Source organism: Magnolia sinica, chromosome 1, assembly GCF_029962835.1.
Source record: "Magnolia sinica isolate HGM2019 chromosome 1, MsV1, whole genome shotgun sequence".
NCBI lineage: Eukaryota > Viridiplantae > Streptophyta > Magnoliopsida > Magnoliales > Magnoliaceae > Magnolia > Magnolia sinica.
Genome location: NC_080573.1, coordinates 9,551,435 through 9,623,523, shown reverse-complemented (window position 1 = coordinate 9,623,523; position 72,089 = coordinate 9,551,435). Strand labels below are relative to the sequence as shown.

Below are 72,089 nucleotides of genomic sequence, written 5' to 3'. Positions count from 1 at the left end.
AAGGTCACAACAGACGTGGATGAAAGGAAAACAAAAATATCAGCTCGATCCAAAACCCATGTGGCCCCTAAAAAGTTTTCAATCGTGGGCGTTCAATTTCCACTGTTAGTTCCTTGGGATGTGGTCCACTTGAGCTTTGAATATATTTTAATTTTGGGCTAATGCTGTAATATGACCTTAAAAAATGGATGCACGGCATGGATAAGATGCATGCATTATGGTGAACCCACTTAGTATGTGTTGGTACTATTTCTTGCCACGTGAGATACGTGCACGGCTGTGTGGATGTGCCAGAACCGAAGTGAGTCTAATTTAATTAAACTATAATCACCATTGGCCCCTAACATTGAGATAGAGTGATGCTCGGTCAATTGCCCGACTGATGAACGATATATTCATCCAAATACAGACTCATTAATCAGGTGACTTGCGGAGGGTAGGGCTTTTCCTCTTATGAGCTCTTTTTACCTTGACAATTAAAGACTTTTGAAAAGGGTAGCAATCAGAAAAAGATCATGAGATGTTATAAAGGAGAGATACAATTTGAATCATTTTCATGAAAGGGATCACCAATCTGGTTGAGAGTGACAATATGCTTCTGGGAAATATTGTACTGATGAGCGAAGCTTTGATAATTTCAAAGACTAAAACTAGGTCAGCCCTGCGTATGAGCATATGCGAACAAATTACTGGGTTAAAATCTTCATTTAGATCTAGTATGCATTGTGCAAGCATAAATGGAAGGGAACTCTTACTACTGACTACAGCTACAAGGACTGATTACACTTCTCTTGAGCACTAAGGGCTCACGGTTGATGAGCACTGGGTAGTTTAATCGCAAACTTAGATAAGCAGCATTGTGTTGGACTAATTCCGGATTCAATCTGAAGGTTTTGTATGTGTTCGAATGCTTGTTAACATTGGGATCCTTTGCTTCGAACTAATCTCCTCTTTATATGGCTTTCTCAAGTAGATGGAGAATAACCAATCGTCCGATATGACATCTTCTTGTGTAACCAACTAGGAATGAGCGATTACACCTTTTTTATTGCGGTGCTCCTTTGTCGAATGCTTTCCATCACTGATGTGGTGATAACGATCATCCATCCTCACACAGAGATAATTGTAGCGCTAATGCTTCTTAAAGAAGTTGCTTGTTCGGCACATGCCCAAAAGATATCAGGTGTGCCACGTGTCATGATCTGTAGCGTTGATCTAATTTGCAATATTTGGGTACAAACAATATGGTATATTGTATTGAGTTTACTAAGTATGGGTATGCAATTCACTCTCTTTTTAAACCTACTTTACATGCACCCCATGTCTAACACATGCTTGTCATCCAATCAAATCTCGTCACATCACTACCAGTCTCTTCCGGGTAGTGCCCTTAGTTGCATTTGGGATACTTGATCCAATCCATTGATCGAAACTGTTCATTAGGTCCAATTCATATTTTATGGGTACCGTGCAAGCATCAAACCGATTTGACAAATATAAAAAATTGATCAATAGCCTTTAATATGGACAATCAAGATCTTCACTACAAAAATAGGTCCACTAAATAATTTTATCCATCTATTTGTCCAAACCCATCACGGAATTATCATGATCCTAACCGTCCCATCTATGGCTTGATCGAATTAATTGATTGGAATGTCCAATTGAACTGATGCAATAAGGAGCACTATCACTTAGGATTAGAACCCCTTATTCTGTACACATGGTTACATCTAAAGATCAATATAATTTTTGAACGATTGGTGTAAGACGTGACATAGGTACATTCCTAGCATGCATGGCTGGACCAAAATAACAAAATTCATAGGTCAGATTTGAGCCCAATCCTATTTAGGGCATGACGTAATTGGGCCTTAAACGCATCCAAATCGAAAAAATTCATTCCTGATAAGGAGAAATTTCCATTTGAAGTGTGAACCATAAATCAACCATAACTTTTGATCCATGTATTGTTACAAGATGCATAACTTATGAATTTTGACTAGAACGGACCATCCAAGGCTAAAAAGATTTACTATTTTTAGTAATTCTAATTTTTATAGTATTTTCTTATTTTTAGAGTTTTAGATTTTTATTTTAAAAAATTTTTTTACTTGTAATCATGCTATGACTCCTCTAATAAGGTTTGTATGGACTTTTTATTTTTGAAAATTAAGCTTTAAAAGAGTTTTGGTAGAATTGGAATTTTTGTTAGAGTTAGAATTATACTGATTTTGGTAATTCCAAATTTAAGTTTATTTTTTCTTTATTAATGGTGTATTTGAGAAAAAAAACACATTAGACATTATTCAATAAAATATTTAAGTTTTATTTATTTTTTTCTTGTAAATTCAAGAAATTACCTTATGAATTTAAGGTTTCCATCACTTGTGGAAGGCAGTGATATTTCTCATCAAATTTTCATGCTCTTTCCTGTATCAGTTGGTATCAGAGCGAGGCTTTTCCTCGATTCAATGGTATTTAACTAAGGTTCGAGCAATAATCTGATCATGAGGAAGCAATTGTATATGTCAAAAGAATAGATAGATCTACAGCGGCACAACATCTTTAGGATGATGTGCACTATGAATCAAAGGATCTATGATATGATCATTAGATAGCAAGAGTAGTGAGAATCTTATGTCGAAGATTATAGTGGAAAAGTTATAACTAAATATATATTAAAAAAAATAATAATAAATAAAATCCATCTCCATATATAATTAGATGGATTACGAAGTTCAACAAAACAAAGGTAACTGAACAATGTTATATTTCATTCTCCATTAATTGATTAATATTATAAGAATGAAGTAATGTGCGACGTAGTTGATTTAGACATTTGTCACATGTCATATTCCCTTCTCTATTGATGAATATTATAAGGATGAATTAATGTGTAATGTAGTCGATATGGACGTTTGTCACATGTTACTTGGTCGACTATAGGAGTATGATATCGATGCCATGCATAAAAACTTGGGTAATATTTAATTTTATTTTGTTAAGGATGGTAGAAAGATTATCAATGCCCTTTTATGAACAAAGAATCAACTCAAGGCTTCTAAAGTGGAGAAGTAATCTCTCGTAACAATATCAGATTTTGTCAAAGAAAAAAATCTAAGAAAAAGAGGAAATCAATGCATTAGTTGTAGAAGGAAAGGAAGTAGAACGCATGAACATCCCAGATAAGTTGAAACCTGTATTGTAGGAATTCAAGGGGATTATGTCTGATAAACTACTCGACGAGTTATCCCCCATACAGGATATTGCCCTTGCTTAGGCGAAGTTCACCTTCAACAATATATAGAATTGATCCATTGACAAGTCCTAATTCGAGATTGTGTATAAACGTGTTCTCAAACATACACTCGACCTGGTCCTATTGCCGAAGTTATCGGGTATGCATGTGCCGGTAGAAAATATGGCAGACCGAATCGTAACAGTGCATACCAATGTTCGGAAGAAATTACAAAAGTCTAACACCCAGTACAAGGAAGAGGCTGATAAATATCAGTGTCAGAAGATTTTAAAGTGGGTGATAAAGTGCTAGTTCACCTACGCAAGGAGCAATTTTTTACTGGGACAGAAGATGAGAATCAGAATATAGGCCAAGTCTCAATACTTAAGAAAATCAATGATAATGCATATGTCGTTAATTTTTTAAGGTATGGAGATTTCATAGACTTTCAATGTAGTAGACTTTAATGAATATCATGAGCCGAGTTCATTAGATAACTCAAGGATGAGTTTTTTTCAAGTGGAGTGGTCTGATGTTAGATGTGGTACAGGTACATTCCTAGCATGACTAGACCAAATTAAAGAAGACTAAATGGAAGTGGAACTAATCTGTCGGATCCGAGCTCAATCCAATGTAGGGCATGACATGATAATCTGCAACTTAATTAATTTGAACACATACCATTGGGGAGGTTATTTGTTTTGCGCAGCCGCCTGTGGTACTCTTATTGTAGGCTACCAAAAAACATAATATGAAAACATGACACAAGGATGGATGATCAGGACAGTCCATAATGTTAGTCAAATCTTACTGATTAATCTATCCATCCCACCTGTGCTTCTATTAAATGGACAGTACTGGAAAATAATATCCAAATTAGTCGTGGTTGAGTAGGAAATGGTCCACGGATTGGATAAGTAGGACCATCCAATCCAATGGATGATATTTGATAGCCCATAAAGACCGGCTCCCACCAGGTTAATCTTACTCATCGGTTTTAATCGGTGGGTGAGAAGGCAACCAATTCCACAGATTTTGTCTTAACCGGTCTATTTCAGCGTTGGTCACCAACGGTCAATCGAACTAAGTCAAGTACAACTCTGGCTCACCCGCACTTTCATCATCGCACATGTTTGACTGAAAACAGACCTTCATTAACACAACCAGGTCCCACCTCCAGATCAGGAACCGCTGTGCCATTGCCAATTTAAATGCAATGCATCAAATAATGAAATTGGTGCATTTTGTCTGGACGCTACCGTTCATGTTTGGATGTGGGTCTTTAACGTGTTGGGTTCATCAGGTCCCTTTTTTTTTCCCTTAGGAACACGTAATAGAGCTTATTGGGTTTGGGGCTTGACTCAATTTCAGTCCATTTGGGTCTTGTTTTAGGACCCAGACCCCGGTTCGACCCATATCAGGTATCCACTGAGTCTTTGGACATTGATTTTGTGCTGGGCCGGGGTTGTGTCTGGGTTAAATGCATTTACATTTTAGGGCCATCTGATTAAGAGATTAGATCGCACACACATGTGACACTTTGACACATGAAACTATAAAACTCCCACAGATGTTATTTAATAATCTAACTTATGATAGCATTGATATGGTTAGTCATGACTATAATAATAACTGGACTCCATTGGAGGATGTAGATTGCTAAGTTATAACTTTTGTAATTTCTCATTAGCAGGCTCTTGATTTTCTCAATGTTTGTCTGTTTTCGAATCTTCTTTCAACGAGGATGGCTCGATATCTCCCCTGTTAATGAAAACTACATAAACGAGGGTCCAATCTTTAACATCACTATCAGATAGAGATTGTTGGTCGTCCATCATCGGTTGGCCATTGTTGTGCACAAGAACGAACCGATCTTCCGGGATAGATGAGTCTTTCGCCAAAATCTCTTTCTTTAGGTCTTCAACTGTGGCATTCTCATGGATCTCCACATGCAAGAGGTTCCCTGTGAATATCTCCACAACCACCATCATCTTTCATTTTCTACTCTATACTGAGAGAGAAAAGTGTGTGTGTGAGAGAGAGAGAGAGGTGGTTTGGATGATACTGCATTTAATTATAAGGATTTCTTCAGCCTTTTCTCATTTGGTTTAACTCATGCAATCAACATTTCAATTGTAATTTCCAATTCTAAATATATTTTTTTTGGTTATCTTGTCGGAAATGCTCCAGTGCTCCCACAACACTATAAATTATAGTGTCCCTAGTTGAATATTGGACGCTTGATCCAATCCATTAATCCCAACTGTTCATTATGGGTTAGCATGCAACACCTGACTGATCTGACAAATATAACTATTTGATTAGTAACCGTTAATATGGACGTTCAAGATCATTCACAACTAACCAATTTTATCCATCTATTGCTAGGACCCATCATGAAATTCTTATTATCCTAACCATCGATCCCATGCATGGTTCGGATTGTTTGATTGGAATGTCCAAGTGATCAGATGAAACTAGGAGGACTATTCCTTATAGTGGTCTGAGACCCATTAATTTGGATAGTATTCTTTTTTATTGCCCATCAATTAGTTTCATCAGAGCCATTGATCCGATGGAACCCTTCATGGATGGACAAAGCCCAAAAGCTGTCCTCAATTGGTAACTCTAGCATTTTCATTCTTTGCATGCATGGTTAAGAAGAAATAGACCAACAATATTCTACTTTCGATGGAGAAATGACTAAAGAATTAATGGATAGGATCTTTGAATTTGGTAAAATTTGGGGACACGGTCCATCGATGATGTGGGCCATCATCTCAATGGCTCTGATAATCCAAACACAGGATCTGTACATGTACAAACTCGGTGTGCATAATAGAAAAGCTCCCTAGAACTCTGTCTACCTTTTATTAGATGTTCCATAACCGTTGAATTAGGTTTATAATCATACCTTCCATCAACTTCCCAGTATTTTGAATGGTTGTATTTGATGGCCCACTTCTGAATGGGCTACGGCCCAAAAGTTTAACAGTCAACCATCCTAGAGGAATTAAAAGGACCTACTCATCAGCAGATGTATAGGTAGCTATAAACCCTGAGACCTACATCTAACGTGAATGAAATCCAACCGGTCCATCAGGTAAACCACTACTTAGGCCTCAATGCTAAAAATAAGGCTGATTTAATATTCACTCATTTTAAAATTATATAAAAACCCCTAAACTCTCAATAGTATATCCCATTTGATCAGTTTTTGAATACTGGGATTTCTAGTAATCCTTTCATTCTGATGAGTCAGATCAGATAAATGGATTAAATGGCATACAAATACCACAATGGCGGATATGATGTTCCATACCAACTATTTCCTATGGTGTGCCTTACCTGAGTTTTTTTTTTTTTTCTTCTTTTCTTTTCATTTTTTAATCGTAGTAATATTTTGGTTATAGGGTGAACATGAGGCAGCATAACTGATGGACGTGGTAGATCTTACTAAAGTTCTACCCACATGGTGCTCCATCACCCATAGTTACCTAAGAGCCGGGTCGTTTGGATGCTTGTAAAGTTATTAAGTTATAATCTAATTATATGTGTAAAGTGTTTACAGCCTGTCTTGTTTGGCTTTAAGTTATAATTCGATTACAATTACAGGGAATTAGTTGTCCGTGTTTGGATAACTTGAAATTTGTTTACAACTTATAATTAGGTATTCATGCACGAAAATGTTTGGAGTGATAAATCCTTTAAAAATAATCAAATGACATAAAAAGCCTGTGTGTAAGATAGATCATTGGAATGAGGCCAACTTAATAAAGCTTGTGGCCAATTCTTATGATAAACAAATTATATAGTGAGACATGGAAGTGGGCCCACTAATTCAAACTCCCTTGTTTGATGAGAAATAAGCAGTGATACATTCAGTTCTACATAACAACAGTACAAATGGACCACCTTTTAGACATCCAGGCAATTCATGTGGACTACCCTATCATGGATACTTCATTCCCCAAGTACAGGCAATTGAGCAATCTTTGGATTGATACCTACATATCAACGGTTAGCCAAGAGTTGATCAACCAATCATAAGACTAACAATTTTTAAAACTGAACCCATGCATTGTGGGGCCAGCAGATAAATGGTTAAGATCAGGGGTTAACCCAAAAAAAAAAACCAAACCCAGCATAAATCACACACTTGCACCGGTGTAAAAAGACTAAAAAAAAAAAAAAAAACAAAAGCAATATCAGTTTTACTATAAACGGCTCACATTGATTCATTTACAACAGGAATTAGCTTAAAACAATTCAATCTTCCAATGAAATTGGGGATTTGCGCAATGAAATTGGGGATTTCATAACACAAATACGATCTGATAGTCACAAAATAATAGATGAAGATGATGAAAGAAACCATTTATTTTCCTTTTTCACCTTGGTGGTGTCAAAATTAGAGCTGATAGAGCTCTTAATTTGACTGACAGATCTCTGCATGAAAACAAGTTCGGTTCTCTAGATCCTTTGAATGAGAGCTAAATTAGGTCAAAGACGCAATGCCAAAGCCACTCAAAAAGAAAAGGCAAACCCCTAGATTTTTCTCTAATGATAGAAAGAGAGAGGGAAAGAGAGATAGAGATTTGTCTCCTTTTTTGCGTTTGTCCCGGTAGTCATTGAAAGATGATCTACAACTCTCCCTGCGTTGAACTTTTTCAAAAATTATAATCGTTGCCTAAAATCCATTTACCTAAAATCTGAAACATGACTTTTTCTCATGTTTAAAATTATAGCTAAAAGCTATAATTGGATTACAACCTGCAATCTATTTACTAGCAAATATACCCATCCAAACACCCTTTGTAATCCGATTACCTGTAAACAAATTCCTACTTGAGGACTTAATTTACAAGCATCCAAACGACATCTAAGGTTATCGTTGGCCTACATAAGGTACGTGGTTCATATCTTATTGTTATGATGACGGTCAATACAACTTTTGGGCTTGGGACCATCTAAAAAGTATTCCGCCAATTGGACAGTCTTGATCCATGAAAGAATTTAGTAAGTGGTCCACGGGGATGACCTACAATCCAAGTGTAGTGTGCACTTATAACTGTGACTGTTGCCATCTTTTAAATTACAATATTTTATCTTTTGTAGGTTGCTTATCCATCTCAGGCACGTTGAATTTATGACTTCATATGTTGGGAATTTGAAATGTTAACATGTGTTTTGAAGAATTCCATCTGCTATATATTCTCTTACGTTTTTCTTAGTCGTAATTGATTTTCATTGTGAAAAGTGTTAGGCACTCTATTTGTTTTCTATCATGTGTAGTGTATAGAATCGATAAAGCAACACGATCTGAATCGATCAACTTCAATCCTAAGCATCAAAATAAATAAATACGTCCAATATGAACATACATGATCATATTCAAAGAAGATTGGTCGCTTACTTAACCACTTGCAAAATTTTATAATGATTAAGCGATCATCAAAAGATGGGTTCTTCTTCTGAAGATGGGTTGCTTTGTGTCTTCCACAAGAAATGACTTTCAAAATACCAGTGTAATGATCAAACAAAAGGAAAAAACTCACAATCGATTACTAGGCGCAATTGTAAGAATGCATCTTTTGAAAAAACTACATGATTTTGAATAAAGAAGAAATCCAGCGCATAAGCATATATTTCGATTACAGCAAAAGATTATACCTAAGAATTACCGCTACTCTTAACATATATTGAGATAAAAGATAAATTGACATATTTGTTTGGCTGTTGTTGGATTCGGTTGTGTTTTTTGTTGGATTCCTCTATTATTTATACAGATATGTTAAAGCTTGTTCTTTTATATCCTTTTTTCATTATCGTAACAGTTACAGTAATCTAAAAGCATTTCTCTATATTCTTCTTTTGATGCGTTTCTTCTTTCTGGTTGTTGCTCTTCTCTCAAGTAAGCTTTGTTTCGTTTCTTAGTTATTCATTCTACTTCTATATGCCTCTTGGCCACTTATTCTGTTTATGAACCCTTCTCAGCCACTTGGCTTACTTTTGGACACCTCTCGACCGCATCTTGAATGCCTCTCGACCACTTGGTTTGCTTTTGAATACTTCTCAACTACTCCCTATATTATCATCCTATCAACCGTAATTTCGAAAAAAACACTCCAAGTATCCTTGAAGATCTTTAGCATGTTGTATATTTCCCTTCCTATATAAAAAACGTGTCATTTTCAATTGGGTTTCCCAAGAACAATCAGAAATAAGATATAACAAAAAGAAAAAAAAAATATTTTAGGGTCATTACGGTCATTTTATAGAGAGAGGTAATACTTCCATAGATTTTTATTTTAATTATCTGGGGCCTACTAAAAGTAAAATCAGCCAATTAAGGTCAACGTTGTTTCTATTTACACTCGTTTTTAGCACAGTTACATAGAATAATAAGAGTCTACCACATGTCAGCACTACTTGCTAATTAAATAATGGACGAAATTGTACTCACGTACCGAGAATATTATTTATATCTGCCTGGCACACTCAGATCAAATAATTCAGAAGAAGCAATGTGGTAGCAGGTATGTCATACGTGGTATAGATGACTTCAAAAGGAGAGGTTGGAGACATTCACATAAGAGAGCATTAAATACTAGAGTTCTCTGTCAAAAGTACTCTCTACAAAAGTAAGAGTCTCATTAAAGTGTAACACCCCGTACTTTTCAGTACTCGAGTGTTACTATATAACCAAACTTAGTATAAATACAAGCCTGACTTAAGTAAACATTCACGTTCATCCTAGTTTAAATCTGATTGTTGAAAGCAGTCCGTACCAATGTATCAGGCTATCCATCCGTTAATCTTCAAGACGAACTATCGTTTCATTAGCGCAACCCATTGTTAGGACTTTGATCACATTGATAGATGGGTCAAACCATCCAGTAGTCATATAGTATTTAATAAGTATATTTATTTTATTTATTATATTTTATACAAACATAGATCAGAAAAATTATAGATATATTTTGATAAATTATTTATCATATAGAAGTGTATGAAAATATATTATAATAAAAGTGATAAGTATATATTTAATGTATATAAAATATTATGAAAATAATATTATATTAACTAAACATAATGAATAATAATTTTACAATATATAATTGAATTATAAATATTAATTTAGTATTGAATATTTTTATAAACATCTATACCAAAAATTATTAGATATTTGAATAAAATTTTATATTATTTAACAATGTGATTTTAATTAGGATATTATACAATTTTCAATTCATATATATGTATAATATGAGACTGTATATTATGAAATTATATATTAATAAATAGGTGATCAATAGCATGCATATAGTACTATGTTGATATTAAAATTATATTTTTATATGTGTACGAGAGTTTAATCATTGTAATTATAAGTAATGTATAGTAGTTAAAAAAATTATATTAATACTAGTATTGGTTAGTAATATAGGATGAAAACCTTACAAATGTCCCCTTGGACCTTTTCAACTGTTCACGCTCAATTTTAGGTTGATCCGACCATTGGATCGATGTAACCGACACTTAAAGATCTTAATTCTGTTGGTATGGCCCACCTGAACCTTGGATCTGCTCCATCCTTGGTCAGGGTTTTAATTTTGCCTTCCAAGTGGAATGAACGGTGGGGATCTTACTTCAGAATCATGATGGACCACATCTCGAGTCGAGAGTGCACAGGAGAGGCGTGCACTCGCTGTGCACTGGACGGAGCTGCTCGGTCAAACAGCGGTTGACCGAGCTTTCCACAAAAAGAGAAACGCTCTCTCTCCTTGCTCGTTTCGGCAGCGAACGGACTGGCGTCCCGTTCCTTGATCGGTGGCCCACCTAATCTGTTCATATGGACAATCCAAACCGTCCATTCGGTTGAGGGCCCACGTGTGACTAAAAAAAGGAAATTTCACACTGTTCAATAAGTGTACGTGCGCACAATCCATTCTGAAAACCAATCCTACAAACACACCCTTTCCAAAAGAGGAAACTGCTCTCCCAGCCAACTCAGAAATCCGCGTGAGCTGCTCTTGCGCCATCTGAACCCTCTATCCTAGAGATATCCTAGCCGTCCCAGCTAGGTTCTTATAAAAGAAAAAGAATGGGAGAGAACCGGCCGTTTTCCCACCTTCATGAGAACCCACCACTCAAGTTCTCTCCACGCTCCGATGAAGCTTACTGGAAAGCTCTCTAGGGACCTCTCAGACAGCCTCATGGAGTCGGATTCGAAGAAGAGGTGATGATGGTGAAAATACCATTAATGGCAGCCCTTCCTCCTCGTTTGGAGCTGCACCAGTTCGGGTTCGAGATCGGGCCGGTCCGGTGCCAGACACCTCGGGACGTAATTAGAAGGGAAGAAACAGAGAAGGAGCGAGTGCCCTGTTGCACTCCCGTCCGAGTCCGAATCGAGTCGGACTGAGTTGCGGAGCACGGCCGCGGCCGGGTCTGTCAGGCCGAGTTGTGGAGTCGGGCTGCACCTAAGGTGAGTCCAATAACCACTGGACCTTTAAGAATTTTGGGCTGTAATCCAGGCCAAGACCATCCCCAGTTCCAGCAAGAATGGAGGGCCGAAATCACCTTCCAATCAAGGCCGAAAACAGTCACTTGGTCGGGCCGCGAAACCAAACTGAAAGCGGCCCTTTGCAAAACCGGGAGCTGGACGGAAAGTGCGCTATATTCGGGGCTGAAACAGACCCTTAAATAGACCTCAAATACCAACTGGAAGTAGCTCTCAAATGGGCCTTGATTCAAGCTGAAAGCAGGCCATGATCTTAGCTGAAACCATGACTTAAATCATGCCGCAACCAGGCTTGGAATCATGCAAAAATCAGGCCTGGAATGGGCCTAGAATCATGCTTGGAATAGGCCATGAATGGACTGAAATGTGGGCCAGGGATGGGACGAAATCAGACCTTCATCAGGCCAGGATATGAGGCTGAAATCAGATTTTCATCGGGCCTTGAATGGGACTGAAAGTGCCCCTCAGCAGGGCCTTGATTTGAGCTAAAAATGGGCCCCATCTTGGGCCGTGATTTGGACCAGGCCTAGCCACCAATCTGGGCCAGGGCGGGACAGAAATCAGCCTTTACTTGGGCCATGATTTGGGCCGAAGTCAGCCCAAAAGATGGGCCAAGATCAGCCCAAAGCCCATGCCAAAATCCATGCTAAACCAGGCCCAGATTCAGGCCACTATGGGCAGCAATAGCTGGGCCAGGAACAGCCTAGCCCATGCCCAGTTTCTGGGCCTTGTCTATGGATGGATTCCAGGCTTGAATTGGGCCACTTGTTGGACGAAGACCTGATAGGCCTGTTCACACTAATGCTGGCTCAAATAACCTCATTCATGGGGCTCTTCAAACCCACACTAGACTCATTTTAGTGTGGTATTATCATTGTCACATTTCTTTCATGAAGATTAATAACATTAGATGTCGCTAACTAGGGTTAAGTTAATTTGGCTAGTATTAGTTATTATAGGTATTAAATATTAACAATTATCATACTATTCATACTTTGTTAGTTGTAGAATAATGTTGTTAGTATTAATAGACAATTATTATTTATCTCTACTTCATTCTATTATTATCACGGGCTAATTGTAGAATTTCGTAATTCATGATCATAGTATCGACTATCATAACTAAATTGATTATCAATAGCTATTATTATTATCATTAGAAAATATTACCATTTTCATTACGGGATTAGTACAATTCTCGTTAATATTGTTGTTATTATTAGTCCTTATCATATGATTGTTAGTACAATAAAGAAAAAATAGATAATAATAATAAATAAATAATAAAATTTAGTATTATTACTCGTATTATTTAATAGATTATTAGTTATTATAGGAATATTAAATAGCGTTGGTATGTTTAATTATGAACTTGTGAATCATCATACTGGTATTGATCGATTAATACTCCCATTATGAATATTATTTGATCCATTGCACGATAATAATATTAATAATAACTTCGGGTTCAAATCCTAGAATCTAAGCATCAAACTAAGCTTTAAGATAAAATCCTAACCCTACATCAAAACCTAGACCTAGGTAATTCAACCGCTATGTTAGAACTTAAACCATAAAAAGTGTATTAAGTTTAATCTAACCGTAGAATTTTACAATGTATAGTAGGACTTGATTCTAAGGGGCTCACGTGCTTTTTAGCAACTTTAGTGGCAATCCGATCTATAAGGTGATGATTCTTCCCCTTGAGCCTTCCATCTTTCCATTAGCTTAAGATATAGTTTGTGCTTTAATTTATAATTGATATCTCTTTCTTATAATCATATGTGTTAGCTGGTGGAAATTGAATTGCTATATTGCTTGCTTAATGTTCATTTTGTATATTCGTTCATAAATTATTTATGGATTGCTTATGGAACTTAAAGTGGTACATCAGTGAGAAACCTCCACCTATAAATGTACACCCATACTTAGGATGTAACCCGACTGGTTGTGATTGTAATGGACCTTTGACTTAGTGGTTATTGAATAGTAGTTTAAATTGACCATTGATGTGGGCCTATCATCCAGGGTTGTTGTGTCCAATGGTTTTTAAGGATGGTCTTTATCATATGGTTTTGATATCGGCCCTATGTGGCATATTTTGATACTCACCCTACTTGATTTTGTTTTGATATTTTTCCTATATAGGTTCGATGTTTTATACTATGCAACCATGCGATGGTAAGCCCCGTATACTGTAATATGATTGGCCACTAGTCGATGGGTTTCCATTAAATATCCTAAGATAGTAGTCTCATGGGCCGAGGATGGTGGTCATGGGACACTATACCCGAGCCGTCGGCCTACGCTGGGCCGTGAGCTCCCCGTAGTGACCTTGAGCTTATTTAAATTCGTTAGTTGTAATTGGACTAATAACGGGTTGGCTAATCATCCATGCATAGCACAGACTAGCATTTATTTCTGTCGTACGTGACATACGGATTCACCTGACTGGATGTTTTACTTGGGGCACATACCATCATCTATTGTTATCGTACGTATTTGTCTGTCTGGATGTTTTACGTGGGGCACAGACCGTCTGGATGTTTTACCCAGGTCAATGATTGCATGAGTGACGACTCCAATGTTCGTCTGGATGTTTTACTCAGGACAATGATTGCATTCACGCATCCATGTATCTAATAAGACCTGCATCATGTATTGTTTTGTATACTTTGTCTTATAACTATGCTTACATAATGCGGCGGTGTGTAATCTTGAGGGGAATTCACACTGAGTTGGTCACTCATCCATCAAATATATAACCATACAGGTCGCACAGGTGGCTGAATTGATTTTTAGGTTCAGACTGATGAGGAGCCGGGCATAAGTGCCAGGGATGCACGACCGTATTGCTAAGAGGAGTTGCGCGGTCTTGCGGCTTATGTTTACATTCTTCTTTTATTTTTCATGTATTAGATTATGTGAATTCTTGTATTTGTTATATCGAGGCATTGGTTTGTATAAGTCATTATGGGCAACTTCTTGTACATCCTAAATGTAAATAAAATTTTCCATTATTTATGATTTGTCCATTCTGCGCTCATCTGCTTACTCTGATAGTTGGAAAAAAAACTCAAATTTGACCAATCTTTAAGGTTAATACTCAGGTTTTTGGGAAACGGGTCGTGTACTCGGGTCTTGAAAAGTCGAGGCTTTACAGTAAGTCTCTCTCACTCTCAGTATTAAATGCCAAAATATTATTAAAGTTTATCTCTATCTAGCATTAAATGCTGAAACGAACACTCTACGAACATTAAAGGGAAGTCGCATGAGGACTCCAGCAACTTTCTAGTACAAGAGTCCAATGACGTGAGGACTCTAGCCATCGCAAGAGAGAGCATATCTGTTGTACACGTGATCGTATACGAAAAGCTACACTGAGATGAGACTTCCACAGTCGATCATCCAAATTCTTCAAAATGCTAAAGACTATTGTTAGGACCTAAACTTGACAATCTAGGGCCATGGGCGATACACAGAACGACACATAAGGCAAAGCGTACGACGACATGGAGGGCGACGTGCAACAAACGAGTAGAAATAATAAATAAAAGGGCCAATCAGATTGACGCGTTGTGTGGCGTGCAGGATGGTTGATCGCTCTGAGGAAGAATAAGAAGCCGGAGAAAGCCCAACAAGGAAAGCACAAAGCGACGCGCTCGCCAAGTGGCCGCCACAACAACCAGGCGAAAGGCTCCCACGACGCTCGATGAGCGACCAATGCGCGAGCTAGTCCACCACTGCGTAAGGGGGGCAGAAGCCCCCTACGGCACCACGCCGCACGATGCATAGAGGACATATCCGACATGTGAGTTGATGTGTCACTCTCTAAAATGTCATACATGGCACGCCATGTGGCAGGCTCCCATTCACCTTGACTACTAACGCCTTGCCTATAAATAACCCACTTTTCTCTACAGAAGTTCACTTCCGACTATTGGATAAGAGAGAGAGAACCAAAGGACATTGCCGAAATCCCAAAGTCTAACCACTGGCAGGTGAGAAACTGTAACATCCTAAATTTTTGCTATTTTGGATTATCAAAAATCATTTTTAAATTTTTTTTATAACTAGCCACATCGTCACTTACTGACCCTTGACACTCGAGGTGAGCCTATACATAGGTGATACCAGTAAAGAACCGCATAAATTCGATTAACCAACCGTATGAAGCCAACTAATTCGCCTGATCACTTAAACCTCAAGTCTAGCCCTGTGAATCATTCATCTAGGGCCTAAATCTAACCGACCCATCACTGACTAATCAAGACAACCGTAACTAAATTCAAGAACTACCCAAAGTCGAGCCGGTTATGGCCCGGATCTTAACTAATGGATCAAGTCAACCTATTTACTCATTTAGCCTAAAAACCAACGGTTTAGAGTGATCATGACCGAATCACCATTTTTGCTAATTTCGAATAGGTCGCACTGTGAACTTAGTTAATTCAAACCCTAACAACTGCGTCCAAGAAATCTTCCTACCCAATTCATTCGAAAAATGCCCTGATTATCCGAACAAGCTCCAGATAGCTCGTTAAATGCCTACTAGTTTCGAAAGTATAGAATAATGTCCGTCTCACTGGGATTGACGTCCATCGCGGATGGTGAACCAAGATAATGCCCAAAATTGCTTAACTTAGGACATAAGCCAAGTGCTTGAAACACACAAATTCCCTAGGTTGAAATCTGAAAACTTAAGTGAAATAAACCTTCCACTCTTTCATAAAGTTGTGGCTTTCTAACCGTTAGATCGCAACCAAACTCGGGCAATGAGTCAGGGATATTTCCCTGCTCATATTCGTATAACTAGGGCCCTAATCGAACATCAGTGACCGTTGATCATAAATAAGGCCCCTACGGTAAATTGAGTCATCCGTTTACCAATAAATTCAGACCAATCGCTCATCCAACAATGGGGCACTTGCCTCATGGCATAGATGAGCCAAGGGGCCACTGAAATGGCCCTAGGAACCAAAAATAACTCACTAGGGGCATGCATATTAGAACCATTTAGATGAAAATTTCAAACCATATAAGTCCAAGAAATTCACTCCCTCACTCCCATACGAATTTTTCTGCAAGGGAGAGAGAGAGTGGGGAGAATGGAGAGAGAGGGAACTTCAAAGGAGCTAGATTTTAAGAAATTCTCCCTCCTACCTCAACTCACATTGGAGCCCACGACTCCACCACCGTAGAAGCAGCCCACCAGCTATAGAAAGGTAATCAGTCCAGTCCATTCCAAATTTTAAGTGTCTTAAACCACTTGCATGAACTCTAATATGCAAATTCTATTGGCACAGGGCTCAGTTACGCCAACCCGCAGAACCCACACCTTAGGAGCGGCTTCATAAACCATCAAATAATTCTTAGGTGCGGACCATTATCCTTAAGTGACCAATTATCGAACCTAAGCTGAAATTAATGATTGTGTGTGTGAAGTTGTTGTGCATGTTGATTAGTAACAAATTCGTTGGTAGTTACTTCTCTTTAAATTTGCCTAACCATGTTTAGATTAGCTAATATTTGCTTCCATGCCAGATTAGGCCAAGATATTGAATTGCTACCCTTATTTACTTCAATTTCTATTATATGAAATTGATTTTTGATGTATCCCCAAATTTGTAACGATTTAAGGGTAATGTGCTTGTGTGTCATTAATATGCTTCGATTGGGTTGAATGCCTATGTTTATTTATATGCATGCCTGAATTTTCTGTGATTAAGAGTAGTTTATGATCTCCTATATAATATTAAATGATTAAATACTTTTCTGGGTTGGTCAGTGAAACTACAAGACCCGTACAGGCAGCCCCACTGGTTGGAATACCCAACGACCAATCTAAACAATTTAAGTCGATCGAACATGAATAGCCGACAATACTTGAATTACATGGGATGCTTGCACCCAATGTCGAGTGGTCCACAGTTCGCTTGAATTGAACAAATTGGCCCACTAACTGCCAACCATGTCTGTTAACCATATATGATCGCGCCTATTTATACCTAAGACACCCTACGCCCATGTAGCGCCCACTGGTAATAGTTATGATGTGATCCACAAGTCTTGAGAGTCGGGCATGGTGGAATGGGACACTATGCTCGAACTATCGGTCTATGCTGGGGTGACGAGCCTCCCTTTAGTGACCGCGAGCAATCAAGGATACAAACCCACCTCATGAGCTGGACAGGGTGGAATGGGATACTATGCTCAAGCTGTCGGCCTACGTTGGGGTGATGAACCTCCCCGTAATGACCGTGAGTAAGCCTACTTTACAAGCCGCCTTTCATATGCGTTTTCTGAGAGTGATGAACCCAAACGGATCAAGGATCGCAGGAGTAAGGCCACCACGACCGCCCGGGCCTCACGATCGGGTTAAGGCATTGACTTCATTAGGGTGTCTCAGTTTCTCCAAAACTGTTGGATGAATGAATGTAACTAAACACTTGGCTAACATATTCTCCATCGCATTGCATTAGTTAAGTTGGTGACTCGGCAATCGAGGTCACATTGAGCGAGTGTTGGGCATATGCGATCGTTAGATGGTGTCGCTCGAGAGAGTATTGGATGGCGAGGGCATGCATCATCATAACAACATACATATGCATTAACAAGAGTATTTAGAAACTTTATGTTTGATGTTTTTCATTAATTGCACCTATGGAATTGATAACTTGTGTAACTTATTACTAATGGAACTCGCTTAGTTGATCACTCACTCCTACTTTGGGACGGTGTTTTAAAACACTAACCAGAACCTATCTTAGATGCAGGTATTACGGAGCCCGACGTGCTGAATGGGGCAAGTGTAGATGAGGAGGAAGAGCTCTCCTATTTTCAGATCGTCGGCGGATCTCCATAGGCCGCCTTAGGATTAGTGACGGGGTCTCAGGGTAGGGGATTTTTGTATATTTTCTTAGACTATATATATATATATATATATATATATATATATATATATATATATCTTTCTGGGACATGGTCCCATATGTTTATGCGTATTATCTCATTTTGCTAGACATAATTCATATTAGTTGCACTTTAAGTTTAATAATTTAGTCATGGTTTATGTTGCATATTCTACTTAAATTTCTCTATCGCTTATAAATCAATCAAGCTATGCATACTTTGAAACCCCGTAAGGCGTAAGTGGCACTTGGGAATTCAAGAGTCGAGTATCACTCAGCCCCTAAAATCTGGGGCGTCACAGAAACACTCTGTCGAAACCTCTCTAGCACAGTGTGATTATGCTAGCAAGGAATTCGATGTGTCAAACCCACTCCCTGCCAAACAGAATATCTATAATGGGAGTTAAAACATGAAAAGGCAAAGTACCATATAAGGTGTGCGACAACTAGCTAGTAAGATCCCACGATGGCCCTTGTACCCCCCATGATGGCCATAACCCGTGGCGCGACGATCATGGCCTCCCACATTAGCAAGCTCTGCGCTTGTGGCAGCCTACCGACTCCTATGGTGGCCTAAGTGTCAAGCGCGAAGATCTTATCCCTTGTGCGACGACCTGTTAGTCACCTACGGCGGCCATGACTCCCCTGTCACAGCATTCCAGCTTTTCACGGTGGTTGCAGCGCCTCCCACAGTGGCCGAGTTATATGGCATAGTGGCCTTAGCCCCACCAAGGAGTTTGCCGGAGCTCCAACCTTGTCTTATCAATCTTCATGATGGATTGCAGCAATATGGAGTATCCTAGTGTTTGCAAAACGACTATCCAATAATCTTCCTTATCACTAGGATTATGTCAATACTAAGGACACTCAACATCAAGAATTGGTTAGTGGCCTAGTTACTAAGAAACCAGTCTTTATGGGCCAAACTCTTTGAGTTCAGAGTCATACCTGGTCTTCTAGATGCAAAGCCAAGAGTTGTACCGCTCGATTAGAGGTTTAATGATTATCTGGCCCAGAACTTGAATAAAATAAGAATAAGTCAATGCCACTTGACCAAGCAGGAATGTTGCGGTCTGGCCTGTTAGCTTGACGGTTTGGGCGGTGAGCTTGATGGTCTGTACCATTAGTTTAGCGGGTCTGGATAGTGATCTTGGTGCAATTCTGGTAAAATTCTTTAGAAATGCAGTCATAAACCATTCGCCTTTTTAATCAAGGGTATTTATTATACATGATATAATTAAGAGCCTGTGTCATAGCCTAGGATGTAAAGACTTCAGGATCTTTGAAATAAAATGGCATCTTCTATTTTGCTTTCTCGTATACTTGTTTGTGTTTATTTGTGAATGCCTGTGAAGTCTCCTGAATAAAAATATATATATATACATGAAAAAAATATTTGCGCTACAACTACGTAAAGCCACCATCTTCCGAAAGCCTATAAAAGCAGCAATCGACCAAAAGCTTCAAGCCTCATGCTATTATAACTAAACTTAACTCTACGTTGTCCGTCCAACATAGACATTTATCTTTTTATTTTACTTTAGTTTTAGCCCTTCATTTCTGCTAATAGCATAGATCTCTAGTTTTTCTTAGGTACTTTGTCCTCCACCTTTCATCCACGGCATGTACTAGAGATCGCAAGGAAGATTGTTCAATTTCGAACATATGATACGGGGCTTTCCTATATATGCTAGTTGATTCTGTCAGCCATCTTGCTACAAAGTTTGCTTCACACCAAACAACCAATAGATAGTCGAATCACGGTTGTCTTTATATATTCTTAGTTCCTACTAAGATAACGAACAAACTATCACCTCACCGGCCATCTCGCCATGAAGTCCTGTTCTGATCGAGCAACAAACAAATGACCATCTCGCATGTTAAGATCATTTCTCTACGAAGCTCAATCAACACTAAGAAATAAACAGATCATTGTCCTTAAAGACGATCATGAGTACTAGTATTATAAAAATCATTAATAGAAAAATACTTTTGACTCTTTATCTTCTTCTTTTCTTTTCTTTTTTTTGTTGGACCACGGCCGCTATCATGCTAAAAGAAAAGTCATAAATACAAGGAAAGAATTCATTAGGCAGGAAGGACTAAATCCTACACTTATGCAAGTCGCATGATCGTTGTTACAGCCAATGGTTTTAGAAGGCGGCTGAATTTTCAGACGGAGGGCACTCTTACAACCGAGCACGACTCTAGCACGCCCGCACTTCTTAGCTAATGGCACATGTAAACCACATACAGACCCTGGCTCACACGTGTAGCCGTGTGTTTGATTGAACTGACAATTTTAGAAAAACTTTCATTGCTAAAAGGAAATGAAAATTGAACGGTGCAAATTGGCCTGCGTCATTGACTAGGACGAGCATCCACAGCTTACTGAGTTGTCAAAAGGTGAATGACCGGTGAATCTGGTGCGTCTCCTCATGGGAACTGTACACAAGGATGATCATTCCTATCAAAAATCTGGTGGGCCACATGACAGGAGAAATTTACAAAATCATGCTTAAAATCTATATATTCACTTTTTGTGGCCACCTAAATTTTGAAATGGTTTGAGCTGTGGTGTATCCCTTGATTCTTGTGGTCTGCAACTGGTAACCGTGTTGGATGACATATAAATAGCATCATAGCAAGTGTTTGCCACATTCTATCTAATGGACAGGTTGGATGGCATTCACAGATCACGGTGGATCAACTGCACCAAATCACATGAAACAGTGCGTGTAATGACATCCACCGTTGAAATTAACTTTCATCCAACTTGTTCATATGGTTACTGGGAAGTGGATGCAGAGAAAATACAAATATCAGTTTATCCAAAACTTCTATGACCCAAGAAGTTTTCAATGTTAAGCATTCAATATCATTGTTTCTTATGGTGTGGTTCACTTGAGCTTTTCATATGCTTCAATTTTGACGTCATGCTCAAAAACGAGTTGGAAAAATGGATGGGCGGTGTAGATAAAACATATACATCACGGTGGCCCCACAGATTGTTATAATCCCATCCGAAAAAGCCATCATAGATGGGCCATAGCCAAAACATCTTACTAAACCGACAACCCTAGCCATGTTATGTGTCTGCCTTCCATCGAATGGATATTATACACAAGTGAAAAACGGTCCACATCCCTGGAAGGACAAAATGAGTCAGGTCCACTGTTGATTAATGTTTTGGACCATGGCCCGTTGATGTTGATACTATTAGGAATGAATTAATTCCAAAAATTCTCCTTTTTATGTTTGCAAGATTTGTTTTAATATCTTTGATTTTTCTTTATTATATTTTTATATCTTTAAGCCATCTCCAGTAGAAAAATATAAGAAAAATTATTCAAACATTTCCACAGCTTCATTCCAATGTCTTAGACTTTTTCAAGTATCCACTGTATGGATGGTTTTGATCATTTTCTTGTGTGCCGAATGCATGATTACATACCTGTCTCTTAAAAAAATTACACGAAAAATAAAAATAAAAATATTTGTGGATACAAACCCAACTTTATGACCCTACGTAAAAATTCATGCGCCTTAGACAGTACTCTGTTGCAACGCGTGGCCTGCACTATTTCTAGTAATGGGATACTTTCTTCCTCGTTATAGGACACATGTTAGAAATATTAATAAGAGATTTAATAGCATTATGAGCACATATTACAAATGGAGAGACTGAGAAGAAAAAAACTAACGAGGTAAAATAGTTTGATACGCAAGTACATGTTACATATAGAAAGGAGAGAAATGAACATCTAAGTTTCAATAAAAAAAAATAATTCATTAATTTTTTTAAATTTGTGGCTCAATCTAGTTTTAGATCTCACTCATATTTGGTATATATATATATGACATGGTCGTCTGATGGGCCCTACGTAGGGCTTATTGCATGAGTTACTTATACTCCATCATCCCCCGCAGGCTATACACAATGAGTAGGCCTGCGATGAGCAAGTATTGAAATGACAAAATTGCTCCTCAGCATCTTCCTCATTGGGATTGATTGCAGGGGTAAATTTGGCAAAATGTTTACCATCCTTTTCTAACAACTATAATTCTAAATGACAGATTTACCCTTTTTTACTGTGTTATATGGTAGAGATTATCAAGATGTTAAAGAGACAGGAATATGTTACAAATGTGTAGTTTTGGACCAAAATCTCATAGGTGTGATGGAAATATCATTGTAATATCACAAAACAACTACTATAATCATATCCCCTAAACCTAACTGTTAAACTAAAATATTTGGACTGCGTTTGGATGCACAAGTCAATCTAATTCCAAAATATTCAGTTTAATAAGAGAAAATAACAAATAAAAATATAATAATAATGCTAAGCCTGCATAACAAAAATAGCCCTAAAATCCTAGTAACATTTATTTCAAACCCAAATTGAAACTAATTGCAATTCAATATGATAGTACATCCAAACGCGCCCTAAGTTTCACATGTATCGACTTCTACAAAACCATCCTGAGAAAAACATCATCTACCATAAACTAACTAGTATCAATCACTACTCATAAATCAAATATAAAATAGACCCATGTTGGATGTCATACTCGTACAAAATCTCAAGCCCTGACAACCGTTGATTCCCATAAAGAAGAAAGAAATCGTGACCATGCGCCAATCCAGCGCGACGCACCATGCCATGCAACGTATAAACGGTATCATGTTCCTCGACCTCAAACCACATGTGGGACCCACTGCTTGGAACAATCACATCCACACCCAACATCCAACGTGGGTCAGTTGGGATCTCCGTCAGATAGAAGGTGGGCCGATCGCATGTTATGTACTCGTTTATGCAGTGGTAATCTTGCATGGAAACTCCAAGGACGGTCAGGATCTGACGATGTGGTGATATACCCTCGTTCTCGTCGATTCTCAGTTTTAGACTGTGAACCGTTTCCTTAGTTGAAACTTCGAGCATTAGCCACGTGGAGTCGGATTTGATAACGACGTTGATTGGTCTGGGGCCCACCTTATGGAAGAGATGGATTTCGCCGCGGTTGTCTATATCGTAGCCTGATAGCTCGGCTCGGTTATCGAGCATCAGCGTTCCTTGATGAACTAGGATCTGCGCCCATATGGGAACGTTGCGGCTCCAATCGATGGCGAATTTTAGGTGGCCCACCGATTCAATGGTTCCTGTTAAAGCGAAGGATGTGGAGTTGGTGATGTCTTTCACGATCAACAACACCATCTTAGCAGAATTTTAGTAGAAATTTGGAAATTTAGGGATTAGGAAGTGGAGAGGTTGGTGAGTGATTATATATAGATGGAGGAGGTCTGAGTCTAATCGGTTGGACTATAAGTTACGGTCCACCTAGCTTTTAACCTCTAATCATTCTTTTTTTTTTTTCCAAAATCCAAACCGTCTAATAGGTTTAAAATGTCATGAGATTCATATTTTTGTAAAAATAAGATACTTTTAGTACTAAGTGATTAATTTGGTATTTATTTATTTATTTATCAATGTTTAGAAATTATATTTTATGGTGTGGTCCACATGATGAATATATTGAGTTGATTTATGTAATTAGTGATATTCATAGTGAGATCGTCATATGGGAAGGATTGGATTTCGTAGATAATTAATGGGTTAGAGGTTACCTGCTGGATGGACTGTAACTTGCGGTTCAACTGGTTGAGTTGAGAACTTCTCATGCGCAAGCTGGTACATTCAGGTAGAGATTGAGATGCGTCACGTGGTACATGTACCACTCCAACTTGTAGTAGTACCATAATATTTTAGGGCCCACGTGATGGGTAACTCTGATCTTCTCCGTTAATCTTGTTATCCCTCTCAATTTCACCGTGGATCCCAAAGATCAGGAAATAAAAGACTCATCCACGCCATACCAAAGGGAAAAAGGAGAAATCATGGCTAAAACTTCTAAATTCACATGTTATGGTCCATATTTCTTTTGGAATGGTCTAATTTTTTTTTGAATATTTTTAAATTGGTAGAAAGTATCTTATGAATGTCTTGGATGAGATACTACACGGTGGAAGCCACCAAATCTCCCAGAAGGGTTAATTTGCTAGGCGTACCCTGCCAATTGTTTCTATGGTGTGGGCAATCTAATTTTCTAATCCAACTAAATTTTGTTTTAAGGACCTGAAGTGGAAGGTAGACCCAAGTGGACGGGTCGGATTTGATGAATACATCAAGTGGGCCCCGCAGGAGCCGGTGCACCACTTCTAGTGGTAGCGTGTCAGCGCTTTCCTGGGGAAGCTGCTACACGGAGAAATTGACCGCTGTAAATGCAACTTTTACCGAGTTTCTTTTCTGTAGAGCCAAAACCTACCTTCCCAACTTAGACGTTGGATGTACGGACAGGACCAAAATACCCTTCTCTTTTCAGAAGCGGATTGGCTGGTGTGCGAAGACGGGCGCTGACGGACGCGGATTGTGTCGTACCACGGGCAGGGCTCTGTGGGGCCCACCGTGATGTAAGTGATTTATTCATTCCGTTCATCATTTTTCTCAGATCATTTAAAGGTATGATTCAAAACTTGAGGCAGGTATAGTGCTTAAGTGGACCACAAAGTGGGGATTGAACGTCCACCATTAAAAACTTCTTGGGTGGTTGAGAAGCTTCAGTTCAAGCCGATATTTCTGTTTTCACTTCATCCACCTCTGCATGACCTTATGAATAGGTTGGATGGTGAAAAAACATCACGGTAGCCCTTAGAAAGGTTTCAACGGTGGGTGTCATTAACACTGCAGCTTCCTTTGGTGTGGCCCACTGGAGCTGTGTACCTGCCTCATTTTTAGCATCATATTTTAAAATAATCTGAGAAAATCGATCAACAACGTGGATAAAACACTTACATCATGGTGGGCCCCACAAAGCCCTTCTTAGACAGATTACCTTCGAGCGGGCCAGCGGGGGTAGGACGCAATCCGCGTCCAGTGCTGACGCTCGGACGCGGATTAGATTCTGAAGGTTGAGCAGCGAGTCGGCTACTGATGTGACGTCACTAAGATCCGTGCTCCACTATGACGTATGTGTTATATCCACACCGTACATCCATTTTTAGATATCAATTTAAGGTATGAACCAAAGAATGAGGCAAATAAAAATATGTAGTGGACCACTGTTGAAACTATCCTAAGGCCCATCATAATGTTTACTTAAAATCCAACCTGTTCAAAAGTTAAAAGAGATATGAAATGAGGGGAAACACAAATATCAGCTTGACCTAAAACGTTGTGGCCTTTAGAAGTTTTTAATGGTGTACGTCACTGTCTTACTGTTTTCTGTGCTGGGGTCCACTGGAGATTTGGATTTAACTCGTTCTTTGGATATTGCCGTAAAATGATCTCTGCAGATGGATGAAAGGTGTGGATACAAAACATACATCATGGAGGGGCCCACGAGCATCAGCGCTCGTCTTCGCACATCAGCCAATTCGCTTCCGAAGTAAAGAGGGTATTTTGGTCCTCAATAGCTCGTCCGTACGTCCAACGTCTAAGTTGGGAAGGTAAGTTTTGGACTACAGAAAAAGAAACAGGATAAAAAGTTGCGTCTACAGTAGTAAATTTCTATGCTACATGCATGCATGAAATATGATGCTACCATGAGGACATGCCCTTATGCAGGTCCGTATCCATTTTATTGATTAACATTTTGGATAAATAGTTGAGATCATAACCGTTCATTCAGTAGGGTTTGATAGAGAAGGTAATATAGACCAAAATCAGCTCATTTGGATGATCATAACCATTTAATCTGTGGCATAAGAATGGGCGATTAAAAATGAAAATCAGCAAGGGCTGACATTGAGTGCGGAGCGTTCATCCCATATGATTAGGATCGTACGATCAAAGGGATGCATGGTCTGGATCATTTCTCAAGCGTGCCATGTGTACGGTACATGATGTGGAGGCTAGGAAGTTCCGTGCCACCATAAGCACTGGATCTCGTGACCGTTTCTCGCAAGTTTAGCAGCTAATGCATGAGAGAGACCATGTGGCCGCGTGGGAGTCACGCGTGTGAAATACTGGGCTGACTTTTCGTAAATAACCATGCTAGAGACGGGTAAAACGGGAAGAGAGCCTAAAACCTCAGTGGCACGTGTAAAGCAGCATGCTCATCCTAACCTCGTCACTACGGGAACGTGTTCACCGTAGGAATGAGAGCATAACTCGCTCGTGTGATGTTGACGATTTTCTTCGCGGCACACGTACTAATGTGGAAAATGAGTTGTGCGATCTGAGCCATTCATCTTATGGGAGCCACAGTGAAGTTTTGTGTCCCAAATTATAAGTTGAATATGAACTCTCGATCATACTTTCCCATCTATTTTTCTCATACACGTGTAGCCCGAGTGGACCAGCCTGATTTTTTGGGCCAGGGCATATTCCTTATGCGCCCCACCTGATGATGATAGCCTGGATGGATCTCGCTCACGTGTACATTTTTGCACGTTCGCACATAAGAAAAGCCTCTGTAAGCACCTGGCAAGTGGCAAGGCTTATCATGGTAAATAACAAAGCATTAATTCGACTCCTTGTCTAGTAGGATCAGGATATGGGATTGCGCACTGAGTAAACTCTGTTGGGCCCACTGTGAATGTATGTGGTTCATCCACGCCGTCCATCCGTTTTTTTTCAGATCATTTTAGAGGTTGAGCCCAAAATTGAAGTATATCCAAAGCAAGTGGACCACACCACAGGAAACAGTTGGAATAATGATTCCACCGTTGAAACCTTCTTAGGGTCCACTGTGAATGTATGTGGTCCACAGTGAATTTTTCAACGGTAGACATTCCATTAGCATTGTTTCTTGTAGTGTGGCCCACTCTAGCTTTGGATTTTTTTAGCCCAAGCCCTAAAATTATCTGATAAAATAGATGAATGGAGCGGATAAAATACATAAATCACAGTGGGCCCCACACAGTTTACTCAATACGCAACAACCCAGAAAAACATTCATACTCTGGTAGAATGTAATGGATGATATGCATGCACCTAGAAATTACATACACTCGATTAAACTGTCCAAAGTACCCAAAAAAAAAAAAACGTAAACAAATTGGGCTTGGGCCCAAAAAGGCCCATTTTGGATCCATGCCAGACTGAGATGACTCAACGGCCCAGATCCAGCCAATTGATATCCCTAATGGAGGCCTATTCTCCTATCAATGACATAGCCCACCGGGGTGATTTCCACTTTAGGCCTGTTTGGATTCACATTCTAGGGTTTATTGTATGGTATCAAAGGGCTTGATGTGAAATGTATGGTGTTTGGTTTGGAGTTGAAGATCGTGGAAAACATGCGTACAAATATAGCGTGGAACCAAAGAAACACAACCATTGTAATGTATCATCAAACGTCTCGACTGCCATCTGTACAGCCTATTCAATGCGTTGTATTCACGTGCGAGCGAGTTTCAAAACCCTGTAGAGAGTTATCTCCATGACGAGAACGGTCAAGTTTCTACGCCAGCACTTCTTTAGATCATCTCCGACCTTCTGCATGTCGCCATTCAGCTAAGAAGGTTCCCTTCCGAAGGCTGATTTCAACATATATGCGACGGGATAACCTTCTTACTACGTTGCTCGTTGTAAATCAGGCATTCGAACACTAGATCGTGTTGCGGAAAGTCAATCCTTCAGGTGGGACTCACATCGCCTTTTCAGATTGGGCGCATCCAACATCTGCGGACCACTTTCACAGGAATTTCCATGGCTGGTAACCCATGTGGGGCCCACGATTGTGTTAGTGAATGATTCTTCTCGTCCATCTCTGCCGTGAGTCACGATTTTGTCCATCTGTTCCGTGAGAAAGATTTTAGGACTGTGCCATTTTAGATGACATCCATACTGTTTAACACGTCAATCCAACTTGGTGACAATGGATGAACAGTCAGGATTATTCAATCAGAACATGATGAACGGGTAGGATTAATTACAAACATGACACTGGGCCCCGCCTGGGATACAATTTATGAGAGCTTAAAAATTGCGACACTAGTACACAAACTATCAATATTTATACGTATATACAATATGTGGCTCTTATATGTCATTTCCAAACATTGAGTTGTACAAGAAATTGTATACTTGCCCGAACAATACCTCCTATCCAAACATTGGTTAATGACATGTTGAGTTGGATGTATTCTGAAAATCATCGAGCATATACATGAATAGCATCCGGATACAATACAATACACCCTAATACATGAATCCAAACAGGCCCTAAAACAGTACAAATGAGTCCTATTGGATCATTGCTTCCCTTGTAATATATTGTTCTAAAGAACTTCTCTAAGCCCTTATGTATGTGAAATAAAGCTCATGTACACTACCTAATTTTTAGAAACATTAATTTTAATTATTTTCTTCCATCTCTTAACATAAACATCCATGACCATTAACCTGTGTTGCACAGACTCTCTTTTTGTATAACCTAGCAATTCTTATGTGTTAATCATTCTAGTTTCCTAAATAAAAAAGAAATCTGTTTGGCTTGTATATAATCGAATTTTGAAAGTAATAAATGTTCATCTCTCTTTCTAAAGTATGCGTTTGCTAAAGCTGGATTGTATACCATAGCTAAATTAAGAATGACATCCTCATCTCGTTTCTTCTCTTAAAACCATATCTTCTGTGTATGCTGCGGTATCTTCTAATTTCTTTTTCTACATGGCCATTTAAGTCTCCTCTTACAAATATCCTCTCTCCATTTAAAATTCCTTACATAAATCTATTTATATACTACCAAAATTATCTTTTAATTCTATCTTCTAACCCTAGCTGTGATGCAAAGCTCTTCTTCTAAATGTGTAGAAGATAAATGAGATTGTCTCGAGTCAAACCAATGGGACCACAATTTAAGGTCCACCCAGTGGATAACTTCCAACCATTGAGTTCATGTGACATCCAACCCTTCCGGTAGGTTGGCTCACCATGACAATCATCTAGTGCAAAACAAAGCCACATACACTCACTAGGTGACCCATACCATAGAAAACAAAATCTAGCCATTAATAAAATATAAAAATATTAGTGGTCTACTAATGAGTGGATGTGGCTGATTTTAGAACAGGGTAATCCTCATGATGGGGCCAACCTATTGGACGGATTGGATGTCACATGCACATGAAAGATTGGAAGATATTTGCAGGGTGGACCATAACTTGTGGTCCAACCAGTTGGACTGGGGACCTTCTCAAGATAAATTGCAGAAGTAGAGAAGCAAGAGGAGAGAGTAAAGCAGCCATCACAGTTCTAAAACTGAGTTGATATGAATCAATGCAGTTTGAAAATATCACCTAATTTCTTTCAACAATGTAGTATACAACTAACAACACAAAAAGGTGGTGAAATTCCACTAGCGTGAGTGTGTGGGGTGTGTGTGCGTGTGTAAAAAAAAAAAAAACTAACAACACAAAAAGGAGGAGGAATAATGTAGTATACATCTAACAAAAAAAGAAGAAACAATGTAGTATACAGCTGATAAAAACCAAAACCATATGCCTCACCTGCTCAAGAAACCTGTCAGTCTGTCACTGGCGAAATGTATCAAAAACCCAAATTCCTGCTAAAGAATCCATATCTCAGAAATGCGTAAAAGTCCACTTTTTGGGTTTACACCAGTTATTGCATCAGAGTAATGCAAATGATAGGTAGTATTTTCTACAGGTTCAAGGTACACGATGCACAGTGATGACAGGTCAAAACCCATCCCAGTATCCCCAGATCCATGGATGCGAGTCCAGTATGTGTTTTCAAAAGGAACTTTGAAATTTCCCATTTTGAAATATGTATTCAACATCCCAATTCCCGCCCACCAACTTTGGATGGTTAAAAATGCATGCGCATGATCTTTTACCATTTAAAAACTCCTCATGAGGGATGTAAGCCATTCACTTTCATCATACAGAAGTACTTACTAGGCACAGTCGCTCCAGCCTGTGAGCACAACTCCACCACTGCGGGCGCATGCCCGTAAAAACCCCGCCCATTATCCAATAGCACTTGAGGGTCCTGAGGCCGCCGATGCCACACGACCTTCTGAGGCACCAAATCATCCACCTCCGCCTTCTTCCAAAAATGTGTGCCTCGCCAACTCTCAAACTTAAACACCCCACAAAGGCGGGCCTTGTGTCCAGATGGTCCAATATGAACTTCAGAACAGTACTGACAGACCTTCGCAGGATAAACCAGCAAAAGCTTCTGGACTCCCAATCTCAGCCTCTCCCATGCTTCCAGAGTTGTCTGCGCAACCGACTTGAGCTCCTGTGGCAACAGAGATGAACAGCCCGCATGGGCCCCGCCATCGTTACTCTCATCCAACCTGTGATGGCTGGAGCTGTATAGGATTTCTTGAGGGACCTCAGCCCCTGCTTGACAACATAGCTCAAGGACTGCTGGGACGCGGTCAAAGTCGAATCGCTGATCATGTTTAATGATGTCTTGGAACATGTGGTGGAGGTGGAAAGCCTCGACTGGGACAAGGATGTCATTCAACCTGCCATCAGTCCAGCGATGGACCTGGTTTTTTGTTCTGCGCTGGTACCCATGGCAGGTTTGAATCAGATGGCCTGTGTCGCCGATGTATACTTCAGGGCAGAACCTGCAAAGGCATCGCATGATCTGTGATTGGAAGGCATCATGGAGTTCCATGAAGTGCACAGAGAAACATCTCTACCACACATGTGGCTATTGTGTACAGTGATCAGGACTGTTAATTAGGACAGGCCATATCACAGAAGGAGAGGAGTCAGAAGGTAACCATAGATCAATGGCTATTAAATGGGCATTTAACTTATTAAACCCATAAAATGTGCAAAGAACCTCATTCAACAGGAAAAAGTCATAAGATCGCATGGTTAGGAGTGTCCAAATCATGGTGAATCTTTAGATTATGACCCATCATGCGGTGACCACTAGATCAATGGTTCCAATCATCAAACAGGATTGCCACATGGAAATCTATGGTAGCGATGGCTATGATCACACAAAGCACTATGCCAACATCCCAGTAGCTAGTTTGGCAATTATGTGAGGTGCTAAAACAGTGTCCTGTCTCCCAAAGAGAATAGTGGAAGTTCAAGATAACTTGTGGAAAATGTTGGCTTGATCGACGCTGTTTCAGAAGGAACCCCTTCACTTAGAATAACAACAGAGCAGAGATTCCCAACATTTGCAAGCTACTTCACTATCGAATGGCCAATGCTACCCACTGGACTTGCTCTCCTGAAGCCAAAGTTTTGCATCACCCACAGCTTGATTTTTGGACCATGGCTTTATTTTGATGAAAGTGGGATTTCCCTTCTAGGATTCAACAAGGTATGGCCCACCTCATTTCAGGATCAGAAGCAGCATAAGTTATGCACTGCCCCATGGGCATTCTATTCAAAGCCCCAGGCCATTTCAAACCCCAATGTCAGTTATAAGGCATTATAGATATATAATGCAACTGCAGGTATAAAAATTTTAAAAATAAAAAATCTCCACAATTTAAAACTATAAACCCTCCAGACTATTGAAATGAGAGTATTTTATGAGGCAATTGGGATTATTCAAAAGGGAATGCATCATTTTCAACGAGATCGTGAGGATATCACTTAATGCCCTGCATGGGAAAAAGCACTCTCCTTTTCTGTATCTTCTCTAGCAATACAGGCACCAACCCATGTTCAATTTTCCATGTGGGGTATGCACCAAACTGGAACACGTGTGGGATGTCCAGTCTATGAAAAGTGTGAGCCTCATCATGAATATTAGTTGGTGCAAAATCCAGGCCAGTCCAATCAGCAGGTGGACACACATACGATCCAATGTAGACCATTGGCCTTCTTCTTCTTTTTTGAAACAGTCCCTTATTTCTGTACAAGGGTGGGCTGTCCAAGGTGTAGAACAACCTTTAGTCTATCATCAGATCATCTTCGCTTAATGTCTGCCTTATTCACACCTCAGATGTCCCACATATATTCTATGTTGGCACACATGCAACATGTAAGAATGTGTATTGCTTGTAATTGTAGCATTGCATGCTCATCGAGCATGCCATTTTACTAGTTCCTATTGCATCATACAATTCTTTCAAGTTTGCATGCTGCATCCTCCTTTCTTCTCGCTTATTATAAATGTCATCATCATCTAAGCCTTATACCAGGCAATGTTTTAAATATCAAGAATATCGGCCGATATATACCACGATATATCTTGTATCCCACCTGTGCGATACGAAACGCACAGGTAGTACTAACGCATCCCACATGTTTAATCCGGTCAGCATTTTCAATTTCCAAACCCTTTTTTTTTGTTGAAATTTTGTTAAATCAATGTCAAATGATTATAAATCCATTGGTTCTTCATGTTTTGCATGAAAAATCATGGAGTTGGAGTTTTGATTTCAATATCCATTGGTTCTTCATGTTCTCCAATTTTTTTCAAAATTTTCCTTCAACCAGCAATCAATTGAGACTAATTTCAAAGTATTTGGGAGTATTTGATGAAATGATCACCATATACACTCTAATTTTGAAATTTGAGTGTAGGTGGTCCGATTTGGGGAAATTTTGAGAAAATTCAAAAATTTCCCAATATTTCCCAATTTCTCCCAAATTGCTTGCAATGTTGCACTCCAAACACAAAATCAAGCATGTATGAGGGCTGATCTACTGATTTGTTAAGCTCTTGTCAATTTTTGAAAAATAAAAATCAATTTTAATTAAAAATTAATTTAAAAAACTACTAAAATATTAATTTTTTTGTCAAATTTCCATTCAGCCAGCTGTCAATTAAGTCTAATTTCAAAGTATTTAGGAGTGTTTGACGAAATGATCATTACATACACTCTAGATATTATGCATTCAATTTGAATATAGTTGCATTAGTTCAGTTAGACAGCGCATAGCCTAGGACCCTATACAAAGGAAACTTATTATGTGCACTTATTTTTTGAGAAGTTATGATTTAAAAGTGTGTATTAAGTTATTTTTTAACAACCTCTAAAGTTTCATTGAAAAATACAACCATTTTCCCAATGTTTCCCCATGTTTCCCAAGAAGTGCGATAAATTACCCGATAAAAACGATATATCCCGTACGATAACCGATATGTATCTGTATCCCAATGATGCGATACGTAATGTGATACCGATATTTCAAACACTGATCCCAGGTAATTGGGCTCAGCTTGCTTCTTATAAATAGAAATATAAGATTCATTATTTGACATTTTAGGACCAATCTGCATGTGGGCAGCTTTGATTGAATCGGATTGGATCAACCCTATATATTTTGTATGAAATGGGAATCGAGATGAAATGGATTGGAGAGCTCACCCTTCAAAACATATTTCTCGTCCCACTTCAGATGTCGTGGATAAACCAAATGTCCAATCATTCTGGATTTAAATCTTTTTGGACAATTTCATCTAAAAAGGACAGGATTCACCCACATTCCAAACAGGCCCTTGGATTGAAGAGAATCGGGAATTTTATGTTTCAAAAATCACTGAAGGCTTGAGTTTGAAGAACTTTAAGCCAAACAGCATCAATGGGAAGATGATGTAAGAATTACGTGTAGCAATGCTTCAACTTACTTGCACGCTTTGATTGGGATAATGTTGATAAGAGTAGAGACGCCTTCCTTCAGAACTTCTCTGGCATTAAGGAGATCATATGCAACAGGAACCATGTTCCTCAGAGGGTAGTCCTTGGCCCTATTTTTAATTCTTTTGTGAATCATTGGCCGGAGCTTTTTCCAGTCTACATTCAAACTGTAAAATCTGGAATGCACAAGACGACTATGAAAATCTTCCCAAAGATGAAGCTGAATTCTCTGCCTCAAAGCCATGGAAACTGCACCAGAATTGAATAATGTTAAAGGAGAGTTTCTACTCATGATGGTATGCGCAGAACCTAGACAAGTATCAGTTGAGATGATCAAGCAGAGGAACACAAACTGGCAAGGTCTTTAATAAAAATAAAACTAAAAATCCAGTCATAACTATATCATAAGAGGAACAGGCACCCTCCATTGTCTTGTGGTACAAAAACAGCTTGTTAAATAATGGTTCTTATTTTCTGCAGAACGGCAGTTAGTTACAAAAGAAGTTTTTGTAATGTACTGGCACTGCAATACAAAATATAACACTGTTTTCAGCTTAAATAATTACCATTATTTTCCTGTGGGTCCAAATGCTTCCAGTTTTCATAATGGCCATTATATAACACTAATGCCGGTTGGTCATTATAACTTATGGGGTCATAAAAATCTTTTAATCTTCTAAATTGCCTGAAGCCTGTGACAAGGTTACAGAGAAAATTTGCATGCATTATTCAAATTATGCAAGTTCTATATTAAACGTAGGAACAAGTACATTAGAAATAGGATCATTTGGGCTTCAATGTAAAATACAAGTATATGCAGTGTAGTCTATGCACAAAAATTCATGTTTTAGTCTATTAATGAAATGAAGGATATTATTATTACAAATAATGCATACATTGTATTATATATTATTACAAATAATGCATACATTGAGTAGAGCAACAAATTTGTAAATTTTGAATCAAAATTAAGAGCCCATGAAAGCATTGGCTGCTATGCACAAAACCAGAAGTTGGTGGTTTTCCGCAATCAGGATCTCACATTAGTTTGCCATGTTGGCACATGTGGAGGCATGTACACACCACTGAGATTAGCAAATCCCATACAACTGTTCAATTGAATGTTGACGGAGGCTCTTTGGGTAACCTTGGTTTGTTGGGAATAGGATGAGTAATAAGAGATCATCATGGAGAGATCAAGTTGGCTTCTTGTGTTCAGTTGGAGTCGGCGATGCTGGTTTTGCAGAACTCAACTATCAAAGAAGGGGTATCCCTCTTCAAAGATCATTTCTAGGGCCCCTTGACATGAGTGGGGTTCTAGGAACGTGTTTACTAAGAAATTCTAGAAAGCCCGCCCTTCAAGGAATGTGCTTTCATTGTAGACAGAAACATTATTTATTAGTTTCTTGTCCGTGGAATTTAATCTTCAATGGATGAGTGTATTTTTTTACCTCTAATAAATATTCGTTACCAATATAAAAAAGAAAAAGAAAAAAAAAAAGAGCAAACCCACAAATTTAAACAACTTTCACAGACCTAATAATGCCAAACTAGATTACAAATGACCCATGAATTAGATCAGATATGTTACGATCCCAACAGTTTAAAGAGCCTAGCTTGAAGCATTCTATCAGTCTTGGAGCTTTTGGTGTATTGGTTAGGTTCTTAACAATGGGTATCAAAGCCAACACCATGTCCCGTGTTCGAGCCACAGAAGGGGTGACCTATGGAAAGGGCAACTTGGACCAGAATGAAAGCCGCTATGGCTTGGAAAGGGCTACCTAGACAACCAGAGTGCAGCAGCCAAGTGAAAAGGGCTACCTAGATAACTAGAGTGCGGCCGCTATGCCCTGGAAGGGGCTACTTGGAAAAGAGGCCAAAGTGAGTGCTGCCATGGAGTAGGCAGCTATGAACGTTGGCTGCAGTGCATGGTGGAATGTTACAATCCCAACAGTTTAAAGAGCCTAGCTTGACGTGTTCCATCAGTCTTGGGGCTTTTGGCGTATTGGTTAGGTTCCTAACGGGATAATTCAAATTGAAAAGCATGCAAGGGTTAGCGATCTGGTTAAAGTTGGATTAGACAAACATATCTTATTGCCCTAATAAATACAACAATGCTAGAAGATACCATTCTAAAGGAATACATGAAGAGAAGACATGGCTCATGTAAAATTCAAGTGTCAGATGCAGTGACAAAGCTAACTTTTGAAGTGGATGCATACAATAATAATTACAGATATTGGGAAGGGTTCGTGGAGACGTATATATGAATAAGGAAATATGATCCTCAAATAGGATACGCGCACCGCATCCTTGATTCTTTAATTTATAAAGTATGAGTGCAACTCAGTGATCCTAACCATCGATCCAATGGGCACCAAATTTGATGGGATAATCGTAACCCATTGATTGTCAACTTTCAACAAACCATTAAGAAGACAATACATCAACGGTCCACATTCAATGGAAAAGGGACCAAAGAATGAATGCTACAATCCTGTCTGGGAGATTTCTGGAGAATCCCCACCGGCATTGAATTGCACCAGATTAGGAGTCATGATCACCAATACATGGGCCCCATTAGTACAAACACAACACTCGGGAATCATATATAGCTAAACAAGAGAAAAGGGACAAAGCTAGAAATCTAGATCACATTCTCCCTCTCTTTCATGGATTATGAAGGGGGGGGAGGATACATAAACTATAGCTAAACAAGAGAAAAGGGACAAAGCTAGAAATCTAGATCACCCTCTCCCTCTCTTTCATGGACTATGAGGGGGGGATACATAAACTATAAGGGTGCGTTTGGTTGCACCAAATATAACGATATTTCATGATATTTTGCACTAATTAGATGATTAGTCATGAACTTTCATGATATTTCGTGCAACCAAGCGCCCCCTAAAACAAAATTTATAGAGATATTGGGAGAGAAACAGAACTACCGTACCAGATAAGTTGAGACATGTATTGACAGTCCAAGCTGGGAAGCGAGAAGAGAATGGCAATGTGTGGATTCGTGCGGTTCAGGTGTTTGTTAAAATGCCTGAAAGGATATCGTTTCTCAAGAAAACTACAAAAACAGAACCGGCCCACTCATCAGACAGGTCAGACATCTATGTTGAATATGGACGGCTGACCATCGTTTTAACTGAAGTCAAAACCTTCATTGAATTTCAGGCAGGGTCGTGTCTGCTTGTCGCAGGGTGGCTGCTAGAATAAAAAATGTCTTTCTAGTCTCTAGCTCTTTAAGGACTGTTGTGCTAGTTTTGCAGCATTTAAAAATTGACGGTGACTCTTCAAACGTACACATGAAAAGTTTTTCGGCAATCCAGATTGTCCAAGTCGCTGGCCCAACTATGGATGGGTGCACAACTGAAAATTGCACTCAAAACATGACAATAACCATGTGATTGTTTTCCTTCAAATTTTCAACCACTCACTATTTTACTTTTAACCATCCATTTGATAGACATTGATTGGATAGTTAGGACTGCTTGATCATTGTAGTTTTAGATATTTGGTCTATCCAAAATGAGACCCAAAATTTGGATGGTCTGGATAGATGTATGGTAGGGCCTAATCACCACCAATCTTTAAATGGAGCAAATATGCATAGTGACATTGGGTTCTCAGTTTATAGGGGTGCCAATGGGCCAAGCTTGGGCACGAAGAATCAGAATTTTGAATAGGCCCAGCCCAACGGTCCAAATTGAAACAATTCAAATTTCGAACAAGAACCTACCCACGCCCAGCCAATTGACAGCCCTGTCAGTTTAGGAAGATATTAATTAAAATGGCCCTTAATTATGACGCAATAAAGGCACTAATACTAGATTTTGAATCTATATCTTTTTTAGCCCTCTAGGCACTTTTTAGCTTTTTGAAAGATGAAAATGTCCCTCTGCCAGCTGTCCTCTCGTACGATGTTAGCTTGTCTCAAAAGTTAAAAGGGCATTTTGAGAATGGAGTGTGGACCTCACTAAATCAACTATTGGGGTCACCCCTAGGCCGATCTAATCCGTTCACTTGAATCGGACAGCCATGAACCTACAATCGGGTTATTTCCAAATAAAAAATAAAAAATGGAGCTATCTGTGGCTCACAATTGCATTAACATTACGAGTTAATTTCAAACTATTTCCTCCGATGTGGTCCATCCGTAATGAGTTTTGCCCTCAAACTTTGGTAAATAGCATGAAATTAAAACCCCTTTCATTTGGACGACTTAGATCTGCTACAAGGTTATCCAATGGGCCCCACATAATACATGAGATGGGTTCAATAGGTGGATCCCTTGTGTGGAAAAGGTCATTTGGCCTTTTCTTCTTTGTTTTTCAGAGGGGACCACACCAAGCATCTTCAATGGTTGGTAGTTGTACGGTCCAACATCCGACTCCCCGGCAACGATGACAAACTTTGGCCAAGCTTCGGCGAAGTTTTAGGCGAAAAGAAGAGGATTTTTTTATATCTCCAGTCAAAATCTCATACATAACTCCAGCCAAGTTCTAGTGAAGTTCTAGTCTAAAAAATTTAAGGTTTTTTTATATTCTCCGACCACAATGGCGGTTAAATGTAAGTTTTTTCCATGTTCTTTTTGTTGTTGTTAGTGTCTATCAATAGTGTAAGTTTGTGAAAGAGATGAGGGTGTAGTGGTTTCCTTTTTAGTTTTTCTTCTTTTTTTTTCTTTTTTTGTCTGAATAATTGGAGTTTGTGAATGGGAGGAGGATGTGGTGTTCATATGAATGGTGGAGAGAGTGTTGGTTCCATGTTGAAACATTGTTTTTTTTTTTTTTTTTTGTAAAGGCCATCCAAGGCAGTGAAGGTCACCGATACTCACCGTGGATCACCAATACACCATGTAAAAGGGAGAAGCGTGTGGTGGTTCCTTTTATAGCTTTTTATTTGTTTTTTACTTTATTTTGTTTGTTTTTGTTTTTGTTGTTTGAATGGTTGGAGTTTGTGATCCACAGAGTGTATCGGCGAACCATAGTCAGCATCAACAATCCACAGAGTGTATCGGCGAACCACAGTCAGTATCGGTGATCCTCAGTGTGTATCGACGATCCACAATGTTTAACGACGATCCAGAGTCTGTATTGGCGATCACAACACTCATCGGTTACGCATTCCTCCATTTCGACATTCATTCATTCCAACATTTATCATTTACACATTCCTCCATTACAACATTCATATATACATTTGTTGCTCAAAAAAATTATTACAACACTCATACATACATTTGTCGCTAAAAGAAATAGAGTATTAAATAAATATGAAACAATTATTACAACACTTATACATACATTTGTTGCTCAAATTCCAAAAATAATAAAACAAATAGTAAAATAACTATACATAGCTGCGTTTTGGCTTGTTAACTTTGTGTTTTTCTTCACATGCCCACGTTTTGGCTTCACATATGACTTTTTATCTTCACAGGTCCGATTTCTGGTGCCCTCTTTCAGTAGCGAAATCTTTGCATGGTTGGCTTCCTAACAATTGGTATTGCGGTTAGCACTTGTACCCAAGGTGTTCTGTAACGGTAACGGTGGCTGTAACAGCCACCACTGTTACCTTTACAATACGGGTCATAACAGCTATTACGGCCCCCGTAACGGCCGTTACGGTCTCCTTTTTTATTGAAAAAAAAATCCCGATAACCTGTATCTGCCTCGTAATGTTGATTAAAAAGTATGGAAAACCTGTATATTCCCCATAACAGACAATTACAGGGTTTTATGGCCTTTATAGGGGACGTAAAGCATCGTTAATGGTAATTACAGGTCATTTTTTTTCCATAACAGCTGTTACGGCCGTTACATCCCCGTAACATGTAACGGTTGCCACCGTTACCTTTATGTAACGGCCTTTATGGCACACCATGAATGTACCCCCTTTTCCACCTCTTCACCATCAACCAGTTTACCTTTTGGTCTTTCAGTCTTTCTAAATTGCTAAAAGCAGTTGAAAAACAAGATCTTTCTAAAATTAGATATTTCATCATACAAGTTACTATTATTTTTTAAATGATGAATAAGCAATAATGAATAGGACTTACAAAAATTTTGTAAGAATCTTACCGAGCTCCATACTACTTAAGAAGTCGATGTATTTCATCACGCAAATCCCATGTTCATTCCCACCAGCCTGTTTTGGGATCCCGTTTACTATTTTGAAACTTCAGACGACTTTCCAGTAAGCATTCCCCCCGTCACATAGATTAAACAACCATCTCAAACCCTCTGTGAAGCCAATATATTCCTCGTCGTAATAACCATTTCATTTGATTTGGATGTTATCAAGCAATCGAACCCGTCTTCCATAGGAGTGTACGATGAACAAAATTCAATGTTGGTTTCAGACATTGATTGAAAAATATACATACAAAACACATAAGAAGTACTATAAGTACCTCTACAGAAAACACGACTTGTAACATTAAGTCAAGTGCATCAAGTATAAGTGTAATGACAAACTCACACATTTGAAGTTCCACATCCGCTTTTGGAAGTAATCTCCTCTAATAATACTCAAGACATTATCACTAATATCCTTCAAATTTTCATCACTATTTTTATGGTCACCGGCACCATAATACCGTAGAACCTCAACATCATTCTTCAAAAATTGTTGTCACAAATGAATCAAAATATTGAAGGTTAGATGACTACGATATAAGTTAAATGTGTATATCAATAAATGGATATTACCCAAAAAACTGACACAAACATGCAGTCCTGAGGATACGCTTCAGGATTTTCTAGACAACGATCGATAAAAAATTCCACGTACAGGTCAATTCCCTGTGCAATCCTCGAATTATCAGAAATCATGTATAAAATAAAGTACTTAAAAGACTTCTGTACAAAAATCTTACCCGGTCATCGACCCATACACCATTCATAGATATTGCATCTAAGAATGAACACCCTCATTGTAGGCCGCCTTAGCCGTTTTGAATTCCTCAGTGCTAAGCATTCATAACGGATTCACAATTACCAACTTGTCAGCCAAAATGTCTTCTTCCTCTGTGCGAGGTGTCATATATGGACTGACCACCCCATCGAAGGGCGTCTATCGCGTACGACATTCCCATCATCTTCATATACCACCATGTGTGCAACCTGGAGAGTATAGCTTGAGAGTCGGCATTTTTAGAAGCGGTAAATGAAAGCAGCTACTAGACTCCACCCATCAACATTCTTAGTCTCTTTGCACATTTATCAAAATGTCTCTGATAATGAATAGTAGTAGAAGAACCAAAATGCTTGCCGTAAAGAGTTTTACAGTACTTGCATCTCATATTAACTGAACCATCTAGTAGCGTGATCTCATTAAAAAATTCTCATACCGTTGATCTTTTTTTTCTTTCACTGAACCCGAAGTCGTTTCAACTTTTTTTCAATGTCTCCCTCCACAATAAGAGGAGATCTGACTGACGCACCGACACTAGGGGTACTTAGATTTTTCTCACTAGTCATCTATAAATCAAAAGATAACAAGGGTAAGTTAAGATTAAGACTTTTATAGGTTGAAGTAATCAGTCAATCACATTTATATGTGTATATAAATATATAGTACAAACAATATCAGGGCCCCTCCATAAAATGCAAGAAACAAGTGTCTCAAATAGTCCCCTAATAAATAAATCCGTTGGGGTACATACATATACGTAACTATAGATTGTCCCTAATTGTTTCAAATTTTGTTTACTATTGTCTCTAAATGTCTCACCTATTTTAACTTGTCTCTATCTAGAGGTGTTAATTGTCTTTATCTCATTCGGTAACAGACCATGTACTATCCTCATACAGTTTACATGCAAATTTCGGTAGCATCTCACCATATTCTTCATATATATGTAAAATTCAATACTAATTAGTTGCCACATGTCATCCATTATACATAGGATAGAGACAACCAATCAGTAAAGAACCACATATTCGGAGAAAATATATGGAGACGCAACCGAAATTCCAACTACATGTAAACTGAAAACGAGGAAAATCTAAGTACATGGTCTTGTGCCAAACTATCCAAAATGGGACAATTTAGGAATCCATAAAGAACAAGCATTTCCAGTCGAATGACCGTACTGTTTAATGTGAATTCTTAAATGGGAAGATACATTGCTAAACCACTAGGTGGCATAAATATTAATTAACAACATCAGTTAACAAAGAATTATAAGTATAAACATTTAAAGAACAAATATCAAAATATATAAGAAAATGAATGAGATAATGATTTAAAGCACAAATATGAAAATATGAAAATATAAAATGTGCCTAAATTTTTATTAAACAAAGAAAAAAGGAAATATCTGATGAAACTTCAATCTTAAAATTTTGAAATATAGATTAACTTTCTATGGATTGAAGAATAGAATAGCCTACCTAATGGTTTGGATCTGATCTTTAGGTTCCTTGATTGCTTTGAATACGTCAGTCAAAAGTTTGAACCAGTGCCAGAAAGAGGAAATCGATCCGATCTGTAGCAAGAAAAATAACCAAAAATCAACCAGGGAGAGGATCTGAGCTCTAATAGTGCTTGGAATATGAAATTGAGGAAAAAGAAGAAGATCTAACACACACACACACACACAGAGTTTTGCTATCATCCCCACCTCCATGGCAAGGCAATGTTAGCAACATCTCCAAACCAATAAAATGGTGTGCGAGGTGACTCAATTGTTAATGCGAAGTGTTCATGCATTCGTAGAAGTAAGAGCAAGCCATGGTGCCAAAAAAAATACCAATTAGGTGATCTTATGCTTTTGATCAATATAATGAAAATGAATGGTCAAGATTGACCCAAAAAACAAAATGGCCAATTATTATCTTGAAACATCTAGTGGATAGATCCTACTTTGTTTTTTTAATGTTTTTAAAGTAGCATTTTGAATTGATAATTCTAACCATGTGATTTATGACTCTAAACAATGGAGGTTTGTAACAAATTGACCCCTTTGAATGGGTTGAGATCGTTTGATTGGCATGATTTTTGCACCATGGCTTGCTCCCACTTATATGAATGCATGAATAGCTCAAATCAATAATAAGTTACTTATCGGGCCATTTAAAAGGTTTTGGGATGGTGGGATATTAGCAAAACCCCATACGCTCATACATGAGAAAATACTCAAACACAACTAACTGTACCGGGTTCCATGAGAACCCTTTGAGAACTCATTTCACCTAATGTGCATATGCAATCTAGTTAGCTTGAATGAAGTGTTGGGCTTGCAACTCAGGTGGGCCCCAATGAAAATCAAGGATGGGAATTCTCTCCCACTTTGCTATGTCCCCACCTAATTTTTGGATTAGGTTGAGTTTTAAGCCTAGGATGTCATGAGGTGATTCATTCAGTGAATGGTTTTGGATTTTGTGGACACATCATATGAAATGAATTCTCAAATGGTTTTCACAAGTTCTCGTGAGAACCAGCCCATATGTGAAATTGGTCTCCTAGAAGCAATGCGGCAGACCTTACAATGGGAGCGAAGTGGAGCGGGCTCCCATGGGCCCCACCATGATGCATACGTGAAATCCAATCTGACCATCAAATGCATTTGCAGGAGACCTTATGATGAGAACGAAGTAACGGTGGGCTCAGGTGGGCCACACCGTGATGTGTACAGTGAAATCCATGTCAACCATCAGATGTGTCACCATGTTATCATGATTCATGAGTCCTAAAAATCCATTCTCGCTCGAAAATCGTTTTTTTTTTTTTCCGAACGAGTTCCACTTGGAGATTGGATATCGGGAAAATAAGGAGCACACGTGATGTATGCTAGACATCCAACCCGTCCATCAGATACACGAGCTTGTGAATGGAAAAATCATATACAAGAGCAGGCAAGAAATGGCCATTAAATTCATGTGGTGAAATCAACAAATTGCAAGAAATGGCTTTGAGAGAGAGAGAGTACCAATCTCTTCCAGTTCCAGGCTCCAGCGAAGTGTCAGATTCCGGAAGGAGACTGAGATGAAGAGGAAAAGGTGAAGTGGGGGCAGTCGTCCGGTCCTTGGAAGTAATAACCAGGGGGTGGATTAGATTAGGTGCGGCCCTTACCATGGGGCCCACCTGGATGTATGTGTTCTAGATCAATGCCATCCATCCGTTTTTCATATCGTTTTAGTACATGAGCACAAAAAGGAAGCAGATATAAATATCTAGTGGACCATTCAATAGGAAACAGTGGTGATTGAATGCTCTACCATTGAAAACTTCCTAGGGCCCACCGTAAGGTTTCCATAATATTTATTTGCCATCCAACCTGTTGATAAGGTCACATAAACCTGATTGAACGGGTAAAACAAATTTCAGCTTTATCCAAAACTTTTGTGGCCCATTAATGGTCAATCACCACAGTTCCCTATGGCGTGGTCCACATGAGAATTGGATCTGCTTCATGTTTGGGCTTATGTCCTAAAATGATCTGCAAAACGGATGGACCGCGTGGATATAGAATACCTACATCCAAGTGGGCCCCACGGTAAGGGCCGCACGGTCTTGGGTGAGGCTGGGGCCGCACCTAATCCGCTCCCCTCAGTTTATAAAGTACGAGTGGGCCCTTCTTTCTGTTTTCTGGAGGATGGAGTCCGCCATCTAGTGCCAAAAAAGTTCTTTAGAGGATAATCCTAGCCCTTCGGATGGTGCTCTTCAAAATGGACCGTTTAGCCAAAAAAAAAAAAAAAAACCACATTCCTAAGAAATAAGGCAAAGTTTCAATGGCTAGGATCTTTAAATCATGGCGATTTCTTGGCATGGTCCATCGGCCAGACTCCCCTCTTGACAATAATCTGGATCAATGAACAACGGCCTGATCAGAGGATTAAAAATACATATGATAATGTGGCAGATTGAGCCATTTATCTGTAGATTCCCACCACGAAGATGATGCCTTGACCCAAAAAGCAAGATAGCTGCATCCCAACCATTAGGTGGGCCACACGTGTATGGTAGAAATTGCGCTTAGTGAAAATTTGATCAACAGTCTATATTCAGTCTAAGACAGTAGCGAGGCTGCACTGTACACGTGGCATTTAGTTAGAATATTTAAATTGCGGGACCCACTGTTGGGGATCATACAAAAAAAAAAAAAAACCATGTTGGATGGTCCTAACCATTTGATTGAGGCCCTTTATTCTTGAATTTGCACCATTGAATACCTTTCATTTCTAATTGCTTATTTGGCGGCCATGGAAGGTACAGAAAAGATTTATCTCAGCAATATGTTGGGTTAGACCATGGTCAACTGGCCCAACTCGCTTCAGAGCCACGTTAGGGCAAAAGCTAAACAGGTAACAAGTCAATCTTGGACCAAAAAAGGCCCATTTGAGTAACGGGTCGGCTCTGGCTCGTGTTGACCCCCACCTGACCCAACCCACAGAAATAGGTTGTTAATGGTTCAGGCCAGATGACTAAGGCCAACCTGACCCCAATGCAATTCTCTCTGTCTGTTTACATTGATTAACCCAGCTGTATTGGGCATACCTTTAGTCCCCAAATTGCATTCTTAAACTTGGTATGGGTTAGGCTAGGTCAGTCAATCAAACCAGACCAGGTTACAATTGAATGGGTTTGGTTGGGTTTGATCCTAGTGAATTCTTGAGTGGGTCAGGTTGGGAGCCTCTCATATTTCACACAGTTGTACCAGGTTGGTGCACGTGGCTGCATGTACATGTGTGTGGGCTCAGCAAAATTCCTATGAAGGAAGATAACAACTAAATGCAACTCATATTTCCCTATCCATGTTTACAGCAAAAACGAACTTATGATCTTTCATAACTGTCGATTTAATCATGAAAACTTATTTCTCAATGGAAAATTTTAAAATATTTTAAAATGTAGTAAAGCCGGAGAGAGAGGACTCTTAAATCTGGTTTCAGATCAAACAGCTATCTTCTGCGTTTTGTTTCCTTCCGCATGTCTGTCAGGTACCTTTCCATGTTAGCTTTCTCCCACAATCGTTTTCGAACAAGATCGCTCTTCATCACTTCATCTAAAAACACATTGCCACCACACATGAATCAAAATGAAATATGAGCATGTTAGTCAAGAAGATATCAGCAGATTAACCTTATGCATGTGGCTTGAGATGAATAATCCCAAGGCCTGATGCTCAGGGTGTGCACAGTGTCATGCTCCGGAGATTCATTCAACTTGGCCATGTTCATCAGTACAAGCTGTTAATCTAATGGGCCAAACTTTGGAGAGGGAATGCCCCTGAAAATCTCCAAGACTCTTTTAAACCTTGGATTTCTGTCTATAATAGATGGTTAATAAAAAGATGTGGTAATAGTCTGGAAAAAAGCCAATGATTGGATGGCTAGGATCTTCCAATCCCGAAACTTTTTGAAACCTACATATGGTGGGTTCATATCAAGCTGGCAGTTAGGAGGATACATCCGTGGTGACCTGATGTGGCAGGATTTGATTGGGCCACAAGCTGTTGTTAGAGATGGGGCCTGGTCAACAAAGTACTCAACCTAACAACTTTCAAACGTGCTTTGCACAGGGCCAATTTCTGACAGCGGCACGTGACCCAATCAAATCCTGTAACTTTGTGCCATCACGGACATCCGTGGTGGCAGGGTCACCATGCAATCCGCATCCCAGCCTGGATCACCAAACCATGGGCCCACTTGTGCTGACTGGATACACAAGGGCACCATGCACATCCTCCTGCATTCCTCACTACAGATTGCACAGAGCACGTCATCAATTTCAGTACTGAACTTAAATGAAACTAGCCATTGAAACTCAAATGAGTGAAACAATGGTTCCAAAATGAGAAATTGACGTGGAAAAGGCCTCGTTTTGCAATGTCATAGTACTAATCCAGATGCCAGAAAAAAGAAATGGAAATAGATATTCATGTCGAAATGGGTTTCTTGGTAACTGTGAAAGTTGCCTTGTCAAGAAAGAAAAAGGTTGGACTATGGACATGAGGGATGCTCATGTATAAACTGTAGTTTCATAACAGAGATGAGTTGTGCTGGGATTGCACAGTTTAAAGGCCTAGTCTTCTCAATAAGCATCAAGATTCTAGTTCTTAATGGAAGCTACCAAAAAAGTGCCAGTTCTTCGGCGATGCAACTTATAGCACCAGCCCATACATCCAAGTTAATAATCAAGCTCTATCTCAGTAACACAAGGCATGCATCTATGAAATCTGCTGGTTCAATTTATGAGCCAAAAAAATTTTCATGCTGGGCTGGTGACGCAACTCCCTGATTGGATGACCTATGCCTGTTGAACATGCACAATTTGTTAGAATAGTTTCTAATCTTCCATTTGTAACTCCCCAGCATCCTTCGATTGGCAGCTAGGTCATCCAGGGAGAATGATTTTGGGGCAGAGCCCATCCATGGTAGGATGAAGCATATGAACAGTCTGGATCACATGGATGCATGGCATGCTATGGAGATAAAGCGCTTGATAACTAAATTAGATATCTGGGTCACTGGAATCTTTCCCTACTCCCTCCCATATCTCAGGGTTGCTTTGGCCATTCATGAAATGATATTATGCACTTCTTTTATCAGTACGATATTGTGCAGATTTCAAAACTCGCTTCATATAAAAGAAAAAAAAAAAGATTAGGTAGTAGTGAGCTTACCAACATTCCTCCATGCATCAAGAGGCACCTTGAGGCTCGTCCTTGTCAAGTAACAAGCATCATCCCAAGCATATGGATCTTTTTTAATCTGGTATCTCCAAAACCAACAGCCTCTCCACAATAAAAGCTGGCAAATTGAGCTTGGTCATCTTTTAGCATAAAGTTATCATGCAAAAACAAAATACGATCTTTTTCTTTTTCTTTTTTTTGTGAGATACAAAATAGGACCCTTGACTGGAGAACATTAATAATATACTTGTGATGCAGGACAATTAACCACTCGCTCTAAAAGCTCGAACTGTTAGAGTATGGCGAATTAATCCCTTTATCTCATATCCCAGGCCCCACATCTCATGGGTTTTAGGACCTCGGCCGAACCCCCTTCGTGAGCCCCAAATCACATGGGCCGCCCACCCCGAGTGTGTCCCCGCATCCCACGGGCTACCCCACTCGAGCCCGATGTGAAATGCGCATTAATCACCCCTGATGAGGAGTCTCGAACACGAGACCTCCTCCATGGGCCGCGCCTACCCCAAGTGTGCCCTGCATCCCACAAGCGACCCCACTCGAGCCCAGTGTGAAAATGCCCCTGCATTAATCACCCCCGGTGAGGAGTCTCGAACCCGAGACCTCCCGCTCTGATACCAATTTGATGCAGGACAATTAACCACTTGCTCTAAAAGCTCGAACTGTTAGAGTATGGCGAATTAATCCATTTATCTCATATCTCAGGCCCCACATCTCATGGGTTTTAGGACCTCAGCCGAACCCCCTTCGTGGGCCCCAAATCACATGGGTCGCCCACCCCGAGTGTGTCCCCGCATCCCACGGGCTACCCCACTCGAGCCCGGTGTGAAATGCGCATTAATCACCCCTAGTGAGGAGTCTTGAACACGAGACCTCCTCCATGGGCCGCACCCACCCCAAGTGTGCCCCTGCATCCCACAAGCGACCCCACTCGAGCCCAGTGTGAAAATGCCCCTGCATTAATTTGATACAGGACAATTAACCACTTGCTCTAAAAGCTCGAACTATTAGAGTATGGCGAATTAATCCCTTTATCTCATATCCCAGGCCCCACATCTCATGGGTTTTAGGACCTCGGCCGAACCCCTTTCGTGGGCCCCAAATCACATGGGCCGCCCACACCGAGTGTGTCCCCGCATCCCACAGGCTACCCCACTCGAGCCTAGTGTGAAATGTGCATTAATCACCCCTGGTGAGGAGTCTCGAACACGAGACCTCCTCCATGGGCCGCACCCACCCCAAGTGTGCCCCTGCATCCCACAAGCGACCCCACTCGAGCCCAGTGTGAAAATGCCCCTGCATTAACTTGGGTTATTGGTTTAATAATATACTTGGGTTTTTGGTTTGGAAAAGTGGGGCCAATGGTTCCATGAACCATTACATTGGTCCCTTGGACCCCAGTGTGAATGGACCATACCCCATAGGTCTCCTTGATTGGACAATACTAATCTATCAATTTGTGGCCTGCAAATAGATGGTTAGTAAGAGAAATACTATGAAGTCCACATTCAAGTGGAAAGGGGCCAAATATTGGGCTAGGATCTTCCAATCTGGGTAAATTTTTGTGCATGGCCCATCCACAGTGAGGCCCAATAGACCAATGGTCATTGAACCATGGTCTCCACTTTTCAAAACTGAAAACTTGAGGATAGTTTGCATATCCTTGGGTTGATCATTATGTAATTACGCTCAAAATATATGGTTAGTAATCTCAGTGTGAATGGACCATACCCCATAGGTCTCCTTGATTGGACAATACTAATCTATCAATTTGTGGCCTGCAAATAGATGGTTAGTAAGAGAAATACTATGAAGTCCACATTCAAGTGGAAAGGGGCCAAATATTGGGCTAGGATCTTCCAATCTGGGTAAATTTTTGTGCATGGCCCATCCACAGTGAGGCCCAATAGACCAATGGTCATTGAACCATGGTCTCCACTTTTCAAAACTGAAAACTTGAGGATAGTTTGCATATCCTTGGGTTGATCATTATGTAATTACGCTCAAAATATATGGTTAGTAATCTCAGTGTGAATGGACCATACCCCATAGGTCTCCTTGATTGGACAATACTAATCTATCAATTTGTGGCCTGCAAATAGATGGTTAGTAAGAGAAATACTATGAAGTCCACATTCAAGTGGAAAGGGGCCAAATATTGGGCTAGGATCTTCCAATCTGGGTAAATTTTTGTGCATGGCCCATCCACAGTGAGGCCCAATAGACCAATGGTCATTGAACCATGGTCTCCACTTTTCAAAACTGAAAACTTGAGGATAGTTTGCATATCCTTGGGTTGATCATTATGTAATTACGCTCAAAATATATGGTTAGTAATCTCAGTGTGAATGGACCATACCCCATAGGTCTCCTTGATTGGACAATACTAATCTATCAATTTGTGGCCTGCAAATAGATGGTTAGTAAGAGAAATACTATGAAGTCCACATTCAAGTGGAAAGGGGCCAAATATTGGGCTAGGATCTTCCAATCTGGGTAAATTTTTGTGCATGGCCCATCCACAGTGAGGCCCAATAGACCAATGGTCATTGAACCATGGTCTCCACTTTTCAAAACTGAAAACTTGAGGATAGTTTGCATATCCTTGGGTTGATCATTATGTAATTACGCTCAAAATATATGGTTAGTAATCTCAGTGTGAATGGACCATACCCCATAGGTCTCCTTGATTGGACAATACTAATCTATCAATTTGTGGCCTGCAAATAGATGGTTAGTAAGAGAAATACTATGAAGTCCACATTCAAGTGGAAAGGGGCCAAATATTGGGCTAGGATCTTCCAATCTGGGTAAATTTTTGTGCATGGCCCATCCACAGTGAGGCCCAATAGACCAATGGTCATTGAACCATGGTCTCCACTTTTCAAAACTGAAAACTTGAGGATAGTTTGCATATCCTTGGGTTGATCATTATGTAATTACGCTCAAAATATACTGCATTTCTTGCCAAGTGATGTGTTGAAGACTCAAAAGTACAAAACCAAAAAAGGTAAATGTAAGAAATTAGAATTTTTTTCACAATTCAGGTTGATGAGATGAATATACAAACCTTTCCAAGAGTGTACGGTAGGAGTAGAAATTGGACTACAACAATACTCCACATAGAGGGCTTCTCAGCTCCCTGGATCTGCAATTCTAGTTCTTTACTAAGATCCTCCTCCATCCTCCTAGAATGAATAAACGAGTAGCTAGATTTCAGTTGAAGTTTTTTTTTTTTTTTTTTTTTTTAAAAAAAACATTTCAGTTACAAGTTAAGAACCAAGATGAATAAATTGAAACTTTTTAAGATACAATGTAACCATATCAAGCAACTATAATACTCATCACTCACCAATTGGCACAATGGCTATGCATTACAAGGAAGCAAGCCAACCAATGAAGTAGGGAATGCCAGGAGTGAAGTGATTGTAGGAAGACAGGATGCCACTTGCACGCACTCATGCACATGAGCATAGACACTTGTGTGCATGGGAATTGTGCAAGGTAGCTACCGCCAAAGGATAAGTTCGTTTACCCAGGCGAGCAAATGCATGTACGACGTTATGCACAAGCAAAGAGTGTGAAGGGAGAGAAAACTTCAGGTTGTAGAAAATCAAGCATAGTGCTCGGACTCCTGACAAAAGCAAGTCTGTGGATAGGATTGCACCATTGACACCAAACAAGAATTGTTTACTAACCAGACTGAAGAGCTCCCAACAGTTTCTCATCTTACTCACAGTTAGTGGTAAAAGACAATGGAGAACTGAAATTGCCAATGTGTTTCTGTTTTCTGTTCTGCCTCAAATGCAAAGTGGATTGGTTTCACCAAAAGAGCAGGCCCAAAACCAATTTACAAGTAACCTCAACTGCCCTAAAGAGAATAACCATTTTAGGCTCTTAGAGCAACCATGCTTCAGGTTGCAAGAAAATATTTACCCTTTTGAAGAGGGCGATCGTCTGTAGGCTCCATGCACTAAAGGTTATATTTCGTCCGAGAGCTTTCACAAGGCTCTGTGTTCAGTGCTCGTGTCCTCTTTTTTTCCCCACACCTCCTCCGGCTGAAGCATGGAGAAATTGTGGTTGAGATTGAGTCAAGGTGTTTTGTCTAACGGCCACAACCAATAAGATCCTAACGACATATTACCTTCAAAAAAGAACTTGGTCCTTTCCCAACATTTGCTTAATGTGTTGTGAAAGATGAAATAGCTCCCCATCCTTCCCTCATATGTGAGTTCAACTCCACAATTTTGGACCCTTTTCTTGGCCTGCAAATCATACTTGTGTATAGGAGACTCTTATCCATTGTGTTCATGGATCTTTGTATCTTTTTTCCAGGTGATCTTTTAGTAAATTCTTTTGTTATTGGTAACGAAAAGGTTTCATGAACATAAATGGACAACATGGCCTTTTGAAAAGTTGTATGGGTTACACTTCACATGTGCTGATCAAATATGTGCTACTAACTGATAAGACATGGATCTTTTCTGTGCAATGAATAAAATAAATGCTTACTTGTCCATCTGCTTGTTGCCCTTTTTCTTGATCGACATTCCACCACTGCGTTCAAGTTCCAGAGCCCGCAACCTATTCTTATAAGCCGGTGTCTTCTTAACCATACTTATAGCCTGAAAATAGCATATAGATAACTCAAAAGTTGGAAAAACGAAGTCTAAAGGAATTGTTCACATAGTCAATCATGTATATTAAATCCACAAAATTTCTTTTGTAACTACATAAAAAGCAGTTTGACACAGGAAACAATCAAGTTTCAGTCCACATTCTCTCTTAAGATGGATTGTTGTTGTTATTAGTCAGGTAAATGCAGAAATTTCATAAACGAATTTTGATGAAAATGGTTGTTTAACATTGGAATTAGGCACGGCGTTTATTGCGTTATTTGCAAAAAAAAAAAAAAAATGTGCGAAAAGTCTAAAGGATTTTAGGCCCATAAGTCTTTTGGAGCTTCCATATAAGATTTTGGTGAAGCTGTTAGCTTCAAGATTTAGAATGGTAATTGGGGAAGTTGTTTCCATATCTCAAGGGGTGTTTGTGGTGGGGAGGCAGATATTGGATAGTGCGTTGGTGGCGCATGAATGTATTAATTCATGTAATAGGAAAGGCTTGAAAGGGGTTGTTTGCAAATTGAATATTGAAAAAAGTATGACCATGTGGATTGATAATTTCTGGACTATATGCTAGGGTGGTTAGGATATGGCGAGAAGTGGCAGGCTTATATTTGTGTACGAGAAGTGGCAGACTAACAGATTTTTTTCATCTTCTAAGGGGTTGCAGCAAGCGGTCTTTTTGTCTCCTCATTTGTTTGTAGTGCTAATGAAGGCTTTTAGTAGAATGATTGATAGAGGTGCAACGGTTGGCCTTGTGAGAAGATTTAGAGTTGATAATTCGGAATTTTAGATTACTTATTTACAGTATGCTGATGATACACTTTTTCTGTGTGAAGCTGAGGAATCAATGGTGGACAACATTTGTATGATGATAATATGCTTTAAAATGGTATTGGGTTTGAAAGTTAATATTAGTAAAAGCGAGCTATTGGGGGTTGGTATCTCAAGGGAGGAGGTGATGCAAGACAATTAATCACTTGCTCTAAAAGCTCGAACTGTTAGAGTATGGCGAATTAATTCCTTTATCTCATAGCCCAAGCCTCACATCGCATGGGTTAGGACCTCGGCCAAACCCCCCTCGTGGGCCCCAAATCACATGGGTACCACCTCACATGGGTCGCCCACCCTTAGTGTGTCCCCGCATCCCACAGGCTACCCACTCGAGCCCAGTGTGAAATGCGCATTAATCACCCCCGGCGAGGAGTCTCGAACACGAGACCTCTCACGTGGGCCCCCAATCACATGGGTCACCCACCCCGAGTGTGTCCCCGCATCCCGCGGGCTACCCCACTCGAGCCCGGTGTGAAAATGCCCCTACATTAATCACCCCCAGTGAGGAGTCTCGAACACGAGACCTCCCACTATGATACCAATTTGATGCAGAACAATTAACCACTTGCTCTAAAAGCTCGAACTGTTAGAGTATAGCGAATTAATTCCTTTATCTCATAGCCCAGGCCACGCATCGCATGGGTTAAGACATCGGCCGAACCCCCCTCGTGGGCCCCAAATCACATGGGTACCGCCTCACACAGGCCGCCCACCCCGAGTGTGTCCCCGCATCCCACAGGCTACCCACTTGAGCCCGGTGTGAAATGTGCATTAATCACCCCTGGTGTGGAGTCTCGAAAACAAAACCTCCCCCGTGGGCCCCAAATCATATGGGTCACCCACCCCAAGTGTCCCCGCATCCCACGGGCTACCCCACTTGAGCCCGGTGTGAAAATGCCCCTGCATTAGGAGGTGGCTTCATTTGCTAGGTTATTCGGGAGTAGGGAAGGATTCTTCCCATCTACGTATCTTGGTTTTCCTTTATGTTTAGCAAAGCCAGCTAATCACCCATGGGATAAAGTTACAGAAAGATTTGAAATAAAGTTATCTCAATGGAAGAGTAGTAATGCAGGGTTTTCACACCGGGCTCGAATGGGGTGGCCTGTGGGATGCAGGGGCACACTCGGGGTGGGAGGCCCATGTAAGACGGGTTGCTCGTGTGAGGCGAGCCCCACCCATGTGAGGTGGGTGGCTCGTGTGATGCAGAACTCATGTGATCTAAAGCCCACGAGGGGGGTTCGGTCAAGGACCTAACCCATGGGATGTGAGGCTTGGGCAATGAGATAAAGGGATTGATTCGCCATGCTCTATCAATTGCAAATGGTTAGTTGTCCTACATCAAAGTGGTATTAGAGCGGGATGTCTCGTGTTTGAGACTCATCACCGGGGGTGATTAATGTAGGGCCATTTTCACATGGGCTCGAGAGGGGTGAGTGGCTCATGTGAGGCGGGTGGCTCATGTGATGCGGAACCCATGTGATGTGAGGCCCTCAAGGGAGGTTCAACTAAGGACCTAACCATAGGATGTGGGGCATGGGCTATGAGATAAAGGGATTGATTCGTCATGCTTTATCAGTTCGAGCTTTTAGAGCAAATGGTTAGTTATCCTGCATCAAGTAGGCACTTACCATTGGGAGGGAGGATAACTCTAATCAAGGAAGGTGATGTTGGACCTTCCAATTTACTTCATGTCCTTTTTCAAATGTCCATAACTGGTTTTGGTCAAATTGGAAAAAATTATGCAAGATTTTTTATGGAAAGGAGAGGAAGAAAACAATAGGTTTCATCTTATGAAGTGGGAGGATGTTTGCGAGCCATGGGATCAAGGGGAAGCATGTTAGAGAAGCTTGGAGGTAATGAATTTACCTTTGTTAGGAAGATGGGTCTAGAGGTTTGGGGTGGAAGAGGGTAGTTTGTGGAGAGAGATGGTGGGTAGGAAATATGGGGTTGAAGGGTGTTGGTGGACTCGTTCCTCATCGTTATATAGGTCACCTTATATCTAGAAATCGTTGGCATTGATAAAAAGTAAGGTATGGCTTGTGGGAAGGGGCGAGCTTTTCGTTGGGAAATGGTTTGAAGATAAGGTTTTGGAAGGATGTATAGGTTGGGGAGCAGAAATTGAGTGAAGTCTTTTCCCATCTCACGAGGATCATGGTAAAAGTGAATGCTTTGGTTGCAAGTTGTTTCAATGTACAGGGTGAGGAAATTATTTGGGCTCCACCGTGCATCCAAGGTCGAGAAGTTGGTTAATTTGTTGAAGTTGCTTTCCAAGGTGCATCCTCGATAAAATCATTTTTCAAAATGCTCAATGACAGAGGGTCTAGAGATGGGGTCAATCAATCTGCTTAGATTTGGCATTATGATGTTCCTCCGAAGGTTGCTGCTCTAGCTTGGCTTATGGAATGCAACCAGGTGTTAATGGTTGACAACCTTCGCAAGAGGAAGTCTGAATGTTTGTTTAATGTATTATTAGAATGAGGAATCGATAGATCATCTATTTATTCACTGTTCTTTCGCAAGAAGGATGTGGGAATGCTTTATCAAATTGTTTGGAATAACATGGGTTTGACGGAGATCCGTTGTTAATTCTTTTTTATGTGGCATGAAGGTGGTTCAGGGAATATTGGGTAAAAAATGTGGTGCCTGTGTTTAGTTGCAGGGATTTGGTTCTTATGGCTAGAAAGGAATAATCTTTTTTTCAAGAATCGAGTGAGGCGAATTTTAGAGGTTTTCAGTAGGGCTAAAATGCATGTTATGGAATGGACAATTGCATCAAAGCTTATTGCTCATTTTCTTGTTAGCTAGAAAGAGTTTTAGTTTTTTTCCTTTTCTTGGTTTCTTTTTGTTTCCTTGTATTCTTTGGTTGCAGCCTTTCTTGATAAAATTTCCACTGTTTAAAAAATAATAATAATTAATTAATTAATTAAAATTAAAATTAAATAATTAATTAATTAATTAAAAAAAAAACCGTCTTGTTTTCTTTAAGGCTATATATGTATGATATTTAGATGACATATGGTGAGGAAGTGATTGGATAGAAAAGTGTGCAGTTTAGGCAAAAAATATTCTCTTGCTAAGAGAAAACCTTAAAAGTCAATCTCTTTTAATTGTGTGGCGAGTACATAAATCCTTTCTCCTCTTCTTTTCTTCTTTCCTATCTACCCTACACCATATTCCTAGTGAAGTAAACTATTTAGCTCATAAGCATAAAAGTTAGTGTAAACATGTCGATGTCTTAGGGCGTGTTTGATTTTCAGTGGTGGTGCAAATACCCGTGAAATTGGTAATTATTACCATTTCACCCGTTGGGATTTCCTTTGAAAATTCACCACACTTTTCACCTCGAAAACCGGTTTAAAAGAATTATTTTAAATTTGTGGACCCCAATGTGATGTATATGATAAATCCATTCCGTCCAGTCCTTTTAACACAATATTCTAAGGCATGAGCCAAAAAATGAGGTAGATTGAATACTCAAATGGCCCACACCAAAAGAAACAGTGGGCCTGAGAGGTTTTTAATGGTAAGTGTTTGATTCCCTTTTTCTTGTGGCGTGGTCCACTTGAGCTTTCGATATGCCTTGTTTTTCGGCTCATGCCATAAATTCATTAGGCACAATAAATTAACGGTGTGGATAAGCGATACGCATCACAGTGGGACCCACAAATATATTGTGACGTTCTTGGTTTTTGTGTCAAAAATGCCTCTCGTCAAATCAAACATCAGAAAAAGGGAGGTAAATATGGAGGAAGTAATTATTAAATATTTTCACGGGTATTTAAAATCAAACACGCCCTTAAGGTCTATAATGGCATGCTACAGTCATTTTCCTTTATATAACCAATCACATCACCTTTTTTACCAGATCTCAAATTTTTTTACAAAACAAGATTGGGAAACCGTCCGGCTCGAGGGCTTTGTCACTACACAAATCAAAAATTGCATTCTTTATTTCCTCTTCTGAAAAAGCTTTTTCTAACGACTCTGCCGCCTCTCTTAAAATAGAATCAAACAAAAAGTTACCCAACTTAGGCCTTATCCAATCTTCCCTTGACAAGAACTCCCTATAGAAATTAACTATTGAAGCACATACTTTAGCTTTACTTTCGATTCTTTCTCCCTCAACCTAGCATTGTACTTAGCATGATGGATTTCCCTCCAAGCTCTTTCTTCTTCTGACAATTCAGCTTCCTCTTCTTTAATATCAAGACTCTGAATCTCATGTGATAGATTTAATGATGCCCCTTTCCGACTCCTCAAAACCTCTTTTTTCCATACATTAATCCTACCCCCACCCCCCACCAAAAAAAAAAAAAAATGAAGACCACCATTCCTGTACCTTATTAGAAAAGCCCTCCACCTATAAATAGGCAAGGTCAAATCTAAACGGAGATGGTCCCCAATCCTCATCCATCTCAAGTAATATCGAACAGCAATCAAACAAGCCTCAGCAAACCTCTTTGATGCACTAAAGGATATATCTCAAACCAATTTGAAGAGAGTTAAAAACTATTCAATTTTGACTTAATTTCCCTAGCCCATTAGTACATACCTAAATTCTTAGGCCTTAACATTGCTTAATTTCAACCTTGATTCTTTTTCCCCCTTAAAAGCGCCGCAACACATATTGTGGTGTCTAGCTTGTTTGAGTCGACTTAACCTGATCAATTACTGGAGTTGGGAAACCATGCCTTTCCGGGTTCAGGCAAGGCACGCCATAGTTTTCAAAGTCAAGGTCTGGTATCGAACAAGACTTGACCTAGTTCCTCGAGTTTTGGCTTGGTCATAATGGAGGAAGAAGAAGAATTTTAAATCTTCCATTAAGGGGCACACCATGGATGGAGAAGGGAAAAAAATCCCTAGATTGGGAGATCACATGCCCTTGTTGATCTGATGGCCCCACAATGGATGGAGAATGCCAAAAGAAGTCTCCTATCATCACCAATATCATTATCATTATCATTATTCATCATCATCATCATAGCCTTGTCTTAGCAATTTGGGGTCGGTATTATTATTAATATTACTATTGTCATTAACACCATTCATCATTACAATTTATAATAGTAATTAAAACAAATTAACGTTCTCAACTTACTGGTCAACCCACATGTCCCAGTTAACCTCTTAACCCGACCAAGTGAACCAAGTCCAGATCCAAGTCTATGTTAGCAAACTTTGTTGTCACCAGTACTGTAGCACGCACCTATTCATAGAGAGCAGAGAGACCTTAATGAAATTACTAGAATCCTAAAAACTGAAAATTGACCTCTTATTTGTGGACTTGGTTGCATGTGTGATACGAGTCCTGTCCGCCGGATGGATGAAAAATCATCTAATGGCCAGATTAAGTTGCATTAAAGTAGATGCGCATGCAAGTATATGCACATTCATGTAGCAACGAAAAATAAACTTTATTAATAGAAATACAAAGCAGCATGCAATGCCGAGTCTTTATTTATTTTATTTTATTTTTTGAAGATTGCAAGAAGTCTTTAAAGTTTTAAAACAATATCTTCACCAAATGATGTAAAAACAGTCAATTTTGCGTAGATCCCCAGATGCAAATACATTAGTTGCATCCCTTATCTATCAACCATACATTACATATGTTATTCACAGAACACCATGCCACTTTTGCTAAATTATCATAGGAATTGCAATATACTTCAGTCTATTTGTTGCATTTCGGTACCTGTGTATACCTGGTCCACTGATTTAGGTATTGGAACGCTGAAAGAACCAAAAGAAGGCCTACCACAACTGCACGAGCATCCTGCAAGTGAAAAGAAACCTCCTAAGCAATATATCTCGAGGGTTAGGTTCTACCGTATCTCCTGCTTAGTCATAATTTCAAACTTAAACTAAGCATGTATAAATATCAAGAGAACTGCTAAGTAACACAACTCCAAGGGGTAGCTTCTGCTGTATATCTGGTTAATTGTAATTTCAAATTTGTACTGGCATGTGCAGATACCAGAAGAGAAGAACTATAGACTCTTACAGTTTTGTGCCCATAGTATGCATGATAGTAACGAGCTGTATTGTAAAACACCTGAAACAATAAAAGAAAAGAGTTGAGATATTCTTGATAACCTCACAAACACAATAGAAGAATGTGTGCCTCCAATCATGCTCAAGCAATATTAGAGGCACCAAGAATAAATTTTGATGAAGATGCTTTGCTGAGTAATATCTCTTATCAAGTGCAACATATGGAACAGAACTGGTTGCTCTTATATTAACATTTTTTTTTTTGTAGAATCAATAATCAGCTGTAGCATTTTCATGAAGTCCATCCTTTACCCTCACTAATTACAATTTACTGTTATACTGAATTACATTATCTGATGACAATCCATTGAAGAAAAATAGTAGAAAATTGAAAGGATTGTATGTCGCAATAAATCTTTGTGCGAAGCAGCTAGAACGTGCATGAATGGTGAATATTCCAACAGTGGGTTTAATCTCATTTATTCTACTTGTGGAGAAAATTGAGATAACCTTCCAACTGGATCCTCTTTGGACCGCAGCATCATTTCTTCGATGTCATCTTTAGTACTGTTTAGTGTTCTGAAGATTTTTTCTGAACATTGTCTAGAAGATAGTTTTAGAGCAGAGAATGGATGGTTAAAGGGAAGGCAGTTCATAACATGTTAGCAATTGCATGGAATCAGATGCATGAACCATCTTCTACATAATTTTAACAACAAAAATCAGATAAAAACTCTAAATATACCTCCTCTGGATGTGCAATTGCATAATCATATTGTTCACGTGTTGCTTCATCCTTCAAAATCTGCAATGATAGTGTTCAGTCATATATTAACATGAAAACTAGAAAGTTCTTTTAATCAATGAAATTTAAGTAGGTATTATGGTACATAAGAGACAAATCAATAAATAAGCTTGATATGGGTGGATGGAAGCTTTGGAATCCAATTAATTATAAAACTTCTATATTCTAAAGCATCCATCCATAGCTTTAGCTTGTTATCACCGCATAAATATCAAACTGAAGGAGAGATTTTATAGGATAGCTATAAGACCAGCCATACCTTATGGGACAGCACATTCAGCAGTTAAGGAACACAAGTTCATAGGATGAGGCGTAGCTGAAATAAGGATGCCGAGATGGACGAGTGGAAAGACAAGGAAGGATAGAATTAGAAATGAATGCATTCGAGGGAACTCAAGAATGTCATCAATAGGTAACAAGATGAGGAAAAGTAGACTTATCTCGGTTGGCCATGTCCAACGAAGACTAAGAACTGCGCCGGTTAGGAGTGAGTTGGTTGAAGTTGAAGGTTCTAAATAGGCAAGGGGAGCCCAAAAGGATGTGGATGGAGATGGTTAAAAAAGATTTGATGACCTATGGTTTAAGTCAGGATATGGTCCCTGATAGTGGGGAATGGCAGAACAAGATTCATGTAGTCAACCACAATTAGTTGGGATAAAGCTTGATGATGATGGTGATCTGGCAATAAATCTTATTCACCAAGAAAAAAGACAATGACCAATAAGCTTTTAGTCCGCAGTTGGCATTTTAATTCAAAGGGCTATGTTGTATCGATGCAATTTGGCAAACATCACTAGATCCAGGTAGTCGAAAGTGTAAGGCACAGCACTCCAGCAATTGCATGTAAAGTGTTAGCCTTAAAGGATGAGGCATATGCAACGTGGCTAGTCGCTAGACTGATAATTATTATTTTAAAAAAAAAAAAAAAAAAAAACCTTGTGAGAAAAAAAAAGTAATGATAAAAGAATATTAAACGTTAACAATCTCTTAGAGTAACATTTCAAGGGGGAAAAAATCTCCTAAAGTGGAATGGTGGAAAAGGATTCATGTAGCCGACCCGAATCAGTTGGGATAAGGCTTAGATGATGATGATGATGAAACATTGATAATCTCCCAAGACAAAAGAAAAATAAAAATAAAAATAAAAAAAATCAAAGTTTAGCAATATTATAAATCTACATTATATTATTTTCCTATTAAATCTACAGAAAACGGGTGATTTTAAATTTACTGCAAAGAACTGAGAACTTATAAATTATACATGATCCAGTGCAGTAAAAGCTCTCTTAATCGTCATCATCAATGTCTGCTGCTACATCTAAACTTCAAACAACATCTTAATGCTAATGGTGAATAGAGGGATTAACAAAGAAATTTGTCCCAATATTCATATGCAATTCCTGGATAGATGTCTGGTGCAACTAGGCCTGGGGAGTGCACTTGTAAGGTGGGCCATGCACTTGACTGCCAGATACATTATTCAAGTGACCCTGAAATGACTAATAGGAGTGATTCCTATTCATGATGCTTATAGAGACCCACATTGTTGCACAAACAGCACTAAATTCAGAACCTTGAGAATGAATGTTTACAGGATTCACATCCAGTTTGTTCTTTATAGTCAAACAACATATAGTGACCAATTTTACACAATTTTGGGACACAAAAGGCATCAAAGTTATCTCCCCACCATGCTTTTATTGAGAAGACAATCAACATTTGTTGCATAGTTACATCTTCATTTTAGTTGCTGTTAGTTCATTGTATTAACGGTCCAGTCCCACATTGATGATTTGTAGAAAGGTACCTATAATTCCTATTTTTACAAAGGAGCTAGGTCCTCTAGTTTAACATCAAAGTCAGTCAATTAGTGTATTTTGCACATCACAGCTATGATTTGGAACAGCGATTTAGCTCCTTAGTATAAAATACAGTATTTAAGGGCATCATCTTCAAAAGCCAGCAACTTGAACTCAAGCGCAAGTTCTCTCCAACCTGAGAAGTTCCATTTGTGCCTAACTTGGTGGACCCCATTTCAATGCCAAACAAGTAAGTCCACAAGTCAATAGGATTTTTTTATTTGAAATTGCTAGTAGTTATGTCCTGGGCAAATTCAATCTCCTTGAGGAACAACATTGAGAAGAAGTGAAAGAGCCAAGGACTTGCTGGCCCCATGTAAGCAACAAAACATGAACTCCTAGCAAAATCAACACAGATAACTTCGAATTATGAAACTAAAAGACCGTTTGCCATTAAATTTGCTCCAACTGATACAATCTTTTTTGTAATTGGTTTAGATTCCACCATTCGAACCATTATATTGTCTATCATACACAGTTGTTACAACTTTCAACCACACATCCATTACTAGATGTATTAGTTGATCCAACTGTTAATTCATCATTGGATCTATCTACAAATCCACCAATTGATCCAACTGTAGATTCATCTAGGGCCACAATTTCCTCAAGCAGTTCTTTTGTTCTTCGTTAAAGATTGAGTCTTTGTCCAAATCTAAAGTCTTGCATGCTGGTCAGCCATGTCTTCTTCATCAGTATTCAATTCATCATATATCAAATATCCTTTGAATACTAGGTATTTGGGTTCAATGTCTGATACTCAAGACGTGCTTCCTTGTGACGTTGTTCAATCTCATCCAGAGCAGTAGAAATATGCTCAAGTTCTTCTTTGGTTTCCATAGCTCTTCTTCTCATGCACCATCCATCAAGTTGTTGTTGCAACTTCCTCTTAAGTCTTCTACCCGACTTGGTAGAAGAAGGCATTAGGTTGGAGAAGCCCCCCAAGAGCTAAACTCAAGCTCTGATACTAGATGACAGAAAAGAGAAGAACAAGAGGAAGAGAAATAAGGAACGAGGAAGAAGATGAAAGTGTGCCAAAATGAGAGCAATGCTCTACCAAAAGATTATTATTTTTTACTTCAATAAAAGAGAAACAATTTTCCAATGCCTCAAAATCTTATCATCACCCCTCTTTCATAAAATGGCACTCTTGCTAATTCATCTTTTTATTACACCAGTCATTTACTCCTATTACAACTTCAAACTACAACTACTTACTCTCAATACAACTTCCCACTACACTGTTACATACCTAAGACTATGACCCTCCTTAGGAATTCTAACTCACTACATTTCAAACAATGTTTTAAATAGCAAATAGCATATAGCGTAGCATTCACCCCTCTAAAGCATGAGGGGTAAGCTACGTGGTATGTAGCGCAAGCTACATGCTACCTCTAGAATTTTAATTAACTTTGCACTTGGTTGAACCAAATATATTGAAATTTCATTGTACTAAATGAGACTAATTAATAATGCAACCAAACACAGCCTTAAATAATAGGAAAATAGGCCAAAGACTCGTTATAAAGCTAAAGAAATAGCAACGGAACTGATTAAATAATGTTATTTATATTACTAAAATCATTGAAAAGACTAACTAATTATATTGAAAATAGAAAAATGTATCAAATCATTGAAAACATTAGTTGATTTTAATTTTTTAGTGAAAAATAACTTAAATGTAAGCTATGTAGCATGTCGCATAGGCTACATTGTGTGTAGTGTATGGTAATTAGCTACACACGACTTAAGCTATTCTCATGAGTTACATAGCGTGAAGGCTAAACTACATTGCGTAGCATGCGCTACGTGCTACATTGCGCAAGCTATTTAGAAGTGATTTTAAGTGATTGGGAATTTCCAAGAAATAGCAATGGACTGATTAAATAATGTTACTTATATTCCTAAAATCATTGAAAAGATGACTAATTATATTGAAAATAGAAAAATGTATCAAATCATTGAAAACATTAGTTGATCTTAATTTTTTAGCGAAAAATAACTTACAACGTAAGCTATGTAGCATGTCGCGTAGGCTACATGGTGCGTAGTGTATGCTAATTAGCTACACGCGACTTAAGCTATTCTCAAGAGTTACATAGCATGAAGGCTAAACTACAGTACATAGCATACGCTACATGCACCATGTAGCAAACGTGTGAATCACGATATGATATGAGACATCTGCCAGTGCATAAGGTGGAATAATGACCATGTGCAAATATCAAGCTGGTACATTCATCATGCAACCATGTGCATGTTGAATGTGGACCATTTTCAAGTTATTTAAGCCATTGATTCTTTTCATATGCGAATGGTCTACTTGATGATTAGGCCATGCCGATTTCATACATGGTCATCGTTGTGGTAGGTGCCACATTATGCACCATCTAAAATGTCCCAAACAATGACCAAGCTGGTAGGCATGCTAAGTGTTAAGCTGTGAAGGGCCAGCAAACTATATCATATGAATAGATTCTAATTACAAGATTTTTAACACAAGAATTAGAGCTGGCTATCTAATGTTCTTAAGTTACATATATACACAAAATATTTGGTGAATAGTTAGGTACAAGTGTCTGGCGGCCATGATCAGGCACCGTCCCTCTTGTGTGGGACCCACACCTCTCTAGCTCCACCCCCGCAAAAAAAAAAAAAAAGAAGAAGAAGAAGAAAAAGAAGATTAAAGGGATTGATTAAAAGATAAGGGGAAGGGAATTCCCAATATAGAGATTGAGGACATGATGCCCCAGTAGAAGTGAGATTATGAACAATTGGATTATGATCTCTAGCTGAAGGGTTAAACGAAATGTTTAACGCCCCAGCTAGAGATTTAATCTCTCTGAAAATACAATGCAAATTCCATGGATGATCCGTAATGCCTTTGGCCCAATAGCAAACATCCCTCTCAGGCACCTCTACAGCCATAGAAAGATGCCCAAATTGATATTGAATAATACGGAGAGCCTCTCTAGCGGCAACTGCAATGGCTTTACTCGGGGGGTCAGTGTGAAGTTGTGAACAGGGGATGAGAAAGCAGCCATCACAAAGCCATCAGCATTGAGGACGTGCGCCCTCCAAACAGGTTCTCGTTGCTGTTGGGATCCACCATCTCCAGTATGAATCTGTAGCACTTTCCAATAGAATTGTTGAGCTTGAAGCGCCTACACGGGAGGTTCCAGCATCATCTAAAGAGAGCACTCAAAGGGATGGAGAGGCTGAGAAACCAAGTCCAAAGCCCAGAAGGTCAGATTACCTTGATTCTTTGGCTGATTTTCTCCCTTGAGGATTCCAACCCCTCAAAAGTGTGATAGTTCTTTTTTTACCACAGCTCCCAGCAGACGCCCTCAAAAGTGTAGTGGTTCCTTTCTAACCATAACTCCCAGCAGATAGCAAATAGGATCAGGGACCAAAGCATATTTCTACTACTCCTAAACGGCCCTATGCAGCTTACCATGACATCTAAATGGTTTATCTGTAGTACGCATTCAATACCAACAAGGGATAGGATGGTGCACCATACTGACCTTGCCAAGGTGCAATTCAGAAATAGATGCGAAACTGATTCTTCATTTTGCTTGCATAAAACACATCTGTCGGGAAAACTAAAACCTACCCTCTTAAGATGATCATAAGGATTTTTCCTTTCACTGTTCTCCACATAAAGGCTGAAATTCTAGGGGGAACTGCTGGATTCCAAACACAGGTCAGGAAGGAGTAGGAGTTGTCTTTACTCTTTGGCAACAGTTAGGAATAAAGCTTTGGATGTGCATTTTCCAGATGATTTTTCCAAAATTTGGCATCTTTTTCATTCAAAAGAATCTGAACCAGCTCCAGGATGCTCAGCATCTCCGTAAAATGCAGGATTTCTTCATCCTTTTTTTTCTCAAAAGGTAGGATTTAACTTCTTATAAACCGAATGTCCCAGATCACTTTGCCATTTTGAATCACAGTGAAATCCCTCACTGATTATTGGTGTTGGATCGTCAACCTGTAAAGATCTGGAAAAGACTCTTGAAGCGATTTTTCTCCAAGCCATTCATCTTCCTGGAAACAAAACCCATTCCCTTTATAACCTGAAACCTAGAGCCACCTTTCAGAGTTGATCTCCATCTTTTACCACCATCCCCCATGCTGCATATCTCTCTCCATGCTTTCGAGCTATCCGATGGATGAGCACATCTGGGATCCCATCCCCTATTGTCAACAACTATTCTTCACCATAATGAGTTCCTTTCGGCATCAAATCTCCACCACCATTTACATAAGAGGCTCCGGTTTCTCTCCTGAATTCTAACGATGCCTAAACCTCCTTCCTTTTTGCCTTTTGGAACTTTGGTCCAATTAATTAAGTGGAATCTCTTACTATGTCCAATACCATACCACGGAAAAATAAATAAATAAAATTTTTCCAAGGTTTTTGCCACTTTGATGGGAATTTTGAAGAGGGAGAACATAGATGGGGAGGTTGGCAAGTGTTGCTTTAATTAGTATGATACGCCCATGAAAAGAAGGATATCCTAGACGCTAGTCTTTTCTCAACTCGATAATCGAATTCCAAGTTGATTTTGCTACAATTCTTCCACCCAAAGGGATCCAATGATCCACTCTTACAACCCAAGACCATTGCAAAGCAATTCACCTGAGCAACAGATATGTTAACCCTTGCTATCAAGCTTTTACCTAAATTTACTTTCAGTCCTGAATCTGCTTTGAAGCTTCTTAGGATAACTTTCAAATTCCTCAACTGGTTTACTTTAGCCCCTCTCAAGATTAGCATATCATTGGCGAACTAAAGATGGGAGATGGTGAAAGATGCACTTACAAAGAAACATTTAAACAACCTCACCACTTCAACCTTAGAAAGCATACAGCTTAAACCTTCTTGCATGATCAAAAAGAGAGAGAGGGAGATGGGGTCACCCGTCACCCTGTCTTAGGCCAAAGAAAAAACTTGTTTTTTTTCTTTTTTCTTTTTTTTGAGGGATAACTGAACACTTCATTGAGAAGGCACCAAAACGACGCAAAGAATTACATCCTTAACAGAAAAGAGAAGTTAATAGTCTTATAGAAGATTTATACAGATAGCCCATTCAACTACAAGACTCTTAACTCTAAAAATAACCTCCCCTACCTGAGAAATTTCACCTACCATTACTTCCCCCCAAATGGCCGAAAAAATAGGCAACAAAGCCAACCTCCAAATGATCTGATATTGCTTCTCAAGATGAATGCCGTGCCAAATAAGGAGGAGGTCCATAATTGAATTTGGCATGACCCAAGAAAAGCCAAAAGAGCCAAGGATAGATTTTCATACCCTGCTAATGAAAGGGTGATGAATGAAGAGATGGTTTTTTTAAAAAAATGTTGGGGATCCGTTTATCAAGACCAAGAATTTGTCTGAGAAGATGCATTCATTGATCCAGCCGCACAATTTTTTACCAAATCCTGTTCAGTTGAGAACATATAGAAGATCATCCCATTCAACATGATTGGAGGCTTTCTCACATATCACACCCTTCTCCTTGGATTTTCTGGTTGCATTCGTTCACTATATGAGGATATTGTCTTGAATCCGTTTATCGAATATGGAAAGAAAAAAAGAAGCACTCGACGAGGACCTTTTTGCTATGATACTATAGATACTTCCACGCAAGTTGATAGATCTAAAGTCTGAGAGCATCTCCACCCTGACTTTCTTCAGGATGAGGAAGATGAAGGTAGCACCTAGGCTATTACACAACTCAGCTCTTTAAAAAACTTGTTGAAGACCTTTTTTAGGTCCTCTTTAATGAGGTCCCAGCAATGATGCAAGAACCCCATGGAGAATCCACCGAGCCCCAAGGGACTTGTCCGAGCCCAAATTGAAGACTAACATTATGGATTTCATCTTTGCTAAATTCATTTTCCAGCATTCTGACTTCATCTACAAATATAGATTGGTAGATCGGAAATCAAGTCCCGGGGGGGCTTGTTCTTTATCTTTTGAGATGGCACTAGTGATGAGTAGGTTTGAAACGAAAACTTTCCTTTTACACCCGTTTGCAACTTTATGAAAGAAACTTGTATTCGTGCCTACAACTTTGAAGCAAAACTGCTTTAAACCTCTCACACCAAGCAATCTCCTTCTGTGGATATAATTCATTAAGGTCCTTGAGACACACGCACACACGCGTGCGTGCGCGCACACACACACAGTTATAAGGAGAAGGGGCCAATGATTTGATGCAGGCTTCGGTAAAGTTTCTTCTCTAGGGAAGGGGAACTTAGTCCCTCACTCTCCGTTGATGATGAATCTTTTTAATATACTCAAGATTGGAGGATTTTGATTGTTCAACCATGTAAATAAGCAGATAATGCTTGGTAGATCAATCATATCACATTAATTTACGAAATTGCCAAACTGTCTTCCACGGAAAATCTGCTCAAACCTCCATTCTTTCCATTGCTAAATGCCTAAATCTAATAGCATTGAAATCTCCCCCTTTGCACCATGCCCTTCATCCCCATCTAAGATTAACTTATTTAAGTTCTCTCCAAAAGTCTGCCTTAAGTCTTCTCTCCATAAGGCCATAAACATTAGAGATCACCTATTTAGAGCCATCCAAAACTTTTTGCAACTTGATTGATATGTGGAAATAGCCCATGATTGACTTAATACACTTGAATTTGTTTATTCCCCAAATCATGATAATGCCCCCTACCGATCCTGCAGCCGGAAGCATGGACCATCTGAGATTCCTTTTTCCCTAGAAAGTTGTGATTTTTAGTTATTTATTTATTTTGTTAATAGTGTTCCATTTTGACCCTTGAATGAGAATGATATCAACCCAATGTTTTCTTATCATATTGCTAACAATCAGCCTTCTTCTCATGGCCCCGAGCCCTCTAACATTCCACAATAGCACATTCATTTGCGATTTTTTTTTCCTCCACCCTCACTACTCCCCTTTCTTTAGCTTAAATCTCTCTATCTTTCCCTGTTTTAAAGCCTTTGCTTTATCTTTGGCTTCCATTTGTTCGAAGAGTTCTTGAAGCTTGTTTGTCAGTCCTGCATTTGAAAGTCCAACCTTGTCTGCAACTTTCCTCGACCATGAATGATACATGCTCTTGGATATACCATGAATGATAAAGCAATCATATCCTAGGATTCTCTAGCCTATGTGCATTTGTACAGAAGTGTGACCCATGTTACAGCAGTCAGGTGACCCTTCGTCTTGTGGATCTGACTTCAGATGTGATACTTTCAGAAAATTGCATGGATTACTGGGCACTTTCCCATTCAATGATGACTATTGGCGATATTGTTTTCAACCGTCCATTTTTAGCTCGCTAGTAGAGTGCGATCCAAGGTTGTCCAATCAGTGCGATCCTTCTATGGCAGGCCATTCAGAGTGCAGCCCACTGAAGGAATTGTGTGGATCAGTGAATATCATGCCATGTGCAGAAAACATGATAATTAAACCCGTACACTGCGCACAGATCAGATTCCCCAGAAAATCCCACAATTCAGTCAAAATTCCAATAATCATAACAGCAAAAAGGATCGTTTTAACCCCAGATAGATAAAAACATTACCTCATAAGCATTTGCAACCTTCACAAACAGCTTCCTCGATTCCGGATCAGGATTTTTATCCGGATGGCTGAAAATAATTTAAGAAAATTTAAAATAATAATAATAATAATGAAAATTAGATTTTTACAATTCACGAGAATAGCCGAGACTGAAAAGTAATGAGAGAATTGAGAATTTGGACGTACTGTTTCAAGGAGAGCTTGTAATAGGCCTTCTTGATCTCCGAAGCATTGGCGCTCTGAGAAACGCTGGAAATAGAGAGAAGAATGAAGTAAATTGGAGGCGAAATGAGGGGTAATGTTGGAAAGTGGAAAATAAGAGATGCGGGAGCACGGAAATTTACCCGAGAAGATCGTAGCAGTCATCTTCGTCGCAGTAAATGGCGTGGGATGGAAGAATGGGAAGAAGAAGGAGAGAGAATAAAAGAGCGGCGACTGCGGACCACCGAAGTGGTGGTGGCGCCATATGGTGGTCTTCTTCTTCTTCTTCTTCTTCGCTTCGAAAGGGATTTGGATTTGTGTGGAGAGTCCGCTCTTTGTAGCTGAAGTAGAGAGCCCACGAGACCGAGCTAAAATTACAGATATAGACACGATTTATTTCTTCAAATTACGAGGGATGCCATCGTGAGTAGGATCCTGCGTTGACTATCTGGGTCAGAAATGAGATCCAGTTGTTTTGTAGATGGATGGGATGGTTAGATAGTGGGAACCGTTCATCTGCCCAGGCGGATGGTGAATGGTGGACCGTTCCCCTGGATGGGTCCAGGAGATCAGCGGCGAGGAATGAATTTTGGATGGCCTGCATGTGTTTCTCCATATGGACGCTCCAGATTGTGAGAAACCGAATGCAAATAGGATTATTGAAAAGTCGATGATATACATGATTTATTTACTTTCGTGCAGGAGGAAATGAAAGAAGTATCAACGTATTTGTTATATAAAGTTATATGAATAAACGTAGAATTGAAAGAGTACGGAGCTTGTTTGGAAAATATGATTAAATGATATGAAACTTTATTAATGGAACTAACGCTATTTTTGCAATGTGCTAGCATATTTGGAAATATCATAGTATTTTGCCTATCCAATCTTATGTTTGAAAAGAAAATATTCATTTGAGAAAAATAATTACGTACCATGAAGAGAGTTTCTCATATACTTTAATGTCAAGAGGTAGTTCATTATACCTTGTATGTAGTGAAATAACTACTTCACTATCTCTTAATGATGCTTACTAAAGTTTGACATATATGTACTCACAACACCTATTGCATGTGAAATATTCAATCTAATACAAATCACGGCGTATATAGGATTGTCAACCACACTTGAATATAGCATACAAGACATGTACATTTTTTCTCCATCTTACGTAGGACATATCCCCAGAAAAAATCTAAGGTGGGCAGTGTTGGGTATGCCAGCCGATTTAACTCTTTTCAGGTTTGAACTTTGACCAATATATTTTCAAAATGCTTTTTTTATGATAACCATAATCTACTTATTTTCATGTCTTTATGTAAGTTGACACCGATGATCATTTTATTTCAAATATTATGGATAACTAAGCATTGATATGACTAGCAATAAGTATATCATCAACATATAATACTATAATAATGATATAAAATAGGTGTGATGATCAAATTTGATTTTAATAAACCGCTTACTCAGTATGAAATAATCAAACTTATTGTACTACTATATAGGCGACTATTTCAAGCCGTACAACGACATCTTTAACCTGCGAATACTATTCTCTTATATTTGTATGTCGAACCTTTCAGGGTGCTCATGTAAATATGTTTTTTTAAGTTTTTCATGTAAAAACGCAGTCTTCACATCTAACTATCCCAGTTTCAGTTTCATATTGTATTGGACAGCCAATGTCAGTACAAATATGATACATACTTGCATGATCATATGCATAGATATTTCATCGAAGCCGACGCCTTCCTTCTGAGCATAAACCATTACTACTAGTTTATATAGCCTTGTATATTATCTATTTTCTTCTAGATAATCTATTTGCACCCCAAATGCTTTATGTCCAATGGGCAACTCCACTGACTCCCAGGTTTTATTATTGTACAGAGAATTTATTGAGTCATCCATATATCTTAACAATACCATCCCCGGATAGATTTTTCCTGACAAGTAGTGGTTCCATCTCCTTTTGTACCTCTACATGTAGCTGGATTTTTTCAAACGTTTCAGCATTTTATGTTTTTACATCAATTATTAAATTTTCCACATCCCTGTATACATTATTCCAAGATAATAAAACTTTATCAAACTTGACGTCCCAGCTAAATATAAATTTGCATGAAATTCAATCATATAATTTGTACCATTTCACTCCATTGCAAATAGCCGGAAAAAGCACACTTTTTAGCTATTTAGTATAGCTCATTTTTCTCAACTAACGGTACAATTAATCAGCATAAAGG

The 72,089-nt window shown here is 39.2% G+C and overlaps 2 protein-coding genes and 1 long non-coding RNA gene across 9 annotated transcripts; 1 reads left to right on the top strand and 2 right to left on the bottom strand.

The window, feature by feature from the left end:
- Nucleotides 1–30,108: 30,108 nt before the first annotated feature.
- On the bottom strand, nt 30,109–44,365 carry LOC131239089 (APO protein 4, mitochondrial). Of its 7 annotated transcripts, XM_058236656.1 has the most exons (7): nt 44,223–44,365; nt 42,685–42,779; nt 41,640–41,769; nt 41,166–41,412; nt 40,369–40,906; nt 34,270–34,528; nt 30,109–31,291 (listed from the first exon to the last, which is right to left on the bottom strand). In XM_058236656.1, exons 5-7 carry the CDS (start codon nt 40,403–40,405, stop codon nt 30,562–30,564), a joined length of 1,026 nt encoding a protein of 341 aa, XP_058092639.1. In that variant the 5' UTR covers nt 40,406–40,906; nt 41,166–41,412; nt 41,640–41,769; nt 42,685–42,779; nt 44,223–44,365; the 3' UTR covers nt 30,109–30,561. The 7 variants fall into 7 exon arrangements, with proteins under 7 accessions (XP_058092639.1, XP_058092631.1, XP_058092645.1 ...); XM_058236648.1 differs by lacking the exon at nt 41,640–41,769; XM_058236662.1 differs by lacking the exons at nt 41,640–41,769; nt 44,223–44,365 and adding an exon at nt 43,871–43,888.
- A 1,653-nt stretch (nt 44,366–46,018) lies between these two features.
- On the bottom strand, nt 46,019–70,164 carry LOC131239071 (dnaJ protein ERDJ7). The gene is made up of 10 exons (XM_058236634.1): nt 69,984–70,164; nt 69,826–69,888; nt 69,641–69,707; nt 60,141–60,200; nt 59,406–59,456; nt 59,097–59,177; nt 52,458–52,570; nt 51,016–51,133; nt 47,919–48,045; nt 46,019–46,298 (listed from the first exon to the last, which is right to left on the bottom strand). The coding sequence occupies exons 1-10, from the start codon at nt 70,103–70,105 to the stop codon at nt 46,195–46,197; spliced, it is 906 nt and encodes a 301-aa protein (XP_058092617.1). The 5' UTR covers nt 70,106–70,164; the 3' UTR covers nt 46,019–46,194.
- Nucleotides 48,172–49,252, top strand: LOC131239081 (uncharacterized). Its single transcript, XR_009168067.1, has 2 exons — nt 48,172–48,341; nt 48,456–49,252. It is a non-coding gene; the product is annotated as an uncharacterized LOC131239081 (long non-coding RNA).
- Nucleotides 70,165–72,089: the final 1,925 nt, after the last annotated feature.

What these genes read in the sequence shown, in the direction of transcription:
- LOC131239089 (XM_058236656.1), bottom strand. Translation starts at nt 40,405, where the DNA reads ATGAAATACATCGACTTCTTAAGTAGTATGGAGCTCG. An exon ending in CTTAAGTAGTATGGAGCTCG is followed by an intron (nt 34,529 to 40,368) that starts GTAAGATTCTTA and finishes ATTCTGGTGCAG; the next exon opens with TTTCCATGGCTTTGAGGCAG. An exon ending in ATCCCAATCAAAGCGTGCAA is followed by an intron (nt 31,292 to 34,269) that starts GTAAGTTGAAGC and finishes ATGCCTTTGCAG; the next exon opens with GTTCTGCCCTGAAGTATACA.
- LOC131239071 (XM_058236634.1), bottom strand. Translation starts at nt 70,105, where the DNA reads ATGGCGCCACCACCACTTCGGTGGTCCGCAGTCGCCGCTCTTTTATTC. An exon ending in AGTGGACCAGGTATACACAG is followed by an intron (nt 52,571 to 59,096) that starts GTACCGAAATGC and finishes TGCTATTTTCAG; the next exon opens with GCTATAAGTATGGTTAAGAA. An exon ending in TGATGCATGGAGGAATGTTG is followed by an intron (nt 46,299 to 47,918) that starts GTAAGCTCACTA and finishes ATGTGTTTTTAG; the next exon opens with ATGAAGTGATGAAGAGCGAT.